This window comes from Dysidea avara, chromosome 5 (assembly GCF_963678975.1).
Source record: "Dysidea avara chromosome 5, odDysAvar1.4, whole genome shotgun sequence".
Lineage (NCBI taxonomy): Eukaryota > Metazoa > Porifera > Demospongiae > Dictyoceratida > Dysideidae > Dysidea > Dysidea avara.
The window spans coordinates 15,609,323-15,676,248 of record NC_089276.1 but is presented as its reverse complement, the minus strand read 5'-3'; the positions used below and the strand labels follow the sequence as shown (position 1 = coordinate 15,676,248).

The 66,926-nt window shown below is 37.1% G+C and overlaps 2 protein-coding genes and 1 long non-coding RNA gene across 3 annotated transcripts; 2 read left to right on the top strand and 1 right to left on the bottom strand.

Annotated features, from left to right (window-relative positions):
* The first annotated feature begins 7,107 nt into the window (after positions 1–7,107).
* LOC136255042 (uncharacterized) lies at positions 7,108–30,809 on the top strand. Its single transcript, XM_066047762.1, has 3 exons — positions 7,108–7,213; positions 29,399–30,703; positions 30,769–30,809. Exons 1-3 carry the CDS (start codon positions 7,135–7,137, stop codon positions 30,807–30,809), a joined length of 1,425 nt encoding a protein of 474 aa, XP_065903834.1. The 5' UTR covers positions 7,108–7,134.
* LOC136256138 (uncharacterized) lies at positions 18,485–21,133 on the bottom strand. The gene is made up of 3 exons (XR_010701343.1): positions 20,653–21,133; positions 20,368–20,598; positions 18,485–18,925 (listed from the first exon to the last, which is right to left on the bottom strand). It is a non-coding gene; the product is annotated as an uncharacterized lncRNA (long non-coding RNA).
* Positions 30,810–47,237: 16,428 nt separating the features above from the next.
* LOC136256660 (cell adhesion molecule DSCAM-like) lies at positions 47,238–53,858 on the top strand. The gene is made up of 7 exons (XM_066049638.1): positions 47,238–47,538; positions 47,587–47,877; positions 47,936–48,247; positions 48,301–48,591; positions 48,676–48,993; positions 53,102–53,374; positions 53,436–53,858. Exons 1-7 carry the CDS (start codon positions 47,337–47,339, stop codon positions 53,597–53,599), a joined length of 1,851 nt encoding a protein of 616 aa, XP_065905710.1. The 5' UTR covers positions 47,238–47,336; the 3' UTR covers positions 53,600–53,858.
* The last annotated feature ends 13,068 nt before the right edge of the window (positions 53,859–66,926 follow it).

Here is a 66,926-nt window from a genome sequence, read left to right as displayed (position 1 = left end):
TATATCAACGCCTATCAATGGTTATTTTGTGGCAAAACCTTGTGCTGCAGTTTACTGAAATTATACTAAAATGTATATATTGAGTATGATGCAACAATGATGTAACATTATAACGTAGTATGTTTTTAGAGAACAGAACTAAGTGAGGAGTCAGGTAATACATACCAGCAGGGCTTTATAAAAATATAAAGGTAGGGAGAGTATCCAACACCTGTATTGCCCTCAAAAAATACAATACAAGCAAGCACATATGAAGCTTTAAAGTACCCGATGGGTTAAGTATTAGATTTGGACAAGATCATGTTAGAAAGTTAACATGTAAACACAAACCAGTTGCTGTCCTGATACAAAGCCATTGGATACACAACACATGCAAGTTCATCTCTTATATATTACTATGTGTTTTCCTCTTTGTTTCAATAGCAGCCAAAGTGGTGATATTTTGATGTTATTCAGTATCGGGAATCTGTTATGGCAACCATAGATGAAGTCAAGGATTAGCTACAGTAGATATCTACAGATGAGCTGAGACTATCAATTGAGTTACCTTTATATAGTCTATACACTTGCTGCTGATCTTACAGTACTTAATGGCTATACATTTGTAATGCATTCTAGCTGTACACTTACTGCACACACTTACAGAACATGTAGCTGTCACTTAGTTGTATAATACATTTGTATTTAGTTTGCTATAATTACACTACTAGCAATAATGTTAGACATTCTTTATGGCAATGCATTAAATAAAGTTTGCACATAGCTATATTATATTAATTGTATTTTTTACTATACACTGTACACTATTGACCCCCAGGTACAGTAGGCATGTATGCTGTTAACAAGTACATAGCTATACAAGTATGATCTAATGGGGTCATAAGGTACGTGTTTTCACTCATCCAACAAAAAATACAAAAAATAACTTGGAACAATACCGAGATATTCTACATAGAGCTGTTATTCAAATATTCTTATAGAACAGTCATTACGTGTAACACTAATAAGATTCCTCCTCAAGATGCTGAGTGTATATGAAAACTGCATACTTTCAACTACCGTACACTTCAAGTGACTTGAGAGAGACAGCGCTCAAAATTTTCCAGGTTAACTTCCAATGTCAGTATATAGTTCTATGAGTATTACTCTGGATGCTATGCAAGTTCACATCTCACTGTCATTTAATTGATACTTTTACTATGCAGTTGACTTGATCAATGCAGTCAACTTTAGAGCAAGGGGTCTGGGGGCATATCCGTAGTCCCTCAGAAGCTATAGGCATTTTGTTGTCTAATATTTTTGTAGTGTTGTATGCAAATAAAACTGAAAAGTTGTCTGTCTGTCTGTCTGTCATGCCATATTACACCACCTACTGCTGCATTATTTCTATTAAATAAATCTCACCAGTGAGTGACCAGTCATCGTAGAACTCCCTCCAAACATTATAATGAAAGTGTGAATTGAATGCATTACACTTACACTAACTATACAAATGCTTAGCTATCTGCAATTCCAGTAAATTACTGGATTATATATATACAAATTAAGATCGATATACCCTAATAAAGCAGTCACCCTAATACAACAGAATTAATATAATATTAATGGGGACTGCTAAAATCACTCTCAGATTCAATTTGTAACTGAATTTAGGAAAATCACCCATATGGGTGCATTTGACACCTAAAATATTTAGTAATTAAATCACAAACTTTAGTGCAAATCTACTTGTTGATGGTTTTAAGACAAGAAAATATTTTAAAACTGTGCATGCCCTGCTCTTATTAACAACCAACTAAACACGAAAGTTCTAATTATTTCACGAGTGCCCATATGGGTGATTTTCCAAAATTCAGTCACATTTTGAGAGTCTAAATCTTTAAAAATTTCCTGAAGGGAGATTGGAATGCCCCAGTCCCCTTTACTGGATGCTAACATATGCCTCTAGATCGAGATACCCGAATAGAATAGTCACCCTATAATAATACGACAGTTGAACTAAATAAATATTAATATAGTTTTCTGATAAATTTCTAAAAACGCTCCCATGCAGATTCAATTTCAGGCTGCCTAATTTCATGCCCCTAACTCCCTAAATTGTTATTTGCACACTAAGACATGTCATCCCCTAGATAAATCTAGCTACACCCCAGCCCCCTAAACAAAGGTGTCTCCACCTCTGAATCAAGCCTGTAGTTTTAGCCATTATCGAATTACGCTTGTCTGAAGGCATTATTCGGTCAGTCAGTCAGTCAGTCAGTCAGTCAGTCAGTCAGTCAGTCAGTCAGTCAGTCAGTCAGTCAGTCAGTCAGTCAGTCAGTCAGTCAGTCAGTCAGTCAGTCAGTCAGTCAGCCAGTCAGTCAGTCAGTCAGTAGAAAATTCCACTAAAATATATATTAATATTATATTTTTTAATTCGTAGTAACTTTTGGAAGCATTTCAGATCATACTGAAGACACTTTTGGGCTTGGTTATACCTTACCAATACTTCCCAGGTGACATGAAGATATTGTGAGGCTGGTTTTAGGGTGTTATTTTTAGCCAGATCCCTAATATACAGTAGTACCATACTGCATGCATGATCAAGAGTTATAAACTCTTGGTATGATATAATGAACTCTTGCATTGCTGTACAATGCATGGCATTACCTCAGGGGTGGATCCAGTGTTTAGCAGGGAGTGCACTAAGGTAGTGAGTATAATATTATGGAGCTGGGGCAGAGGCTAAAGGTACATACTTATTATGTTTTAGGACTGAAATTTTCATGTAGAGCAGTTTTAAACTAATCTGGAACACATCCCCTTTTCAAGCTAGCTATTGTATGTTGCAGTTGACTGTTGAAGTGACACTTCTACATTTACATTTTATCATATGAATAACTTCTCTGTACAAAGAAGCATAATAGGCAGAAAATTGAGGAAATGTCAAAATGCATAAAAATTATATAGGCAAATTTTGGAGCATAATAGATTCAAGCCTAGTCAACTCTACAGTACATTTTGAATTGTTATGTATCATTATACAGTCACATTACAGTGGTGCCTCATTGCCTCCATTATTCAGTCATTGAATATCCAAAATTCCATTATCCAAACTGTGGAGGTGACTGTTCTATTAGACTATATATTTATTTGCAAAGTGTGTGTTCTATTAGAGTAATATTTATTGAACAGGGCTATGTACATAAATGAATGGGCTTCTATTATAGGAACTAGGATAAGCTTCCAGTCAACAAGCCAGTAATTTGTGACCAGAGATCTGTGACATATTAAATGCATATTAATTTAATGAATACTAGTTCAGTGACAGAAGATCTATAGATATATATGCTTGTACCTTTAGTAGCCTATATACCCTATATACAACTAATCCTGTTTTCTATAGCTCAGTCACATTTTTATGCTTCCAGCATTGAGCTTTCAATAACATTTGCAAATTTCATTCAAAATTACCAGCTAATTCAATCTCTGAAAGTTAATTTCAAAAAATTTCCTTGGGCAAGTATACACTGTAACTATAGCCTAGACCTTATACTTCTAATTATGCATTTTTGTTTGCTCAGCTAGTAGCATTCATACTTCCCAGGCCAGTGTTGAACTGCATACATAGCTATTTACAAATTTAATCTCAGCATGTGAAATTTCTTGAGAGACTAGTACTACATACAACATAATATAACCTAGAATGCACATTATGCTTTAATTTACTTGGATTTTTACACTGTCATGATGGTCAATTCTACCAGTGTCTCCGTCTAGCTCCTAGCAAAATCCCAGACCTGCACACTCGCCCCTGTTGAGACTAGCTGCAAGCTCACAGATGCTCACAAAGTAATAGTAAATTTTCTCTGGTGAATACACATGCTGCATAAGGATTTTGTTCAGTGTAGACTAGGCTGGCTAGCTATATCTGCAAAGGTGAATCCAGGGTTTGGCAAGGAGGTGAACCAAGTATTATATAAGCGGCCGGGGTTGCTGCCCCCCTCTCCATGCAGAAACTATGTTTGAGGACTGAAAATTTTATGTACAATTATTTTATGCACTATAGTACCTTAATCATTATATAAAATTTAACTTTTATGCTTTCTAAAGTGGTTTGTGAGCTTCAGAATACACATAAAATAGAATAGCATACAAAGGACAGTGTGGATTTCATTTGCAAAAATATCCTACAGCAGGCCATGGGATAGTGTAGTTTCAAATGTAAACTTTCAGACTCAGCGAAAACTGTCACATGCAGTGGAAAGTTCGTATACTATTGGTTAAATGGGATGACCAGTGGCGGATCTAGGAATTAATAAAGGGGGTTTCCAGTTTAGAAGGTGGAGATATACACTGACATGAGATACGCAAAAGTTTGCACTACATTGTCTGGTTTGGTAGGGTGAGACCAAAAAAAAGGTCACAGCCTATTGATAGTACATAAAATACCTTACATAACTTGCTACACACTGCTTTAATAGCTACTGTAACTGCTCTATTAGAGTATTTCGATCGAGGCGCACACCGCCGCAATAATTAAAACATTTAATTGTTACGCAATCATTTTTCAAAGGGAGTTTTCGTGGAAACCTTGAAACTACCCTAAATCCGCCACTGGTGACTGCTCTATGTATTTGACTGCTCTATTCTTTTCCTTACCTATTTGACTGCTGTATTCTATTCTGCTCTATTGCTTGACTGCTCTATTCTATTTTTTTCCTTATCTATTTGACTGGTCTCAGGGGCGTAGGGAGGGGGGCTCCGGGGAGTTCAGGAACCCTCCCTGTAAAATGTTGACTTCTGCAAACAGGGTCCTATAACACACTATTTAGTGTGGCAGGACAAAATGAGTGAGTAATATAGTGTAATTAGGCATTCCAGCCCAATTTTTAAATTTTGGAAAAATGGGCTTTTTATATGCTCAATAGATAGAGTATTGATTGCCGATCTCAGAAATATATAGTTTGTTGGGCTGGAATTAGCTACTTTGGCATGCATAGTGCTTAAAAACTGAAAAAAGGTACATTTTTTCTCCAGGGCTCCCCATACATTTTAAAGGGAAAAATGGCACAATTAAATCAGGAAGCCATCTAGCAATCTGGACTATCTTGAAACTGCAGTTGCTTCTAGCTGCAAGTTTGTACATGTAGTGAGAGTAACTTCAGATTGTATCAGATCTCAGCGATCTTTGTATGCTTTGCGGTGAGCAAATATGTTTCACCTACTGCACACTTCTTCAATACAATGGTGTATGCCTATGGGCAAGAGGCTATGTCAAGTAAGCAAAAACATCAAGTTAACAACTTATAAAGGTAAACAACTAAAGTGGAGGTGTCACAATGATGCAACAGTACCTAAGGTGGAGTTGCGGGTTTTAATTATGGCATTGTTATGCCGACTTTGAAGTGGTTTATACTTTTGAGATGACGACACAGCCATCAAAAAATTGCTCTGGAGCTGAAAATCGCTAACCAGAGCGAAGTAACTACGCACTTTAAAGTAAGCACCAGTGACTACCTTCTACCCGACAGTACGTTTTTTAAAGTTTTAAAGTATTCTACATACATTACAAGGCTTGAAAAGATTACAAAACAACACAAAACTTACTTATACGTAACGCGCACGATAAAACTAAGATTTTCATGATGATCAGCGTGTGGACAAACCCCACAGCGATTTTCATCCTCATTGGAGCTCGGACGACGGAGCAATCCCAAGTTAAACACGAGTTGTTATTTTGTGCCAGGGTTCTATTGGGGAATATACGGAGAATTTTTTAATTTAAAAATCTAGGATACTGGAATGCCTAGTGTAATGGCACAGCACAACTTACAATTGATAAAGCTTGCATTCATCTCTCAGGGAAGGATTTACAGAGGTAACATGAGCCCTAGGCCTCTTCAAAACTTGTTAAAAAGATCGATATACTCTAATAGAGCAGTCAGATATACTCTAACATGCATGTAAATATATCCATGTCCATATGAAGTTTTTCAGACATTCTAACATTAAATGCAAAACTTAGCGCGACCTTATACTGCTATAGCTTTGGTGTGCAGTGTTTAAAGATATAGAGCTCCAGTAATTTTTTCACTTGTGTTATGCAAAATGAATTCATGCTATGCATATTTGTATAGTTATATTGTTTTGATTGTAAGTCATTCCATTTGTATCAGTGGATTCATGGCTCTTATACCACAGTGAGATAACTATCACTTACAGATTACTATGTGCCTCTATGTGTTATGCTGTCTGTTTCCACTAGGTGGCTTTTTCTATATATATATATAGCTATTTGTTAATGTACAAACTCAATCATGAGTATATTCGTACATATGTAGTTAGCTACTTATTTACAAATTTATATAGTTGTTAAATAAATCAAGAGATGGAGCTTGGATAATATGATCATCTAGTTGGTTCTAGTACTACCTTCATCGCGGGGCACTTATATGCATCACAATTAATGTACTTTTTACATAAAATATAGCAATTTGCTGATTTTGATTCATTAAAATATTGAAAGTCTCTCAGCGGCTGGGGGCTGCGCCCCCAGACCCCTGCTTCTGGTAACTCAATGCTGGTGCTGGAACCCCCTTCAAAAAATCCTGGCTACACCCCTGGCTCTATTCTATTCTTTTTGTATACTATTAGATAAATAGGGTAACTGCTCTATGTATTTGACTGCTCTATTCGATTCTTTTCCTTTTTTTAGAGGGGGGGGGGGGAGCGGCGTCCCAATCTCTTCACCTCTTGGATCCACCCACTGTAAGCCAACTCTTCATTCATGATACTACCACCTGATGAATATGTCATCACCCGCATGGCTGATGTAGCCATAGCTATAGCTAAACTGCTAGGCATTGACGGTTTGTACTTTTTATTGGCTTAATCTTTCAGAATGAGGCTTTAGTAGCTGGAAAGATCATCAGTGTTGTACAAAAAAGTTGCATCAAATCTTGTCTTGTCAGTTTAATCGAACCAACAACTGGATATCCAGCTAGCTACAAGAAGACCTCTAGTTTGCAGCAAAGTGACACAATGAGGTGGTGGCTTTTTGTGTGTACATAATTATTACGTATTTTTTGCAACAAGATGTAGTCTGGTGTGGCCCGCCCCTTACGAAGGGCGGACGGCGCCAAACCGAGCAAGATGGTGGCAGTACTCAAGTCAGCTTTAATTGCGCAAGTGGTAGTGATCTTTCTTTGTTTCAACTTCTGTTCAGGTCAAAGTGAGTACGCATGACGTGTTGCAGACTATTTTGCTTCCGTTTGGACACTTGCCTACTGCGGTAACTTACGTGCCACGTGGTTCACTCAACATACGCGATACGCAAGTGTTCAAACGGAAGCAAAAAAATTTTTAAACTTTCGTGGGATACCAACGTAATAAAGCACATATCAAAAGGTTGTAACTACTCGCGTCTCTGAGACATGCGGCGTGAATCCAGTCCTAATCCCTCGGTCCTAATAAATATAAATATTCGAATATTATCGCCAGTGACAATAGGTTCAGTTAATTTTCACTGCAAACTATGGATAACCATTAAACTGGCAAACCATTAACTTCACTGTGTAAATAAATAGCTAGCTACATGTGCTTTTCAGTTTGTAGCTGGCGACTTCACTTTGGACTCAGAAAAATCCATTAAATATTTAGAAATCCGGAAGTACATAAGAATTTGATTTTGTTTCATTCGCTGCAAACTCATTTACCAAGTTGGACATGCAATCAGCCATGTAGTCAATCTTCTTGAGTCACAAATCATTACTAAAGTCACGATGAAGGACTCAACAAAGAAGATTGCTTTGAGCAAAGCTTCCAGTCGAATTAGTGGCTGACTAATTGCCTGCTAAATCTATGCGAAGTACACCAGTGTCTGTTAAGGTTCCTGTGGTCCCCTAGTAATTATCAGGCTGTGTCAGCCACCCTACCTGGGCATTTCCTGCACAAGTACATAGAAGAAAAACTGTCACTGTAAAAATTATATTTTATTTACAAATCACTTAATACTTGAATATTGGGACTCTCGTAGACTCATACACAATTTAGATTTTTTTCTGTGAGCGTTGGCAACCCCTCGTGTGAGGTTTATGGCTATTTACAATACTAGTGTTGTCTTTTGTAACATTTTGTTAGTTATATACATATTGTTGTTTGTGTTTGTCAGAGCACTCGGCATAATATTATACACAAACTAAATAGCAAGTGGTCCACATGTACCTAGGCTGAGCACTCTTATAGGATGATTTGTTGTCATAGTACTCTATGATAGGGGTCATGAAGGTTTGGGCTTTTCTGGCCAAAATAAAACTCTAAAACCAGCCTCACAATGCCTTCATGGCACCTTGTCAGGTATAATCAAACCCAAAAGTGCTTTCAGTACAACCTGAAATGCTTCCATAAATTGCTACAAAATTTTATTTCTTTATGATTTAGTGGAATTTTCTACCGGCTATAACTGCCTTACTGACTAATTCCTTCAGACAAGCATAACTCAACAACAGCTAAGGCTATGGGCTTGATTTTTTCACTGATTCAGCCCAACATATGCCTTTTGACATATGCAGTACATAAAATGCATGCTTCATGGATTTACCTGTGTCCTCCTTTGTGTCCAAATTATCTTGCTAACAGCAGTAGGTGTCAATTTGCAGTAGCTCTGCATGATGGTTTCCCTATGTTTGACAGAAATTGTCTGAGTTTTCCGTTGTGACTGGATTGAGTGTAGAGGTCCTTCTTTATTTGTAACACAGTGTAATGGGCTGAACATAGCTGAAAACGAAGCATAATAACCACTTCGCTATTTCAGTAATTGATAGTTGGGATGTGCGTTCAGACGAAAACAGTAATAATCCTAGCACCATTCTATCCATTCTAATGCGGTATGCTTCCACCTAGTCTGGTTTGGCCGCCCCTTAGCTAGAAGGGGGTGACGGTGGCAGACTAGGGTTCACCAGCAACAATGTTACAGGAAACAAATTTTAGGGATCATAGAAATAAAAAGTAGTGAAACGAGGGAGGGTGCCTATACTAGTGCTGTGAACCAGTATGCAAAAAAACAGCAGTATTGTCTAGGTCAGCCATTTACTGGTTAAGAAGCCTTTAAATCAGTTAAGAAGCCTTTAAACTGGTAAAGAAACCTTTAAACTGGTTTTTCCCACCCACTTTGTAAACCATAAATTACCCCTGTTGACAATTAAGTGTTAACATCATAACATAACCTCAAAGCATGTATATAATTTAATATGTGATTGTAATAACTGTTATCAAGAGTACATAATAAAAATATTGAGGGGTAGCCAACGTCTTAGGACTCTCGTACACTATCTGAGAAATCCTATTAGAAATCCATTAAATATTTAGAAATCCCGAATCACGTACAAAATAGGTTATTCTTGTTTTCGTCCATTCATGATTTCAATTATGGTCACCACTCTATACAACATTTCAAATTGACAGTGCATAGTACACCTGTGTCTCTTCTGAAGTTCCCAGCTACTCTCTCAGGTGTTCCTTTACAAAAACTCAAGGTAAAAACATCACCATAAAAATCGAAAATAGAATTATATTGTGTTTACAAATTTATTTTAAATACAGAAATATTTTTGAAATACTTAAATATTGGGACTCTTGTACACCGTGTTGAGTTTTTGCGTGGGCGCTGGCTACCCCCTGAAAAATATGTATATTTTATTATGTACTCTTGCTGTAATTGTACAACCAGTGGCGATTCTAGACCTGACCTACAAGGGGGGCCCAGTAGGGAACAGCATAACTATTGTTGTTTGGCTATAGTATAAAGTAGAATTTTCAGGGGGGTCTGGGGGTGAAACCCCCCAGAAGCTGCAGGATTTTTGCAATTTAAAGGCTTGAAAACAGCCTAAAATTTGTTCTAAAAACATGAAAAATGCTAAAAATAGCAATGCCAATCTATACAGTAACTTTTCCCCAAGATTTTTTAAAAGTTATTTTTTAACAGGGGGGGCCATGGCCCCCCCTGGCCCCCCCTTAGAATCGCCTATGTGTACGACAGGATATTGATGGTCACTGGTACCACCCTAAAGCTTCCAGCAGGCTTGTTGAGTACCTATTATGTCTGCCAGTACACACAACCAATTAACCAGTTAACTGCCAACCAGTTAACTGGTTTTGAATTTGTTAGTGATGTGCAATTTATTGATAATATCATATATGGTGATAATTTGTATATCATGATTAAATAATAGACTTTTTAATATTGTGATATTATTGTGACACATAATGCTGTGGTACTTTTACACAAAGTTTACTAGAAAAGGATGTTTTAAGGTTACGGGATACCCTCAAGATCCGGAAATAATAAAGCACACTTAAAAAATTCTTACGTATTTTTTGTGTGCATGATTTACCTCATGCTCTACCATATGGAAGAAGATGGCAAATGCGTTTGGTTGTAAAAGTGATCATTTTCACTTATATTTTATAAATAGTTTAACAAACATGTGTATGTGTGTCTGTATAGACTGTTTAGATTAATCACTGTGTACCAAGGTGTGAACATTCCTTCGAAGCTTAATTCAACTAAAAAGATGCTCCATCTCCTGAATGAAGCTGTCTTTTTGGTAAGCCAGTCTTTTAACTCCCGGATTGACTTGGCCTTCAAAGAAAGTTCTGGAAGAATGGCAGGTATATAAAAGCGCCTCAAGGTAGGGAGCATTGTAGTGCAGAAAGACTCGTTGACCTGTACTCTCTCACAGTGGTTTTGACAGTGGTACGCAGAAGGAAGTCGCATCACTGTGTGGTGGTACAAAACATTGCAAGCTGAACTTGATAATAGTAGGCGTGAGTGCGCTCATTTGGATTCTGCCATTGTTGATTTCAAGACATTACACTTCTTGGTGGTGATGGCATCACTCGCACTGAAATCTCTGTAGCTATAATGGTTTTTGAATTCTACTAACCCATGAGTTTGTGAGACAGTCAGATCAGTAACCTAACTATCTGGAGTTGCAGCCAATGTGCACACAGTTAGCCCGCACTTGATATTGACAGCGGGATTAGGTGAGCCCCTATCATGCAATCGATCTGTGTACACACCCACACTGTATTTCTCTTGCTCCAGGCCCCACCTGGTGGCTGAGTTACCCTTAAATGTTGGGTAGAGGGGCTGGCGTACCATGCGAGCTACAAGTGTGGTACAGTAGGTCTTTGCTTTGCTACGGATCGTGCATTTTATGAAGTGATTCTCTTCCTCCTCTCAGAAAACCACACTACTGCAGTATCATCATCATAGCTGTGGTTCCTTGTTGTAAGTTTGATGGACTTGGCCTTATCACTGTTAATCATCACCTCTGTTTTGTAGCACCTAATCATGATCTCCTTCAGTTGGTCAGCTGGAATATCTGTGGGAACATCCAGCACCTCACTCCACCATCATGTCTGCAATCACATAGTCACAGTGATAACAGCAATATACATGACTAATGAAGCTTGCCTGGAATATACCATTCTAGAAGTCAAGCTGTTGTCTACTGCGGCTGTGCTGTACCTTTTATGTTGTAGGTTTGCAGCAGGTTCAGCCTTACGCTTCCAATCCATATCAGTGCATTTGATGGCATTGGCTGCAGAAAGCTTGAAGACGTCAGATGGCTCTGTGTTGACAGCTTTTGTCCATGATGTTGGTCCCCATCCAGTGCCTTCATTACAATGCAGGCCAGTACCAGCACACTGACCTTCCCATGAGCCAGCCTGGCTCCTATTAATCTGCTTTCCGCCATCACATTTGCTCCTTATGTGCATCCAGCTTTCAGCAAGTGGTAAAATTACCTATGATGTAATATTGTTTTATTAAACACTAATTAGTTACAAACTTTTTGTACCAATTAACTTAGGTGCTTTTTCGCAACAAGTTGGCTGATGGAATGCTGGATGTCACCGATCATTTTGTTGGTCTATCTCTGTGGTGGTGGTCGGTGTGCTGCTGACGTCATCCAGGCCTTCGTTGTCAGTGACATCAACCCATGCCTGCACTTGTGTAGTGATGACATCATTGAGATCTAGGTAAGAGACTGTCACTTGTACTCTAAACATTATTTTGTACCTGATGTGACGTCACTACTTGTTTCATGAGTGGCTTCCTCTTCAAAGGTGGCCCCTTCTGATGTGTCATTGCTGAGCTATTGTTGAACAGTTTTGCAGAAATCTGAGCTGTAATTTGTGTGACAACCAAAGCAGTGCAAGGGACTGTTTAACAGATCTTACTGGAGTTTTTGGACAGCTTGTACTTGATCAGCCTCTTGACACCATATTAAAATTGCACTGCAAGCTGTTTTACCTCATTGTTTCAGTCAACTTACCCCTACCCTTTTAGGAAGGTTTGTTGTGAACTAAATTCTCCATTGTTGTCCGGAAGCACTTCACTGCATGGTTGGCACATTCCAGTTTTTTGATGAAGTAGCCATATAGTACACTGGAGACAAGGGCTGGATAAACTGAGCTGTCACCATCTCCAATGAAGTGTGTGTAATGGAGGCCATGCTGTTCTTCAGACTGAAGAAATCCGGTCTCAATGATGTCAGTCTCCATGGCTGATGATGACTGATCCCAGTTGAGGAAGCAATTGTGTGGAGGTACAGTGTCCCCAGTTGTATTGTGGCAAACGGAACAATATTTGTTTCTAACTCCCATATATGGTATCTTCCCAGTCTCCTTTCTGATTATTATACCTACACCAGATTTGGAATTATAGGAATGTTCGTGGAACTGTTTACTCCAGCCGTCGTCCACGATCACAGTAGTCGCTGGTATTCCTGTATTTTGGAGATGGAAATGACCTTCTCTTCTTCTCCAGCTTGTTTCATTGATACCTTGAGAAGATCCCACCACCACTCTCCAATGTGTTTCTCAGTGGATACGAATGCTTTCTTTGACAAGGAAGGTATGCCAAGTACTGCCATTGATTCAGTATGTGCTGCATGTCCTCATCCTGTTGCCATCTGCCCCCACACTGGAGCCAGATTGCACTTTCAGTAACGGCCACCACTCATGTCCTGAACTCTTGATGATGTGGAGAACTGGAATTCTTTATTACACCCAACACAGCGAGAAGTTAGAATGGAACAGAGCCCTTCATGATTCTGCTCACCAACAAGTACAATGGCCTCCTTACCAGTCACAGCGTTAGCAGCTCACAGATGGCAAGTGGCAACATGCTCACTGATAACTTGTAGATGTTCTTGCCGCTTATTAAGGTTAATAATTCTACTACCATTGTGTACTAGTAAACTTGTATCATTGTTCTTTGTTGTAGGGACCGTCTTCTTTGCATATTTTCCCCTACAAGCAGGCATGGGGCGAAGCACTTTGGTACTTGTACTTAAGGACACTTAAGTACACCTTCTTGAGTACTTGTACTTATACTTATATACTTTTTGTACAAATTTAATGTAATTGTAGTTATACTTAACTAAATAATGTACTTAAGGTACTTAAAGTACTTTGAAGTACATGAAGTACAATGAAGCCATTTACATATATACAAGTGAAATAAGTTGTAGTTATATATATTGGTTCAAAGACAATGTATTACTGGTCCAGGATTGACATGGTCAGCTTTTGTTGAAGTCACTTGCCTACATGTGCTCTAAAAACAGGTTTCCCATCTTCTTATTTATATCTCTGTTGATCTTAGAAATAGTTGTACTGCTTTTGGCCTGAAAGATTTAATTGATCATTATAAGAAGCAGTGATAGCAGCTAAGAAGAAAGATTATGTCCTGAACAGAAAGTCAACAACAATGAAGTACACTCACTAAGCAGGTGGATGAACACATTGAAACTGACAGTATATATTACAACAATGGCTCAAACTCCAGTAAATAACACAACCAAAAGAAATATCCTCTGCTTTCAAGGTTGGCAAATACATTCTAGAAGTACCATCCTCCTCTGTGCCTGTTGAGAGACTCTTTAGCATTGCAAGAAATGTATTTACTCCTGAAAGATTTTGCTTTATAGATGGCAGATTTTCACAATCATTGTTTTATTAGGTGCAACCAAAACTACATAAATGCAATCGTGAACACAATCGGTACTTGTACTTAAATACTTTCAAAAGTACTTGTACTCTACTTAAGTACTTCTCTTAAAACAATGTCATGTACCTGTACTTGTACTTCAACAAATGTCAAAGTACTTGTACTTTACTTAAGTACTTTCACATGTACTTCGCCCCATGCTTGCCTACAAGCATGGGACCCTCTTGACTTTTTGGTGTTTCCTATACTAAAATTAATATTAATTGTATGTTATATTGTAATGCTAAGTTTGCAGCTTACCTGAATCCCAGAGCAGCTGATAAACACTTATTAACGCTACTAAACAGCAGCATAGCATGGTGACAGAACAAGCAATCAGCACAAAGAACAAGCTAATAGCATATTCACAGCTGTTGTGGTTTGTATTTCCCGCAAAATGATGATTTGCATGTACGAGGATACTGTTGCTCTACAATGTATTTTTCGCCACCAAAAATAAAGACAGTTGATCACGCTTGATTTATTTTGATGGTTTTACACGGTAGTTGAACATATTTTGGAGGGCCTGTCGTAGAGTTTTATTGCAATTTTACTACTATTGCTTGAGGAAAAAATTTACAAAATTGCGGTAAGTGATTATTACAGGGTCACAACAACATTTCATTGCCCAAGTTATTTTAGAGATGTGGTGCTAACATACTTCCCTCGATAGGACCTAGCTATTATATTTTAAAGTGTTTAAATGCTTTGTGGCAGTCATTCTGAGGGTAAGTTTTGGCAGTGAGTCTCGTCAACTTCAACCACGCATAGCGAATTGTGAGCTGAATAAACGAGTTGTTTAATCCGTCAAGGAAGAAATACAGACAGCAGTGAGTATATATTAGGCTGCACATTAGGCTACATTGAGTGAAAGGCTGCTTTTTTTAGTCCATACATCCCATTTCCTTATCCCATGAAACGTGGTAACCCGTAACCTTAAGACAGCATTGTAAAACTATTTTCTTTAATAGAGACTTCCAGTAGGTTAGGTGGTGCTATATTGGTACTTTTAATGTATGTATGTATGTATGTGTAAGTGTTACATTTGTAATTTATTACCGTTACTTCATGCTGATTTATATATCGTCATAAAAAATGTATGCAATAATCATGATAGGCAATATACAAATATTTTATATCACACAACACTAGTTATCGGGTTCATAGTTCTAGTGCCTACACATCGACTATCGTGATAGTTAGTAACAGTTGTGATTATGATAGTATGCAATCATGCTATCTTGATAAGTTACGCATATCTGTGCTTAGTCAAACAAGAAAGTTAACATGATATTGTTAAAGGTTAGGTAACTGTGACAGTCTAGTAGCAAGGGCAGGGGCAGATCCAGGGAAGGAGTGCCCCCCTCCAACCTCCCCTCCCTCTCATTTCAAATTTTTTTGTAGTGTTGTTTATTGAACATAGCTAGGCGGCACCACACCCTAGTAACTACAGAAATTCTCTGGAGATGAAAGATCATGCAGCTACACACCAGGATTATCTATATGTTTAAATCTTTTGTGCAGGGGACCTCATGTTTTGTGGTTTGGTAATATTTGTACATTTTTTCAACTTAAAATTAGCTCCAAAATCATTCTCAAAAAGTCAAATTTTAAAATTTTTCTTAGACTTTATGGCTAATACCCCTGCAACTCAGTAGCATTCATGCTTCCATCATTGAATTGTTGTAAACATTTAGCTACACATTTTAGTCAAATTGCCACCAAATTAATATCAGAAAGTTGATTTATTTCACAATTTCCTTGAGGAAACCTAACACTATACTACGTAGCTAATTCACTACTATTAGCATGCATAGTTGAACTCAGCATTTCAGTCACAATTCCCACCAGATTCTGGCAATCTCAGAATATTAATTTTTCGAAATATCCTTAGGGAGCAGCCTAGCTAGCCCTTTATATAATACTAATTCTGGTTTTTAACTACTCTAAAACTATACTATTAACATTCATACTTCTAGTGTTGAACTATCAACAAATTTCAGTCAAAATTACCACCAACTTCAATCTCAGAATGTTGAATTTTCAAATTTACCTGGGGGGATGCCCCCAGACCCCCCTTAGCTTATGCATTTCATGAAGTGTGTTTCACACATTGTGGAGTGACTTATACCTGTGTGCCCCCTTAGCAAAATCCTGGATCTGCTCCTGAGTAGAGTGTGCATAACAAAGATTACAACTGTAACGCATAACAAATTTTACCAATGGATTTTTAGAAAAGCAAATATGTGGTGTAATTTGATTATTCGTGGTGAGGTTGAGTATAATAATAATAGTAGTAATATTAGTATATATCGTGGTACTATCACTATCATGATGTAAAAGTTACTATCAGTCGTGAATAGTGATAGTTGTACTATCGCTCAGCTCCACCTGAAGATGAACTAATGGACTAATTCAGTTGCAAGCATATATAGACTGAAGTAGAGATTTAATGTCCATTAATATTATCTTCAGGTGTAGACAACCTCCTTAATTTGTTCCACTACTTTTTGTTCCTATGATCCTAATCGTACATAAAATTCTTAATTTTTACTTATACTTGTCTAGTTGATCTACAGGGTGACTCTCAAGTCTGTACTGGGTGACATGTAACAGAGCTGAACTCTTTACAGGGCGACTTGTTTTGTTAAACGGTTTACAGAGTGAACATACTGTAGCTGAACCCTCTACAGGGTGAATTGTTTGTAGCTGAGACTCTCTACTAGGGTGACTTGTAGCATAGCTGAACCCTCTATGGGGTGACTTGTGTTGTAGCTGAACTCTGTACAGTATGACTTGTAATGTACGTAGCTGAACTCCCTGATGACTAGTAGTGTAGTTAAATTCTCTATAGTGTAACTTGTTGTGTTACAGTTGAAGTGTGACTAGTTATATAACTGGACTGATAAAGGATGCACCGATAAGGGATTTTGCCAATTATTCGATTAACTGATATTGACATTCACATAATATCTGATACCGATAACTGATCTGATGTTTATGTTTACCTAAATTTCACACGTATTTTGTAAAAATGCCACTTTAAAACTTTGTTTTCGTCTTATTGATATGAAAACAATAACATCAGGGTCAGAAAACATAATTGGCTAAATAACCTACTAATACCTATTGCTGAAATTTGGCTGATAAACTGATTTCTGATTATTCACCGATTAATTGGTACATTACAACTCTACAGAGTGACCTGTAACATATCTTTACAAGGTGTACAGGATGATTTGTTCCATTTATTTGTAGCTGAGCTGTTTACAATGTGACTTGCTACATGGTCGAAAGTTCTATCTAATACAGTAGAATAACTCATTAATGCACAGTAGCTACCTGAATGCTTCAATACAGTGACTGTACTATTAGAGTATCTTGATTGCGCACTTGTTACACATAGTTGGTTTTCATAACTCAGTAGATTTTGTTCTGATTCATCTGTACCACTGAAGGCCTTTTTCTATGATGGTTTTTATTTTTTATCCATCTACTTAGGTCTACATCTACTTATCAATTTCAGCTCATTTCCTAACACAGTTTGTCGGTAAGCATGACAACAAATTAGATTGTGCATCTGTTACACATTGTTGGTTTTTTTTGTATTATTTCCATGGCTATTAGCCCAATTACTTTTAAACCACAATAGGTTTGCACTATGATGGTTACATATTGATTTTCAAGTTGTTCCATTAAGTGGAATACTGACAACAAATTGCATCTGTAATTTTTCAAAAAGTGCATATAACTTACTTGTTCTATATTTACCCTGTTCCAACTTTGAAGTTAATCAATAATGCAGTAGCTCACATGAATTAAACGATTTTTCTAAGCGTTGTAATGAAGAGGAGAAAATGGAAAGAACATAAAATGAACTTTGAAGTAACATACAGTGATGGATGGGTGAATTTAGCTCAAATTTAGAATTGGAGATGCCCTATTTAGAGGGAGTATGCACAGAGTGGTTAGTTTCCGTTCGGACACTCGGTACAGATTCATGAAAAAGGCATTTTTCTTGCACAGGAAAAAATGTGGCATTTCCTGTGGCAGGATATGTGCAGGAAATTTACAGGACAGGTGACATTTCCAGCACATATCCGGGAGATGGAAATGTACAGGAAATTTGCAAATTTCCTGTACATTTCCTACTACATGATAGGGCACAATTTCCTGCAGATTTCCTGCACTGGACATATGAAATTTCCTACAGATTTCTTCTATAAGGTATTTATGAAATTTCCAATACATTTCCTCTATACAATATCTATGGAATTTCCTATAGATTTCCCCTATACAATATCTATGAAATTTCCTGTAGATTTCCTCTATACAATATCTATGAAATTTCCTATAGATTTCCCCTATACAATATCTATGAAATTTCCCACAGATTTCCCTTATACAATATCTATGACATTTCCAACAGATTTCTTCTATACAGTATTAATGAAATTTCAAATACATTTCTTGTACAGTATCAATGAAACTTATACATGTGGTAAAAACTGTAAACAATAACATCTACATGATATTACATTATATACATGCACACAGTTACAAGGGTATAGTATAGCTACAAGTTAGTCACGTAGTACAGTACCATATATCAGATTTTGTGACCCATCACGAAATTTCTTTTGCTTGGGACAAAGTGTGATCACCTGGGCTGAACCTGTTTAATTGACTACCATCTTTATCATCATATCAGCATGTTTACTCCTTAAGCTTGAGTTTTAACTTTCATTAGCTCATTGTGTCACTCCTTGCTAGATGTCTCTCTGCTCTCTTGGTGTATCGATGTCACTTAATATCTTCTTGATTGATAGCTACTCCACCTTGCCCTTAAGTTCGGCATATTACAGCTGCTCCACTTTATTGAAGTTTCTGCAAATTGTATAATGTAAATGAATGCACGATATAATACACATTAACAATAAAAATGTAACCTACACTACAATATAACTATTTTTCTTGGACATTTAAGAAAGTTGAACGATGCAAGATTACTGAAAACAGATCCAGTGTAACCATACGAAAAATGTTTGTGGTCAGGGCCAACAAATATGAAAAACTGAATACATTAATACTATGCATAGAAAACACATTAATAGTAGGACCTAATGTATTTCGCAGACTGGACTCGCAGACTGGACTCATGCACTGAACTAAACAGCTTCTTAACAGTTATCCAGGCATTATCTAGCTCCTGTACCACTGGAAACACCATTATCAAGCTAAAACTGTTGAAGCTGCTCTTCCTACAAAGTTACAGAGTTCGCGAATGCACTAAATTAATAGAATGTTTACAAAACATGTGTACTTGTGCATACTAGCAGTGGCGGAGGCTATTGTAGTTGCGTAGGATTAATTCCTTTGCTGCTTTACTGCTTAGTACTAGTGGATAGGCTACTGTGAATGACCAGAAGTAAATACTTAGTGAAGTTGTTAGTATTGCGCTATCTGCGTAATGCTGCCCGCTAAGATAGTGTACATCTAAAAATATGTTGTCACTATATAGACTGTGTAGAAAAGGCTATGTGTAGCCTATATCTAACTATTTATGCACTATTATAATGTCTTGTAAATATTCTAATAAATTAGTGCACGTGCGATATTTGTGACTTTGTAGGAAGAGCAGCTTCAGTAGTTTTAGCTTGACATTAGAGTCTACAGTGGTACAAGAACTAGGAAATTCCTGGATAATTGTTAAGAAGCTGTTTCTAACTTAGTGTGAGTCCACTCCACTAAATACATTAGGCCTATTAGTAGCAGGTTGGTAGCTATTCTTGAAAACTAGCTCCTTAAGTGGCTGAAATACAGCAGAATCAATACCAAAATCTTTGGCTGGCTGTTGAAGGCCACCACCACTGATTCTCATGAAGCGAGGTCCTCGTGTCAAAGCCAGAAAATGTGACTAGAGCCTGACAGGGCACCCAGAAAACATAACCTCAAGAAACCAGTTTTGAGCATCAAAATCGCTGGATAGTTTGATAGTGTAGCTACCCACTAGAGGTGGTCGTTCAATTTTCCCTGGTGTATAATTTGGATCCGCTTTCTACAATCAAGTTACAAATAATGGTAAAGTACTGTGTGGTATTATGTTCAATCCAAATGCACCTGGGAATGCATACATACTACTCAAGGTACTACTTAGCACAATTACTGTAGGCAAGATATGAGCAATGTAGGATATAAGGTTACACATATTTTGAACAGGATGTCTGTTTGTGGCCTTGTTTAATGATACACCACAGAATAAACACATACTACAAACAAATAAACACATAATTACAAATAAGACTTGTAATCACAAAAGAGAACCTCACCTACAGACCAGGTGACACATCAACGACATTCAGTAACAGCTCAAACTCAATTGTAGGTTGGCATCCTGAGGTCCGATGGACTTTTTCAACAGGTGCTATAGTCTTAATGATGTTCACCATCTTGGCAAAGCTACCATTCTCTTAATATATCTGGTGATACATTCTGCTGACGAGTAACACTATATTAATCTCCAGACATACTACTCTATTGATGAGTGCGATTTTGATAACCTGGATATAATAAATATTTGTGTACTGGACTAGGCGACTCTAAATGATGCCTACCTTGTTTTCCTGCACCCGAGTTGTAGTAAGAAGAGTTGTTTGTTTCCTCACATTAGAAGCAGTGGCAATAATACCATTCCTTTTCACATACCCATATGGAATTATAGCTATTAAGGTAGGCGGGTGATGTGCGAGTAGTGACTTGAGTCCAGAACCCCTCGAGTAGAGACGGCCGCTTCACTGGCATTCTTTTATTTCACTACTTGCTTGCGGAGTCTTCTCTTTCTCTATGTCACAGAAGAACGCTTCGATTCTCTCAAACTTTCTGCCAGCACCTGCCAACGTCGCCATTTTTAATGTTCCCGCGCAGCATAACAAACGCCTCAACTTTTGTCAGAAAAAACTATTAAGTTGCGCGCGTAGGTTAAAATCGATCGGTTAAAATTCTTGCTCTTTGCGACCCACCCAACCTTTTACTCTAGAAGAGAAAGAGAGTATTTTCCCTCATATTATGTACAGCTAGCTAAATATTATACGTAGCTATACCATAGATTATATAGAGGACTATAATCTATGGTTTTACTAGTGCACAGACTAACGTACGAGAAGCCATACAATTGCACCTAAGAGTTTGCTACTTGATATTATTTCAGCCCTTCAGTACACTCAGACTTACTTCAAAGATTCTGTTGAGCAGCATGCGACTGTCAGCACCCAACTAAATTACGTTAAAAATGCTTTCAGATTGCTGCATCTCAGGCTTGAGTGATGATTTTAAAAATTTTTCTAGTGGAGGGGGGGGCCTGCCCCCAGACCCCCTTGAAAATATGTTACAATTGCTATGCCCTCAACTGTGATGGCCCACCCACCCCTATTTTGCCAGAGCCAGCCCTGCTTGGTAGTCTTGTTTGGTTACACTTTGGTTCACACTTATCAGATTTGATCAATTTAATTGTTCAGGACAAGTAGTGCAATCTGGATCCAGAGGCAGAGATGGTTTCAGTGCCCACAGGTGATTAGTGCTGTGACCAACTGGAAATCTGGCTCAGTGCGCGAGACATGCTGAAACACGTAGTAGCTACTGTAATACATGAAGGAGTTGATTATATAATTACAGGGGAGGATCCAGACTTTTAAAAGGGGGGTTCCACTTTAAATTGCAACTTCAGTCTAGCTGTAAGTAAAGGTCATTACCTGCTGACAATAGCTGCCCCTCACCATAGATGCCTTCACCAACTACATTTCCTTATTTATAACTGTATACATATAGCTTGCTACACTGCTCCTCAAAAGACTACTGTGACTTCTCTATTAGAGTATCTCGAGTAAGAGAGGCTCTTCTTTCAAAAGGGGGGTTCCATGGAACCCTTTGAAACCCCCCTGGGTCTGCCCCTGAATTCGATACAGAATTTTGCATGTATTATCAGCTTTGGCTACACAGCATGTGCAATTCCCACTGAGTCAAACTGGAAATTGACAAATAGCTACACCAAAATCTTTTAAGTGCATTCTATGTAAGTAATTATGCATCAGATGTAAAGCAAAAGCACACATCACAATGTCGCCCCCATTTGATGTGGTGTCAAACTCATACATTATGTAGAGTCGTTTTTCTACGATAAAGTGTGTGGGAATACTACCTTAAATAGACATATACTTCTTGTAGCCAATATAGCTCCTAATGGTGTTCAGTCCCCTTCATTGACTCATTGTCAATAGTCTCTCAACGGACCACCCTATAGTTTGTGGCTGCTGATAGTAAAATATCTGAGTTGAGTTAGATACATATACGTATGCTGGTGAGAATTTTATAAATTTATCCCAGAAATTTTATTGTAGTTGTAGTGGCACAATGGATCCTAGCCACTACTGTTATGATCCAGTAGCAGTAGTGGCTACTGGATGGTAGCTTCATTGGTTTCGTATACATGATTATGTGTTGACCTGGTTATAGTGGTACTCCTCTGGTAAGAGTAGAAATGAGTGTGCTGAAGTTCCAACAGGTACTGTAGAAAATGTATGGGAGATGAGTTTCCCAGATCGCTGTGTATAGAAAATTGTTCCAGCTCATCGATAAAATGATTTTTTGCTTATTGTGAGATGACACATAACAGCCTATAATATTATTTAATTTTATGGTGATCCTGTGTAATTCATAATACAAAGTGACGTAATTATGCAAAGGTTGCTTGTTTTCTGTTTTGTGCCATGGTTACCAATGGGGCTCAATAAAGAGTGTCTGGAAAGCCACCCATTTGTTTGTTTAACCATTACTAGCACTTACAAATTGTGGCAAACCTATTATATCAAACAGCATGTAGCATTTTTTGAGCTGTAACAATTTGTTATTACATATATAGGTATATTGATCACGAGATTAAAGTTTGGTGCATGGGTTAATTTCTATATTCTGCAAGACAACAAAAACTGTGAAGTGTGCGATAGAATTTTCAGTGGATGCAGATATATTCATGTAATAATTCTATCTTTAGCTACCAGTTAAACTGCATAGTACAAACTGAAAATAAAATTATTGCAAAATTCTACAGTAATTTGAGCTGAAGTGTAACCATATCAATTTAAAATTCCATAGTAACTTCAAATCAATGACAGTAAAAGTGGCACGTGTCAAACTTATATTACATGCCTAACTGCAAACTACCGTAACAGGTGATATGTACTAATACAGAAAATGCACCAGAAATGTAAACAAAATACCTTGAAATTTCCGCATAACTGGAAATCACCTGGACAGGTGGTATGTACTAGTACAGGAAATGTTCCAGAAATGTGAACAAAGAACTCCTTGACAAAATATGGTTGTGGAATTTCCTGCACAACTGGAAATTAGATGGAAGAGTGATATGTAGAAGTACAGGAAATGTGTCAGAAATGTAAACCAAAAAATTTCCTTGACATTTCCAGTTCCAGGAAATGTGACATTTCCTGCATGAGCGGAAATTGCCTGGAAAGGTGGCATGTATTAGTGCAGGAAATGTGCCAGAAATATGAACAAAATATTCCTTGACATTTTTGAAAGTGGCATTTCCTGCAAAACTGGAAATCACTTGGAAAGGTGATATGTACAAGTACAGGAAATGTGTCAGAAATTCAAACAGAAAATTTCCTGGACATTTCCTGTACCGATATAACCGCCGGAAATGTGGTATTTTTTGCTGTGTTGGTTCCTGTATAATATACATATGTCTATCATTTGCCTGTGCTGGCTGTACTTGGCCTCATAACACACTGTCTTGTGTCCTGATATTATATCCATGCAAAAACAGCCAAGCTGTAAAAAAAAATGATGTTGCCTTCAAAAGCCTACATAACAAAAGCTGTAAAATCAAAAATGTGGCAGCCAATTAATGACTGCAATTATGTTAATACTAATAAACTTTAATATTGACTGTGTGCATTACATGTAGTACAGGTTTTTGCAATTGAATTCGTAACCTTTGCAATTGACTTCGTCCCAGTTGCAGTAGAGTTCGTCGTCTTTGCAGTAGAATTCGTGCCGTTTGCAATTGAATTCGTCAGTTTTGCAATTGATTTAGTCGCTTTTGCATCAGAATTCGTTGCGTTTGTACAAGAATTTGTCATAACTACATTGACTGCAAGAAACCAGCTGTTCATCACAAGGTGAATCATTTTTGCCATGGAGATTACCACGCGAGACACTAGAGAGTAATTGAAGCTGGTTATACGGGAAGGCATTAGCTTACGAGTGACCACACCAATTACCAATAACGAAGCACAGTTGCAAATGTTGCTGAAGAAGCCATAGCAGAAAAATTATTACCTTATCAAATAGTACGAGTACCGTTTAAGTAGGGATCCAGGTGAAAATTTTGCGCGCCGCTCAAAATTCCGCCTTTGAAAATCATCCTAGAGACATCTTATGAGATGAAAATCACCTTTATGGACCAGTACTAGTCCATATCATACAGTACGATAGTACTGTATAGTAGGGACCACAAAGGAGTAGGCGTGGCCTGCAAAATAACATCACCCAAAAATCTGCCTCAATTTTCCCTGACGACAATGAGGCAGTATTGGTTTGGAAAACTAAGCCCAAACAAACCTTCAGAAATGCTTTCAACAAGTTGCCACGGAATTTAAATAAATATATATTTAATGGAATTGAGTAACTGACTGACTGAGTAAGTAACTGGCTGATGTTTTCAGACAAGCGTAACTCGATAATGGCTAAGGCTATGGGCTTGATTTTTCACAGTTCGACGTTGCTTCGACCCGAGAGGTGTCTTTTGGCATACCGCAGTATGTACAATGCATTCTTCATGGACTTACCAGTGTCCTCCTTTGTGTCCCATTCATCTTTGCTGACAGCGAAAAGTGTCGATTGGGTGGTAGCACGTGATGGCTTGTTTTCGTAATGGAAATCGTCTGTATTTTTCATATATAGTGACTGTTTTGATTGCAGAGCTTTTCAAACAGTTCTTGATTCATACTGCTGTGTAACGGGTTGAACATAGCCGACAACGAAGCATAATGGATACCTCACTTTTCAAACGATATGGGGGGGCGCAACACCATTTCTTTCTTTTGGTGTGCATGGATTGCAGGGGTGCTTTTCGAACAGTTCTTGATCCGAAATGCTGTGTAACGGGTTGAACATAGGTGACAATGAAGCGTAATGGATACTTCACTTTTCAGACAATAATTGATATACGGGGCGCACGGCTGTGCCATTTCCAGATGTGGTGTGCGTGGATTCACCAGTCATAATAATTATGTACAAAAAAAGTTAACAAACAAGTATACAGAAAAATTTGGAATTTTTAACTAGAGTACGGACCATAGCACATTGATAAAAAGTACTGAAACAAGCTGGAGTAGTGCACAATATTAAATCACAGTAAAACAATAGAGGTGTTATATCCCCACTGTGCTCAAGACACCATAATGGAAATACACAGTAGAGATATAACACTTCTTATTGTTTACCATAGGTGATTCTAAGGGGGGACCAGGGGGTGCCATGGCTGAAAAAAAACTTTTAAAACATCTTGGGGGAAAAGTTGCAGTATAGGTTATTTTTAGCATTTTTCATGTTTTTACCATAAATTTTAGGCTATTTTCAAGCCTTAAATTGCAAAAATCCTGCAGCTGAAAATCTGCTTTATATTATAGCCATTCAACAATAGTAATACTGTTCCCTACTTGCCCCCCCGTAGGTCAGGTCTACGCATAGGCGATTCTAAGGGGGGGGGGGGGGGGGGGCTGAAAACTAACTTTTAAAAATCTTAGGAAAAAGTTGCAGTATGGATTGGCATCATTATTTTTAGCAATTTTCTTTTTTGCATAAATTTTAGGCTATTTTCAAGCTAAAATCCTGCAGCTTCTGGGAGTTGCACCCCCAGACCCCCTGAAATGTTACTTAAAATTACAGCCATACAGCAATAGTCATGGTGTTTCCTACTTGACCCCTCCGTAGGCCAGGTCTAGAATCGCTACTGTTTTACTGTATTAACCAAGCTTAACCAACATTCTTACAGCATAATTCTGCAAAAATGCACTAAGAGCTACACTGCTTTAATACATCTGAGCACAACAATGTATAGCTAAGCACTCTGCTCATGTAGCTACTTTTGCTTTCCAAGTGAAATATCTATTACCATCTATCTATGCCAGGAAAGTATTATTTATTAGCTACGTTTGTTCAAATGAACAATTTACACATCAAAAAAGTTTCATTCAAATGTGAAGTCTTAATTCATTATGTAATTCCAGCCTTCTTTTCAATACATTAACCTTGAGAAAAGAAACTGCTGAAGTTTTAGTACTCCAGGCTAGTGATCATGTGGGAAAGGGGACGTTTTAACTAAGGGTTGCTACTTGCCAATTTAGGACTATACAGCGTAGTCATGGAAACATTGTAGTTTGAGCTCACTAAATGTTATTATTACGTATATGCAAATACAGTAAGTGCAAGCAATTATAATAGAGTTAGGCCAAGAGTTCATAATACAAGTAAGGTACTTAATATATTATGAACTCTTGGTTAGGCTGTAAGCCTTTGTTCATATCCATATCCTGAACTAGACCAATAGTTATGTAACGTAAACTTGAAGGAAGCAATGATATGAGCTGAGACTACTTCCTGAGGTAAATTATTCCAGCTATCAATAACACGTTGAGTAAAAAAGTTGGATCAAGTATTCAGTATGGTGTAAGGTTTGAAATGCTTCATGTGATGTTACTGGTTTTCCAGTCAGTGTTACCAGTGTAATGATAAGGAAGAAAGTCAAAGTTTAGATCCACTAGGAGTAGGACCACATTTGAATTGTTAGGGAAAGTTAAAGGATTGGACTAATAGGCTAATGGATAATGGTGTATGTTTTAATCATATTCATGAGTGAGGCCATGACCTGTAATAGGATATGGTGATCATGAATCTAATAATGCTATTATATTCATAGAAGCACAAGGGCTGTGCACAGCTGTTAACTACATTCCAGCTACACAAGTGCTAGTATTGATACAGACCAGACCCCCTCGCTCTGTGAGCCAAGTGGATGATGCTACAGACTATATAGTCAGAAATGTTTTAGTATAGTGGAATATATACTTGGCTGTTCTAATTAGAGTTTAGGTGACAATCCCTGACTGCTCTATTAGAGTATCTTGATCTTTTGCAATGCTTAAAAAATCAGTTTCCTTGGTTTTACCAGGTCATGTGCACTTAGTGCCTGAAATATTAATAATAGTCCTCAAACTGGTGTTCCAGGTTTTCCATGCGGCGGGTGACCAGAAACTAAGGTTTGACTTACGCAGAATATCACTTATATCAGTCATTACATACACAGTTTTGGTGCCTCCCAGACACCATATACATGTGCCATTCACCTACTACTATTCTGGTACATCCCACTAAGGCCTTATTTGCCAAATCTTAGACCCAAACAGTAGCAGATCAAGGTGGGTTTCTGTGGTTTCAGTTGAATCCCTCTTTGAGTTAAGCTTAGGCCTGAGTCAAATATGCTCAAAATTTATGAAAATGCTTTTAAGAATTTCCCAAATTTTTCACCTATTATACTCGCATGCATCAAATAATTATCATGCAGCAGTTATCACAAAAAACTCTTAGGAGTACCTTATAATTATTATTACAGGGGTATTTAACAGGACTGGTGTATAAATTACAGTGGGATATATGCATACATGTGTACGTATATGTTACACCTGCATGTGAAGATCAAAACTGTGGTATATCACTGATATACTATGTTCTGTAGCCATGATTGCATACATATAATTATGGTGTTCTGTAATACCACATATTCTGAGCTATAACAATAGACAACTGCAATAACAATTGCCTGAATTGACCATGTACCTGGAATCATCACTCACTGACTCCATTCCCTGGCACGGACACTTCAGAATACACGATGAGTATCCTGAAAGCTAATTCCACTGGATAAATCCACTGAAACTGTCACTAACAGAGACTGCTTTACTACAAACTGCTATCTCTGATCATTTCATTTACTTGGGATGTAACATATTTATATATCTAAACAATTACTTGGGATGTGACTGAAATATATGCACTCTCCCTTCAGAGCATGTTATCATACAGTACAAAAGTACTGTATATTAGGGATCATGGAGGTTAGCACCTTTTCACACAAATGTATATATTGACCAGAAAACAGACTCACAATAACTTTGTGGTGCCGTGGCAATATTAGTTAGGTAGAGTCAAGCCCAAAAGTGTCTCCAGAATGATCAACAATACTTCAGATAGGTTGCTATGGAATTTTAAAAATATATTAAGTGGAATTTTCTGCTGACCAGCTGGCTGGCTGACTGACTGACTGACCGACCGACCGACCGACCGACCGACTGACCGACCGACCGACCGACCGACCGACCGACCGACCGACCGACCGACCGACCGACCGACCGACCGACCGACCGACCGACCGACTGACTGACCGACCGACTGACCAATGCCTTCAGACAAGCATAACATGACAATGGCTAAGACTACGAGTTTGATTTTTTTCACTGTTCAACGCTGCTGTAGCCCAAAAGGTGTCTTTTGGCACACCACAGTACTGGACTTAACTTTGTCCACCTTTGTGTCCCATTTCTTTATGCTGACAGGCCAAGGTGTCGATTCACAGTAGCTCGATGGCTTCCCTACATTTGTAAACGGGAATTTTCCATATTTCTGTGGTGACTGGATTGATTACAGAGGTGTTTCTCCTACCATTTTTCATTTGTAGCACTGTGTAACGGGCTGAACATAGCTGAAAGCAAAGCATATTGGCCATTTCACTTTCGAGTCAGTAATTGATAGTTGGAGCACGTGTTCAGATGAAATGTTAACCCTGGTGCCATTCTTTCTTTTGATGCAGTATACACAGGTTCACCATTCATAATAATGTTACAAAAAAGTAAACAAAAAAGTATAAGGAAAGTTAGGAATTTTAAGTTCAATTAGAAGTCACAGAAAACAGTAGGGTAACAAAAGAGGTTGTCTACACCTGCAGATATACTAGTGGACATTTAATCCCTAATTCAGTGATGGGTATAGGCTGTAGTAGGGATTGAATGTCCACTGGTACATCTGCAGACCTCCCCTGTTTCCCTACTTTTTTTTGTATGATCCCTAATTGAACTTAAAATTCCTAATTAATTTCTTCCTTATAATTATTTGTAACTATATACTGTAGTATTAATTAACCCATATGGGTCTGTGTATTTTAACTTAAATAACAATAATAATTACAATGCTAGTGTGTTATCCCTTGTGTATATTTTTAATTGATAGGCAGTGATGTTACTCATTTCTATTTGGGATATTTTGCCAACTATGGTACTGTCAAATTATCAGTTACATTAACAGTGAGTGAATCACAGCCAGTGTTCTATTCAATTGAGATACCAGGATTGGGATATTCCAAAAAAGGGATTATTGCAGCCAATGATAATAATGTTGTGATAAATCTTCCTAGCAATGTTGTGGTGTCATCAATTAATGATCAGAACAAAGGAGTGTACATCATGACTAACAGCAGCACAATGACAGTGTTTGGTCAGAATGATGATTCTGGTACTAGTGATACATTTCTTGTATTACCAGCATCATATCTACAATGCTCAGAAGAGTGTGTGTATTATGGGATATCGGTAGCCAGAAGTGTTACAGAACGGGACAGTGATCGACATCAAAGTTCAATACTGATAGTTGGTATAGAAAATAGCACAGTGATGAATTTAACAGTCACACAATCTGTAAAGGTTCGTGTAAGTGATACCACTTATGACCTCACTCCTGGTACTCAGTACACATTTGTAATCAACTGGTTACAAACAATCCTTATCAGATCACTGGAAGACTTGACCGGAACTAAAATTGCTACAGATAAATCAGTTTCTGTGTTTAGTGGTCATCAGTGTGCGATCATGAAACAAGGAGATGGACTATGTGATCATATAGTAGAACAGATCCCACCTACCACATTGTGGGGCAAAGTGTTTTTTATTACACCATTGGCCACAAGGAAATCATTCACTATCAAAGTTTTGGCAACCAATACTTCTAATATAGTTGACATATACTGTAATAACTCCAAGACATCTTACTCGCTCAATGCAGGAGGTGTTGTATTAAGGAAATACATTCATCAAGAGTACTGTTCTATTCACTCAAACAATAAAATTTTTGTTGCACAATTTAGTCATGGTCGAGATGATGATAGTACCAATGGTGATGTAATGATGACAATGATACCAGCTGTATCTCACTACACTAACCAGTTTAGTACTTCCACTATTCAAAATCCTCAACGATCAGGGTACAATCACTATGTTAACATCATAGTACTGGCACAATATTATCAACCTGACATGATCTACTTGATATCAGGAGGAGTGAACAGGTCACTATACACACAGGAATGGGTACCAGTTAAAGTTAATAATGTCATTGAAGCATATGCTACAAAAGTGACTATATCAGAAGGTGTGTTTGAGGTCATCCATACTAATACATCAGCTCTGATGACAACAATAGTGTACGGGTTTGCTACTGAAGTAGGATATGGTCATCCTGGTGGACTAATTCTATGTAAAGGTAACGAGTTTTTTTTGTGTGTGTGTGCTATGCACTGCACATTTATACAGTTGTTATCTGTATAGTTCTACATCACCAGACAAACAAGATGCACATCCGCCATTAATTTCTGCATGCTTTCATATAACCACTCCACCGTTGCAAATTTTATGCATAAGTACAATATCAGAATTTCCCATAGAGCCTACAGCTTTTGCTATATTGTGCATAGGGATGCAGTGATTATGCTGACATAACTCCTCTGTGATTAAACTTTGGAACCCCCTGCCCCTACATAGTTAATTCCCTTCCCTGGATATTTTTTGTAAATAAATTAAGTAATTATCTCTGTGCGTTATAATCATTTGTGATTTCTGCACAGTAACAATAACAACAAATAATAATAATAATTTTGGGTATAATAGGTGTGTATAGGAATTGGCTAGCTTTGTAAAGCTTAAACAGGAGGAAAATGTGCAGATTGTACAATACCATTAAAAAAGGATTGAGGCACTTTAATAGAGCAGTCAGAAATTCTAACTGAACAATTACACAATATTACTACTCTAATAAAACAGTCACATAAAAATGAAATACTCTATTATAGCAACCAGCTAAAAGAACATAACTATTTGAGCCTGAGCATCAATGTAAGTGGTCTAATATAGCAAATTATTGATCATATAATGTGACATAATTTTGGGATTTGTTATGCATAATAGGTGATTTTTTAAGTACTGCTCAAATGCGTTGTGCTCAATTTTTGGATTTTAATAACCTATCATGCCTAATTATGCGCACATAGCAGTGACAACTGCATTGGGTTCAGCAATATATGAGCTGACGTAACTCTACAACAACTTAGTAGTGTTCCACCTCCCTTAAAATAGACTGTAGCTACTCAAAAACATTACATACATGTATGTATGAAGGGCTTCATGTTCACCTTAATATTTTCATGTTGCTAGGCTGATTTTATTTCCTTCTGTCCAATTATTAATGGACACACATGGGAAAGTACAAACACTGACAGTGCTTTTGGTTCCTAATTAACTTTAAGCTTTAATCAGTATTGTTAAACATTAGCATAGCTAGCATTTCTGCAACACTCCTGTCCATTTGTTTTCATCATTCCTACGTATATACGTACGTGAATGTGAGTGTGACATGTCCCAAAAATGTTGTATGTATAGCTACGTATATGTGGTGCTTTCAGTTTAATGAATAATCCGTTTCATATTAATTGGTATGCTATTGATGATATACAAGTTTCTCTAATTCATTGGGAAATGAAAACCAAAAGCACCATCCAGTGGGACGTTTGGATTCAGTGGAATGGAATGGTGGAATGGAATGTAATGGTGGAATGGAATGGTAATTAGGTAATTTCACTTAGTGATCACCTCTTTGTAAAGACCACCTTCTAACAAAGACCACCTTTTTGAGACTGTTTTACTTTAATGTTTAATTTGCTGCTATCTTGGTATTTTAGAGTGGTTATTGATCAGCCGTGTGCCATGTGCCTAGAAAAGTCAGAGTGTATCATATCTTTGTAATACTGCAATAGCCCATGCAGAACAGCTTGACTGTACAAAAACAACATGTCCATTAAACTAAATGTAACTGACAACTAAAGGAGCTAATATCTGTTGATGCTAAGTAATGAATGTTAATACCAGCAACTAACTATAATGTAAAGTTATAAAATATTATCATTGACTCGTGCAGTCTTGCTGCATTCCTAATTAATTCCCTTAACTCTAATTGGCTAGTATTTGGCCACATTATTTCCTCTACAATTACTATTGAAAACAGTACCAATTTACTAGCCAATTAGAGGGAATTGCAGTCAGACTCCACGAGTCGATGATAAAGGATCAATGTTATATAGATTTTTGTAAATTATAGTTAGTTGCCAGTATTAACATTCATTTCTTGGCCTCACCAGTTATTAGCTCCTTTAGTTGCTTAGCTTCGTGGACACGTCTTTTTTGTGCAGTTAACTGTTGTATGGGGGAATAGTTGTATTTTACATAAATCCATCAATCTGATTTTTCTAGGCATAACATGTGGCACACAATTCATAAGACTGTCCTAGGTGGGGGTACACTCTAAAACAACAATTTAGTCATTAAAGTTAAATAGTCTTTATAAAGAGGTGGTCTTATAAAGAGGTGACCACTAAGTGAAATTACCTAATTATTGTACTATTCCACCATTCTAGTCCACCACTTCATTCCACTGAATCCAGACGCCCACTCCAATGGTCCATTCCAGTGTTTGTACCTTCCCAGGAACACATGGAGGTTTGAACTTTCTCACAAAAAAATATTGTCCAGAGACCAGCCTCACAATCCCTTCGTGGTGCCTTGATTATTGCCTTCAGTATGACTTGAAACGTTTCCAATAGGTTGCTACATTTTTAAAAATTATTTAGTGGAATTTTCTACTGACTGCCTGACTGATGCCTTTAGACAAGCATAACTCAATAATGTCCAATGCTACAGGCTTGATTTTTTCACTGTTTGGTGTCGCTTCAGCCAAACTCATCACAGTATGTACAATGCATGCTTCATGGACTTACCTGTGTCCTACTTTGTGTCCCATTTAGCTTTGTAGACAGTCCAAGGTATTGATTCATGGTAGTCCGAGTTTTCCATTGTGACTGGATTTATTGCAGAGGTCTTTTTCGTAGTGTTCTTGTACAGGCTGAGCATCATGGCCACTTCACTATTTCAGTAACTGATAGTTGGGGCATGCATTCAGACGAAAGCAATAAGCGTTGTGCTTTTCTTTCTTCTAATGCAGTATTAGCAGGTTCACTGGTCATAATTAGGGACCCGCCGATTATGCTCATAATTTTACCTATTATGCTATGCTGCACTGCTCAAAAATTCACCTATTATGCTTAAATTAATGCTCAATATTTACCTATTATGCTTGATTATGCTCAATGTTCATGCCTTAGTTCATATTCTTTGCTACTAGTTTAACACTGTATAGAAAGAAAAAAAATGAGTGGCTGGAACACAAATAATAAATTCTTGCTGCATGCCTGCATGTAAGAGATAAGATCGATATACTCTAATAGAACAGTCAGTTTGATGATTGTTCTATTAGAGTTACTGACTGCTCTATTAGAGTATATCGATCTTATTTTGCAATTGTCATTTTCCCAGCAAGAGTTTACACTATCGTACAAATATTTAACCTATTATGCTGGCATTATGCTCAATGCTTTTAGGTACCTATTATGCTCAAAATTATGCTAGCATAATCGGCGGGCCCCTAGTCATAATAATGTTACAAACAATAAACAAATAAATACAATGACCAATGTGACTGAATCTGCAAGAATCCCACATGTTAGCACAAGCTTAATTTTACAGTAGAATGTCACAAACGCAATGGGTAAAATATTTATGAAATATGAAACAAGTTGATGTTGTGCTACTTCTAAAAACCAGGCGCCATGCAGCTAGCTAACTCATCTGGAATTAACTATAGACAGTATATGCTACTATGAATTAACCAACTATATATTACTACTTTACAATAGGGTAGTTTTGGGTTGTGCAATAATATTATTAGCTAATTCTCGTATTTCGTAATTCATGAAATATTCGTAATTCGTTCAATTACATTGCTATGCACTGCTAAGGAAGCGTTTGTTAAACAAACCGCTTTTACCAACATATTACACACAGAACTATCTTCTGAACTGTTTAATAGTGTGACTAACGTGTTTTTTCCCACAAATTCTCTCGACAAAGCCTCAAAGCTGCTCTTCATTTTCGTTTGCCTACGTATTGGGGATACGCCCCCTTTCAACTTGAAGCGATAGACTATTTCTGGTAGTGTACAAGGCCTGCACTGTTGTTTTTCAGTGCTAAATGCCTGAAGACCTCAAGGGGAAGGTAGTCTAAGGAAAGTCACCACACCCGTATTTCAGTCCGCCGAAAAGAAACCACCTTAGAGCAAAGTTCACCTGTGCAGAAGTTTACTGCAGACTTCATTTCACTTTTACTTCTTACGTAAAAGCTGCTTTTACCGTTATTAAACGATTTTGCTCACGTGGGTGCGTACGGACAACCATAGGTAGGTAGATAGGTAGATAGATAGGTACACACACACACACACTTTTACGAAAACAATTTCGCCCACAGCTGGTCTTCGGCCGGCTGTGGGCGCACACCTGGTTTAAAAACTGTATACTTTTGAGTTCTTGTTTTGTGATGAAAGAAGGTGTTAATGTCAAAACCCTAAAGCAAGGGAAGTTTGAAAATCTTCGTTTCACGCCCTAAGGACATGGAAGATATGAGAGTTAGTCTTCCTCATATTGGATGAGTAGTTTACTCGATGGTTTACTGTTATTTTTTGGTGATCAGCCTGGTTGCAGCAGAGTGTGGAAGAAAAAATGTACCTAGCAATGGATTTCCCTGTTCATGGAGGATAAGTTGCATTTTAGTAGAGGACTACATTCATAAGTTATGAGCTTTAAATTAAGCACATGCAGTTTATTTTCTGTATTGTCCCTGTACAAATCAGTCGTTCTGTTTTTGCACATTGTAGCGCTGTAACTTCAAAAGTTCTTAGTTTCTAGAGCTGACACTTTGGTTGACCATCCCTTTGGCTATGTAGATTAAGAAAATGGAATTTGAAAAATGCGCTAACATGTGGGGTTCTTGTAATTTAAGGGAAAATAGGAATGTAAGGGATCAAAGAAATAAAAGCAGTGAAATGAGAAAGGTATCCTACACCTGAAGATGTGGTAGGGGACATTTAATTTAAACCCTACTTCAGCCTATACCCATGACTGAATTAGGGATTAAATATTCACTAGTATATCTTCAGGTGTAGGTGACCTCCCTTCTTTTTATTTCTTTGATTCATGATCGAACTTAATACATGTAAATCTCCTAATTTGTGAGCTGATCTGCATGACTAAATACAGTTTGCACAGCACAGAACATACATTGTTTCATGCAAAATACCGTTTTGCTTTACTTTTAACTTCGAGTGTTAATTGGATGGCTGCAGGTTCGAGGTTTTCAAACACGCTTTCTGTAACAACTTTAAACAGGCTGTAGGACCAGGTGTCCTTAAGACCTTCAGCACTTGTGCTGTAAAGCCTTAATAAATGAAAACAAGTTGATGTTGTGCTACTCCTAAAAACCAGGCGCCATGCAGCTAGCTAACTCAATGAAGTGATTAAGAAGTTATTAACCGATTACATAGGTTTTTGGTTGTGCAATAATACATAATTAATTTATTGTAATTCTCGTATTTTGTAATTCACAAATTTTCGTAATTCATTCAATTACGTTGCTATATGCTGCTAAGGAAGCGCTTGTTAAACAAACCACTTTTATCAACACATTACACACAGAAGTATCTTCTAGACTGTTTTATAGTTTGACAATCGTTTTTTACACAAATTCTCTCAACAAAGCCTCAAAGCTGCTCTTCATTTTCGTTCGTGTATGTAGGGATACGCCCCCTTTCCAACTCAAAACGATAGGCTATTCCTGGTAGTCTACGAAGCCTGCACAATTGTTTTTCAGTTGTTAAACACCTGTAAAACCCAAAGGGAAGGTAAATCACGAAGTCGGAGGAGAGTCGCCACACCCATATTTCAGACCGCCGAAAAGAAACCACCTCAGAGCAAAGTTTACTCGTGCAGAAATTTAATACAGACTTCATTTAACTTTTACTTCTTACGTAAAGGCTGCTTTTCCATTTAACGATTTTGCTCACATGGGTGCATACGGACAAACATAGGTAGATAGGTAGATAGGTAGGTACACACACACACACACACACACACACACACACACACACACACACACACACACACACACACACACACACACACACTTTTACGAAAACAATTTCAGTAAACCAGGTGCGCACCCACGAAGGTCGGCTGTGGGCGCGCACCTGATTAAAAAAAACTATTGCCTCTGGCATAAAATTGCCAAATTGTATGTATAGCATATCTGTGAAAAAAATCAGCTTGCTCAGATTGCATCAGAAGCCATTGGTCAAAAGTTACACAAAATTCTGGATACATTAGTGAATATAATAGAGCCATTAAAGCACTGTATATCTTATGGTATACTAGGCTAACTTACTAGAAATTTAGAGCAAAATCTAAGTTCATATTTATGGATTTTACCCATACATTAATGAAATAATTATGTGAAGGCACATCTAAGCTAAACATAAGAGATTACTGTAGCTATAAAAATTTAAACCCATGTGTGTACAGTATAGTGTCTCAATAATATAAAGAAACTCATCATTTGAAGGCTTGTGTAAGCTACCTTTTATGCTCAATTATTACTGCCATGTTGTCATAATGAAGAATTGAAGGTGGTTTTTTGTTTCAATACCGTAGATCTGGAAATATTCGACAGTGAGAATATTTCGTAGTTACCTCTATTAACAAAATAAATTACGCGAAATGTTTTTACTCTTAAATATGTTTTGGAGGTCGAGCCGTCAAAACCAAGATCAAAACACTTGAGGAATGAGTACACTGTTGGAGAAGAAAGACTAATGGCCTACCGTCAGGGTTCCAATATCTAGTCTCGCATGACCATACCGCTTTTTTTCTGTGCATTGTGTGGGGAGAAAAGAGTCTGGTGCAACTCCATTAGCTGTTTACTTCTGAGCCGTCCCCAGACACTGGGGATGCTAATTGAATAACATTGGCCGCAGAGTCTGGGGACGGCTCAGAAGTAAACAGCTATTGGAGTTGCACTAGACCCTTTTTCCCCCCACCCAATGCACAGAAAAAAAGTGGTATGGTAATGCGAGACTATCCAATATCTGCCAGAATAAGTTTGCATGCCACTGTAGCCACAAATTTAATATAATTATAGTGTCTAGTGGTCAAGGCTGACCTATAGCTAGCTGTCACAGTTGGAAATCCATCACAATTGCCCGTTCAATGTACAACAGGTACCCGTATATCAACTTTCATTTCTGACGCACTGGGGAAAACATTTGCTGTACAGAAAAATTTGTTGGTAAAATATTTTCTTGGTTTGAGATGTCCGCGGAAATATAACGCATTGAATTTATTAAATTATCTCGAACGAAAATTTCCCAATTTACAGTATGTCTTAGCAGGAAAAGGCTAACCTTGTGATTTAATTATACGTACTGTATTACAATTAATCCTGCTATTGGTACTATATTGATTATATATTTTCTTGAATTTCTTACTTGGGTATCTCTTCTAGCTACAGTGTAAAGTAGTTGTTTTTTTTATTTGGCTACATTGTGAACAATGTTGTGTTATTTCTCATATAGAATTGCTTCCCTCAATATCCTTATCTTCAATGAGTGAGGAAATAGTTTTGTCCACTAACAACTACAATCTATCACTAACTTGTGAGGCAGATGGGGCAACATCATATAATTGGGAGAGAAATGGCAGTAATATTCCAACTGGTGCCATTGGAGTGAACGCAAGTACTCTCACTATCATTAACCTACAACCACAAGATGCTGGTAGCTACCGATGTGAGGCTAGTAGTGAATGCCCTTGTTTGTTGTCTAATTATACTTCAATAAAGTTTAATGGTAAGTTAAAGCTGAAAAAATTCAACCATATACCACTATCTGTCTTTTTATGTGAATCTCATCAGTGTTAAAACTAAAAGTAGTACTCGGCATCTGCTAAGTTTGTTAAATAGAAGTTTGTAATCACATTCTTTGGTCATCTGCAGTATTGGATGCAAAAGTATTAAGAGAAATTTGCTGAAAATTTTCCTGTTGCTATGAATAACCTAATGTTCTAGGTTTGATGCAACCTTTTTAAACCACAGCAAGCTGAAGGCCAGCTGTGTGGCGCACACCTGGTTTACTGAAATTGTTTTCCAAAAAGTGTGTGTGTACATATGTATGTATATTTTGTTTGTCTTTCCACACCCACGTGAACAAAACTTTGTTCACTAAAAGAACCTTATGTGAGAAATAAAGGCCAGTAGTAAACTTTCAGGCAAGTAAGCTTTGTGGTTAATATGTAGTGGTTTGAAATACAGGTGAAGCGAACTTATAAGGATGTGGTGAAGTCCTTCCCAATGGGCTCTACGGATGTAAAACAGCCGAAAAACAACACAGCTGGCCTCCTAGACTACCGGGTATAACAAATTCCTTCAAGTTGAAAGGGGGCATGTCCATAATATGAAAACAAAATTAAGAGCAGCTTTGAGGCTTTGCCTGGAGAATTTGCATAAGAAAATGTTGTAGACAAACTATAAAATGCAGTTTAGAAGATAATACTTCTGTGCATTATTAGTGGGTTTGAAGTGGTTTGTTTGAGGTACGCTTCCTTAGTCATGCATACCAACAGAATTACAAAATATTTTGTCAATTATAAAATAAAATTTACTATGATTTAATTGATAATTTTGTATGTAGCAACAAAGCAAAATCCAAAGTAAAGATTAGTTCAGTAGATTGCATTATTATTAATTCCAGTTAGGTTTGTTTGCTGCATAGTGCCTGATTTTTAGAATTAGCACAACATCAACTTGTTTCAATGCGTAGAGGTTTTTGTGGCTTACAATTTTCATGATACTTACTCATCAGTCTTTATAGTCATATTTGGAGTATAGCGCTCATTATCTGACTATAAACAAGCTTTTAGTTTTTTTGTACTTCAGTCAGCATGTTGAAGACCACGGTGTGGAAAAAACTTGAACTGTATTCCATTGTGAACCACAAGACTAACTGTTGAAATGTTGTACCTGACTTACATGTGGTATACATAATAGAACCACACCTACATATAACATTCTGTCTTCAAATAGTGGTTAAAGCATCTCTACAAGTGCAATATGTAAAAATAGCATGCGAGAGAGCCTAATATAACATGCAGCTATAAAAGTGCAATACCATTGCATAATTTTTTACATTTTTTCCAGCATGTTTTGCTTTACCCAGTTTATTACACTAAACTTAAGGTTGCAAAGAGTGGGTGTGATGCTAAGGAGCACACTATATTTCCAAGTGTTTATCCCTACTAAATGTTACATTGTAGCTTTAATTGATTTCAGCTGCCTAGGGCAAAAGTAAAGGCTGTTTCAGTCAAAGTCTTGGTGTTTGCAACTAAATAAAAAGCCAAAGATTAGTCTGTTACTTCATGATTACAGAGTGACTATCATGTTTAGTGAGTGTGATTGTATTCTTAGAATGGTAAATAGAATTCTAGGAAAATTGGAACGGAAAGCGGGAACAGGAACAACCAATGGAAAATGCCTGATATAGGTCATCATGTCAATATATAGAAGTTGGATTTTGCAACACAATGCTTCTTTGCAGCATTGTCAGATCCTTCCGCTAAAACAATCAAAACATTCTAGTAGAGTGCATTAAAATACTCTGATAGTCTGTGAATTGATGGACTATAGCTGACAAATACAAGTTGGCAACTCCATTGAAACCATGAACTAGTGATACCATGATATATCACATATCACGATAGTCATGACAGAAACATTTCATGGTAATCGTGATAGAGACAAAGCTATATTGTGATATGAAAAGCAAATAATTTAGTTAAAAGTGACTTTATATATGAGGATATATCTCTGGCAACATGTGGTGATGCATAAAAGCAATTAAGTATCAACTTTGTAATAAAATGTGTCCTGTGATAACACTAACATATTCAATTCATTTAATATATCATGACTATTGTGATATAAGTCCCATGATATCGTGATTAACGTGATATTAAACCTTTAATATTGTGGCATGGCTACTATGAACACTTTAAAAGTTAGGTATGTGAAGAAGTTCACAAAGTCTTCTGATTAACTGATAGTGCCTATTATAGACTTTGGAAACTGCACCTGCTACTATACTTTCAGACTCCAAGAGGACTCCCATGCATGACTGTTCATGGTGTCCTTAGTCTCTTCATTGGTGCCACCTTAGTTTGGAGTTGCCACATACTTTTTATCACCATGTGGTTTTCATACAGGTACAACTTCTCACATCTGTATGTAGGCACTGTCAGTTAATTAGAATACTTTGTAAACCTCTTCATATTTATTAGTTGAATCTTTTAAAATCAAAGGAGTGGCTAACTTTCGGTGTTGATGACTTAGCTATAGTGTATATGCCTAATCTATGTCAGCTATTGTCCATCAATTCACATCTCTGGTGCCAGTGGTGGGATGGCTAGCTTGACTACTCTATTAAAGTGTTTTAATGCAAATAACTGCTCTATTAGAGTGTTTTGAAATTTTAGCAGAAGGATCCAACGAAGTTGCAAAGAAACATTGTGATGTACAAATCAGTGTGATCTTTTTCTGTTGGTCTTCCCACTTTCTGTTCCCGTTTTCCTAGAATTCTGCTTATCCTTCTTAGAGTGTATTAGATGCTGACCAGTTGTGGTCGGCATGGTGCTTGTGACAATGCCATGAGATTGACTCAAAGCTTATTGTGTTTGAGGTTGTGTTTCACCTGGTGTATATACCTTGTAGTGTTGATCAATACCAGTCTCATGTTGGTCTTCCTAAACACTGCATGGCTAAGAAATAGCTTTCATGCTACTGTAATTCACCTACTGGTATTTATATACCTCAAAGTGTTGTGATTGGCTTTATAAACATTGGAGTAGGTAGGATTTTACAGTGCAGTGTGTCTTTGCAGCATTGTTTGGATCCTTTTGCTAAAACGATCGAAACACTCTATTAGAGCAGTCACTTACATTAAAATACTCTAATGGAGCAGTTAAGAATGTTTTGTTAACTATCCCACCAGGGACTCACATTGATGACCTGTGAATTGATGGATTTGGGAGTATGCAGCAGCACTGGTATATGCTGTGTCAAGCTGAAGTGTCTCCAAGAAGAGTACCCATGACTGCTTAGTTTCCTCATTGGAGACATGCACCTACAAGTACTGCAGCTACCACATCAATGGCGGATCCAGGATGGGGCATTTGGGGCAAATGCCCCCCCCCCCCCCCCCCCCCCTCGTGGAGGATCCAGGCATGCTTCTGATTAAATACTAACCTTTAAGTCAGGCCAAGATTAGTTTATCTCGTGAAAATCTACACATTTAATACAAATTCATCTGAAACCCTAAGTCAAAGCTGTGAAATTGTCACCCAGCACCTTCATACGTACTAAGCGTCTCTAAAAATAATTATCGTTTTGCTATAGTTTAAGACATTCAGAGCCTTTTAAACAGCTTTTAAGACTTCACAACCATCTGTAAAGGCCAAAATGGCAAAATCAACAGTGAGACACTACTAAGAGGTGATTATTTGTTGCTTCAAAAATGCAACAACTACCGAGAGAATCTGGCTCTCCCCAACCACTTGCAACTTAGCCTGTTTGTGCCCCTCCCCTTGCCAGCTCCTGGATCTGCCCCTGCACATACCCATAATGTGACTTTTCTGAGGTTGCAGGTATAATTTTTCCAAATGTGCCTGCATGTTGGTTAATTAGAATCCTCTGTAGTGGCCTATGATGGTTTAAATTTTATGGTTTCAAGGGAGTAGCTAACTTTCAATGTTGATGACTTAGCTAGTCTATATATAATTAATGTATGACAGCTATAGCCCATTAAGTCCCTGGTGAGATAGCTAACAAAACATTCTTGACTGCTCTATTAGAGTGTTTCAATCATTTTAGCGAAAGGATGCAAAGACACACTGTGCTGTAAAATCCTACTTGTATATTTCCTTTATCAGGCATTTTCCGTATGTCATTCCGTTCCTGCTTTCTGTTCCCGTCCTGTTCCTGTTTTCCTCGAATTCTACTTACCCATAAACATTGCAGTGTTCTGGTGAAAAGAATGTGTTTAGGTTTGGTCAATCTGTTTACTGTTTATAGATTTCATGTTAATTTTCCGACTAGTAAGTCAGACATGCCAACTCTCACGCATTAGGCGTGAGTCTCACTCTTTGGCTAGTAATCTCATGCTCTCACGCCTAACCCTCTGTTTCTCACTCTTTCAGCTTAGTTCTCATGTGTTTCTCACTCCTGATCTGCTTTATAATTAGCCTTGTGCTTAAAATTGGACAGCCCTGTACTTATATATGTACTTTGAGCATGTAGCGACCTTTTTTTTTGGTCTTCACTACCAAAAATCTTGGAGCTGCACTTGAGTCTAGTCCATATTGCTGGTAGTGTTTGAGGTCTCACTCCTAAAATTGTTGAGAGGTTGGCATCTCTGAGTAAGTATCTCACTAAGCTGCTCATTTGTGATAAACATTGCAGTATATACCAGCTAAAGTATCATGGCAAGTGCAATGCAAAAAATAGAGCCTGAGGGCATGGTCAGGCAGGAGTTGTCTCAAGACTAATACGGTATGTGGCTTTGCCTCATGTTGTATTAATCTCTTGACTCTGTACACACATGGCAGTACTTTAACTACAGGTATAATAAAATGTGATATGAGGTAATACTAATGATCTGTATGGTCATGTAGAATATAAATTATTTTAAATGTGTTATCAATACTGGTGTGTTCACTAGTGTCAGTTCCTCCTCCCTACATCATCACTCAACCTACTGATACAAGTGCAGCTGCTCCATTTAGTGGGGTGTTCACGTGTTCTGCTGGAGGACATGGCCTCCTGGATATCGAATGTATAATGTGGGAAAATTAACATGAAATCTATTCGGTGTATATATCTTGTAGTGCTGATCAATGCCAGTCTCATGTTGGTCTTCCTAAACACTGGCTAAGAAATAGCTTTCATGTTACTGTAATTCACCCACTAGTGTTTACCTCACAGTGTTGTGATTGATTTTATAAACATTGGGTAAGTAGAACCCAAGGGGAATGGGACAGGAACAAAATACAGGAATGGGAACAACATGTGGAAAATTCCTGATAAAGGTCATCATGCAATATACAGGTAGGATTTTACAGCGCAGTGTGTCTTTGCAGCATTGTTTGGATCCTTTCGCTAAAACGACCGAAACGCTCTAATAGAGCAGTCACTTACATTAAAATACTCTAATAGACCAGTCAAGAATGTTTTGTTAACTATCCCACCAGGGACTCACATTGATGACCTGTGAATTGATGGACTATAGCTGTCAAAGATTAGACTAGCTAAGTCATCAATAATTATTGATAGTTAGTTACCATAAAAAAATTTAAACTACTCAACTATTGACATTAAATACTGATGAAAACTGAGATTCACGAAGTATCCTATAATTAACTAACAGTGCCTCTTATAGGCTTTGGGAGTATGCAGCAGCACTGGTATATGCTTTGTCAAGCTGAAGTGTCTCCAAGAGGAGTCCTCACGACTGCTTAGTCTCCTTATTGGAGACATGCATCTACAAGTACTGCAGCTACCACATACCCATAATGTGACTTTTCTGAGGTTGCAGGTACAACTTCCCAAATCTATATGTGACACTGCATGTCAGTTAATTAGAATCCTTTGTAGTGGCCTATAATGTTTTAAATTTTAGGATTTCAAGGGAGTAAGTAGCTACGTAACTTTCAAGGTTGATGACTTAGCTAGTCTATATATACCTAATGTATGACAGCTATAGCCCATCAATTCATTGTACATCCCCGGTGAGATGGTCAACAAAACATTCTTGACTGCTCTATTAGAGTGTTTCGATTGTTTTAGCAAAAGGATTCAAACAATGCTGCAAAGACACACTACGTTGTAAAATCTTACCTGTATATTGCATGATGACCTTTATCAGGCATTTTCCGTGTGTCGTTTCCATTCCCATCCCATTCCCGTTTTCCTCGAATTCTACCTGCCCATAAACATTGCAGTGTTCTGGCAGAAAGAATGTGTTTGGGTTTGGTCAATCTGTTTATTGTTTATAGATTTCATGTTAATTTGCCCACTAGTAAGTCAGACACACCGAATCTCATGCATTAGGTGTGAATCTCGCTCTTTGGCTAGTAGTCTCATGCTTTCATACCTAACCCTATGTTTCTCCCTCTTTCAGCTTGGTTCTCACGCATTTCTCACACCTTAACTGCTTCATAATTAGATCTGCGCTTAAAATTGGACAGCTCTGTGCTTATTTATGTACTTTGAGCATGCAGCGACCCCCCCTATTTTGGTCTTCACTACCAAAAAATCCTGGAGCTGCACTTGAGTCTGGTCCACATTGCTGGTAGTGTTTGAGGTCTCACTCCTAAAATTGTTGAGAGACTGGCATCTCTGAGTAAGTATCTCACTAAGCTGCACGTTTGTGATAAACATTGCAGTATATACCAGCTAAAGTGCCATGGCAAATGCAATGCAAAAAATAGAGCCTGAGGGCATGGTCAGGCAGGAGTTGTCTCGAGACTAATACGGTATGTGGCTTTTCCCCATGCTGTATTAATCTCTTGACTCTGTACACACATGGCAGTACTTTAACTACAGGTATAATAAAATATGATATGAGGTAATACCAATGATCTGTATGGTCATGTAGAATATAATTTATTTTAAATGTGTTATCAATGCTGGTGTGTTCACTAGTGTCAGTTCCTCCTCCCTACATCATCACTCAACCTACTGATACAAGTGCAGCTGCTCCATTTAGTGGGGTGTTCACGTGTTCTGCTGGAGGACATGGCCTCCTGAATATCGAATGGTATAGGAGTAATGTTCTGTTAGAAGTGTTGCCCAAGAAATCAGTGGTCAGTCAAATATCCACACTAGAAGTCACTACTAGTACTCTTGTTATTCCCAATGTGACTAATAATGATGTTGGTAGTTACTATTGTGTAGTGTGGGCTGGCAGGCAAGCAGCACTGTCAGAAAAAGTGAAACTTGATATAGCAGGTATGTTATTATACTATTATACTGATACTGTTAGTACTGTGTGTCTGCAAGGTTGTACATATGCTACCTTCATGCTATTGTGCTTGCAGAAACCGATGCTAAATATTAACTATGCTAGTTTTCAGCTTTGCTCTAGCTTCCCCCAGGTCTTTCATTGTACAACCTATATACTCACATTCTGGATGACTGGCTTGGCTATGGATGGATCTGGTATTTATGTATGGAAGAATAGGCATGAAACTTGCTTTTAAAAAGATGAAGTATTGCCTTTTAGATTTTGAATCCTTCTGTGCATGGATAATATGTGAGCAAATTCAAAAAGAAGCCATTTTGCCAAAAAATCTAAATGTATGTGTTTTATGTCACAAACATTTAATTTGATTATTACATTAATGATTTCTACTGTTATCCTCCTGCCACTCTGCTGGGTGTTTTCTGTGCCTGTGTTTCTGGAGCTTTGTGGATCCACAGTGATACACTGATACACTGATACACTGATACCACTCAGGCTCTGCTGGAACAGCTCTTGTGGACTTAACCAAACAGTGTTACTTGGCTAGATACTTTTTGGGACTGCAAAAGTGTTAAGTGTTCTTAGTGGTTGGAAAACCTCAAACTGGGCCTAGCAACTTCACTCATATACCTTCCCTTCTTGCTCCTACAATTTGCTCCCCCCCCCCAGTACTATTTTCATATTGTACAATCTGTGGGAAAGGTATCTTTCAACAAATTTTGTCACTTCTGGGCTTGCAATGACTCAATCCTCCATATTTTCATGCTATTAAGTGTCTAACCACTGTCCTCCACCCTTCATCCTTATGTTACTGTATATGTCATTAATTGCACTGCAGCACATTAATCATGATTAGCTACAACATAATACTTAAATTTTTAAAATGTAATGCAACAGTTTCTTTCTTGGACTTTGCATATTAAACAAACTGATTTGTAGTCACAATTAGCAGAAAGTAGTACGTATAAAGCAAACTGATTCAGAAGTATGACTAAAATTAGAGGCGTCAGTGTAAAAGTGTAAGTGGTAAGGCTCATTGTGGGGACATCCCTCACTGAATTGAAATTACACATTTTGAAATGCTATTTGGAGGCAATTTTGGGTATATAGCACTGTTTGCAAGGTGCTAGCTGACGAGTGATCATGACATAATTACATAACTGGAATGTCAGGATACTACCAAAAGGTGCCTCCATATAATACTGTTTAACTTATCAAAGCTTATTATAACGGTAATTGTTTTTAGAGGCGCTTAACATGGACTAAGTCGACATAAAGCTGCTCTGAATGAAAGACAGATTAGATAAGTGTTGTTTCTGTCATTAAATGAATGCTATAAGTATTGCATGTTCACTACTTTGGTTTTGGCTTTATCAAGTTGAATTTTTTATTAATTTCCAGCTATAAAGTGGTGAGGCTCTGGCCTCACTGGTTGCACCTACTCTGATGCCCTTGAAAATGCATTACAATTCTGATAAAATAAAAGATACAAGTTTTAACTAACGACTTTAAATTACTCTTCTCAAAAGCTACATTTATGAGTATTGAATTAAAAACTTTTTGCTGCTTTGTCAATGTTTGTTTTATAGTGAACAGAATGAATGAATAAAAACTCCTTACATGCATACTACTTGAAGCACTAACTGAATGTATTTTTCCAGCGCACATATGTTGCATTTCACATGCTCTACTCTAATTCATCTCATACAGTACCTTATGAAAATTATGGCCTATTGTACAACTTCCACTTTTGTAAAATGTATATACAGGTCCACCCATTCGACCAGAAGTGGTGGTTTCTACTTTACTAGTACACCTCAGTGTTAATGATTTTAAATTGTCTATGGCATGTGTACCAAACAACAATGGTTTTACCTATAAGTGGGAGAAGAAAAATGATGATCTCCTTGCAAGAGTAAAAGAAATAACTTCTCCAGACTTGGTCCTTAGTAATCTTCAACCCAAGGACTCAGGTGAATATCGATGCATAGTGAGCAATTCAACTGGGAAAATTGTGTCCAAATACAAGCAAGTAAAAGTAACAGGTATGACAATGTAATTATATTTTACTAGAATCACTTTTATATGAACAGTGTCTCCACCTGATGTTATATTACATCCAAGTTCTGTAACAGTTAGTGCCACCGGTAAAGCTGTGTTTCAATGTGTAGTCAAGGGATATGGAAATATAATGGTTGAGTGGAGGAAATTAGATTCTCGTCTACCAATAACAGCTACAATTAACAATATCAAATCACTAAACACAGTAACAAGTACACTGGAGATCAAGGAAAGTATTGGGTATTACAAGGGAAGCTACTACTGTTCTGCAAGCAATGGTGCTGGAGTTGTAAATTCAACAGTAGCATTTTTAAATGTATCAGGTATGTGCATACAGTTACAAAATACATAGTTTTATTGCAATATTTGCTTTTTATGTAGTGCGGTGTGCAGAAATTATCAGACCACCTGTATTCAATGAAGTATTGCCTGGAGGAACTGCTACATTTCCTTGTTTAGCTTGGAGCTATAGTGGACTAGTATATGATTGGCAAAAAAATGACACTTTGCAGTTGCCTTCAAATACAGAACAGTCATTTAAAAGATGGTCATCTTCTGAAGATATTGGTTACACTACATACGTGTATCAGTTAACAGTGTCTAATGTACAGCTATCAAATGAAGGATCCTACTGCTGTTTAGCTATTAATGAATGTGGAGTCACTAGAAGTTGTGCATGGCTTGAAGTAAAGAGTAAGTTGTACATGTGATCTATCCATTTGTAACTGAGTATGATTGTTGTGTAGCTCTTCCACATATAATCAAGCAACCATTATCTATTTCCATCAAAATTAGCAACAACAGCAAATGTGTACTAGAATGTCTAGCTACTGGAATCAGTCCTATTCAATACAAATGGGAGAAGTACCAGTCATCTACTAATAGTTGGATAAGACCATCTCACAGAGCTGTGGATATTACATCACCTAAACTGATATTTAGTGTGATCACAGAAGAAGATGAAGGTGTCTATCATTGTGTTACTACCAATCATGATGGCAGTGTAGTGTCCAATAGTGCTACCATTACTGTGTATGGTAAGTATAGCTATATTGCTACAGATGTTTTTGCATAATGCTTCTAAATAGATTGTTGTCGTTGTTGTATACATACTCATATAGGCCCTCCTATCATCAACTTCATCACCAGTAAGTCAGTTGCTTTTGAAGGAAACAAGGCTACCCTGATTTGTAATGCAACCAATGATGTTGATGCCACTACTTCTATGCGTATTGATTGGTATAATTCTGAAGGTGCAAAAGTTGAATCAGAAGACAAACATATACTAGTCTACAATGTAACTGATCCAGTTACTGGTCAGATACAATTAGTGTTATTGTTTGATCCAGTTAACCACACTGATAGTGGAGAATACACATGTCATGCCATCAATGATAATGATTGCTACACTGAGGCTAAGAGTAACCTTACTGTTGAATGTAAGAAACTATAATTGTGACCGGGCCTGCAAAAATAGGGCATGTGGGCACTAACTACATTGCATCACATTACAGGTTATATCTCAGTACAGGGATAGAATATTTGTGTTCTGTAACTTGCATTATATTGCCAATTGAATGTTTAATATGTGATGAAAAATGTATGGCCATAGCATAACGACATAAAACGTTATGACACATGAACGTTTGAAAATGTAGTCAAATTTTGTGTGCCCACATGCCATATTTTCGCAGGCCCGGTCACTATTATAGATGCACTGTAGTTACACTGTAGTCTGTCCATGCAAAAAAACAGTGCACCAGGGTAGTAGGTATATGGAGTATGGGGTCTGGCCTCCCAAAAGCTAAAACTATATCATATGTTTCAGGACTGAAAGTTTTGATGTAGAGTACTTCTATTGGACAAATGTATAAATCACACTGCTTTCTAAGTGGATTACATTGATCAAGAGTTGTATAGGGATAAGTGACAGTCAAGAGTATATATAGTTCAGCTAGCTATAAATGAGGCTAAATGATGGCATACAAAGGACCATGTGCATTTCTACTCTTAGCAGGCCCATGCATGGGATAGTGCTGCAGATGCTAGTTTTCATACTCAGCAACTGTGGAGGATTCTCAATAGTCAACAGTGTTATGTATGGTGTCTGTTTTATTAGGGTATTTGACTGCCTACTCTATTAAAGTATTATCATTTTTTTGGTGGTGATGGGGAGGAGTGGATTCACCACTGTGTATGTATATGTATAGCTACAGTGTGTAAAAGTATTGGTACCAAATTCCTTCACCGTCAAGTTTTCCAGAAAAATGGGTAATATGTTACACTTTATCAACTATTAGACTACAGCAAGTTTGATACTGAAATTTGATTGGCTGAAAATGTGGTCTCTAAATCCCGTAAAGCCACGCTCATGTCCAATAAAGACCACGCTCTGAGGCAATATGAAACACTATAATTACGCACCAGTAACATTGGCAACACACAGGTGTTTAAATGGCTAGTAACAGCCGTACTGAATTAGAGGGAGGTGTGTAATGCCAAATTTGGTCCGGGGCAAAAATCGGTCTGGCTGGACCAGTCTTGGTCAACCAAAACTGGTCCAGCCGGGCCATTCTTAGCATCCAAAACTGGTCCAGCCCGACTAAAATTGGTCCGGGTCAAACCAGGGGCTGCTAAACCACTTTTCAGGTCTAGTGTGAGTTTTGGGAAGTAGTCCACCAAACTACATGCAGTATATAGCAACTGATCAGTTTTCTCGAGCCGGTTTTCTTCACTGGACTGGTCCGGACAAAGTATAGGCTTAGCTAGCTATCTGAGAGCTTATACCACTGGATGCATACAAGCTTGGTAGGTGCTTAGCCGGATTAAGCTCTTTTGTTTTCCAGATCTGGTGTATATACAGCTATATGTGACTGAATTTTGAAAAATCACCCATATGGGTGCATTTGACACCTAAAATATTTAATGATCAAATCACAAACTTCATAGTGAAAATCTACTTGTTAATGATTTTAAGCCATTCTCAATACCTTAAATTACAACAAAATTCTGTAAAGCTGTACTCTGCTTTAATTAGCAACCCACTAAGCATGAACATTCTAATTATTTCACATGCACCCATATGGGTGATTTTCCAAAATTCAGTCATATATTGTTCTGGTCGGACCAGTTTTACCCAGCGGACCGATTTTTCAGTTAGCTAGCTAGCTACATACTTTTGGTTAGTAAAAGAGTTGCAGTGTTGGTGTAAGTTAGCCATCCATTACAAGTAAATTTCAGGGACCAGAGCCCTGCTGGTCCGGCATTGGCTGGACCACTTTTCAGCTAGCTACATGCAAGAATTTGTAATGAAGCTTTATACATGAGTGTGAGAGCAGGCACTATGCTGACAGATGTTTCTTTTAAAAATTTTGATGGTATTCCATGTGGCCAGATGCTTTGTGTGGATCTAATTCTTGTAGTAGTTGATCGAAGTACCCCTTCGGTTGTAATATTAATTGGTAAAATATGAGGAAACATAGGACCTACAAGTGTGGTAGTTGGTATGGAGTGAGTGTCTAAAAACAGACTGAAACTGATCATTCAATATAGTAGCTTTACAAAAACTATCAGTAATTGTTTGACTGTCTTTCTCTAATAATGGTATCCCACATTGATCTCTCCTTTTTGATTTTATGTAACTCCAGAGTCTTTTATTATTATTACTGCTACCATCATCTGAACTGATGAGATTTGAAACATATTAACTATCATGAGCCTTTCAGCATTCTCTTTGTTTGAGTGAGTTTTTTTTATTTCCTTATAAGCAGACCAGTCTGTTTCAGAATGAGATGAATGGGCTTTGTTATATAGACGCTTTTTCTTATTATACAGATGCCTGATAGATATGGTAATCCAAGGGTGCTTGATGGTGCTGGAAAGTGATTTAGTTGGTATTGAATTCAAATAGGTTTCACACTGTATCCTAAAAATATTCCATAATTCTTCTATGGGAGTAAGTATCAATGTTGTGGCTTTGTATGAAAGAGTTAGAGAAATCTGACCTATATAAGTATCTAGCTACGTAACAAAGTTGCTACACATGCAGTCATGGGTTACAGAAGCCTTTTATGGGCCACCTTGTGTGGTTAAAGGAAGGGTATCGTTAGCTTCTTCATTCTATCTCTGAATGACATCTGGAACCTTTACAGCAACAATTTTTTCTCCGCTGCCCCTGAAGGCATGCAGTGCTGGACTGCATCGAATTTGCATGTGTATATAATGTAGCATATGCCTTTTTTTGGCCTGGACCGATTTTGGTCAGGGCGGACCAATTTTGGATACCAAAACTGGTCTGGCCAGACCAAATTTGGTCGACTAAAATCAGTCTGGCCGGACCAGTTTTGGTATCCAAAATTGGTCCAGCCGGACCGTTTTTACCGTGACAGGTGTAATGGGCTTGTTTGTATTAATCAATACTGCATTTCTTGTTTACAAGCAGCTGTCAAGGCACAACAACAGTTACAATGAGTTGTAGTCCAGTACTTCTAAACATAGCACATGCCTTAACAGTGGCAATGTATGGGCATTTAAATGGGTAGTAACAGCCACGCTGAGCATGTAGGTAGGTGTAGAGAGCTTGTTTTTAGTAGTTAGCAATACATTTCTCGTTTATAAGCAGTTGTCAACTCAAGGTACAATAACGAGTTGTAGTGTAATAAGTTAGACTAATAAGTTAGACATCAAGAACCACTGGGTTCTACGGGATTTAGAAAACCCTCAGACCCTTATTAGCACCCTCACTGCGCTCAGATGCTACAGCCCAGGGCCTTCAAGTTTTCTAAATCCTGTAGAACCCTGGTTCTTGACGTCTAATTATTGTTTAAGCCACATAAACAACTTTTCTAAATTTGTCAACCTTTCCTGTCATATTTAAGCAGGGGCGGTTCAAAGGGTTCCATGGAACCCCCCTTTTGAAAGAGTCTCTCTTACTCGAGATACTCTAATAGAGCAGTCAAATCAAGACACTCTAATAGAGCAGTCACAGTAGCCTTTTGAGGAGCAGTGTAGCAAGCTATGTATGTAGTTATAAATAAGGAAATATAGTTATAGTTAATGAGGGCATCTGTGGTGAGGGGCAGCTATTGTCAGTAGGTAATGAGCTTTCTTTTTTTTTTTTTTTTGGTCTTCAACTTACAGCTAGACTGAAGTTGCAATTCCAAAGTGGAACCCCCCCTTTTAAAAGTTTGGATCCACCCCTGTTAAGGTACTTACATTGCAACAGTGATAGAATAATTTTTGTAAATAATTGACTGTGGTATCTATGTACATATCTGGTTTTGTTGCCACACAGTTTAAGTTGCATGTTAATGTCATTAATCAGTAACTATTGGTATCACGTTTTTCTGTGTGTATCTTAGTAAAAGTGATATGTATGATTATGAATAGAGAGTGCTGTAATTTTTATCATAGCAAACAAATATCAAGTTTTGGTATGGTTCACTTTCTCATTAACTTTAATATTGTCGCTGTTGCAGTGGTGTTCTACTGCCATATTTAGCTTGCTACAAGTTTAATATGATTACAATGCTTTGTACTGTTTTCTAGATGCACCAATAATCACCATTACTCCATGGTCTCCATATACAGCCAGTGTTGGGAAGCAGGTGACAATCATATGCAAGGCTGAAGGACTACCCACCCCTACTGTACAGTGGTATAAAAATGATAAAGCTGTTAAAAAAGTTGCAAACATTCCATTTCAAGCATTAGATGTTCCAACCACTACACCACATGCTACAGTATACACTTGTGTATCCACAAACAATGCTGGTGGTGTGATACGCACTACCAAGGCAAATATTTCTGTTGCCATCCAAGGTATTTAAGGTGTGATATTACATGCATAAGTTATATATAGCTTTTATTATCTTTACTGCAGCAATGTGCCCTCCATTGCAAAACCCGGTCAATGGTCATGTAAACCTTCAAGGTGGTGGACAGTTTGCTGTTTACTCCTGCAATTCTGGTTATAGTCCAAATGGTCCATTCATTTTGTGGTGTAGTGGAGGAAGGTGGAATCCTTCTCCACCAGCTTGTGTTTAATCACACCTACATGTGTGTGGTCACAACTTTACTTGTGTGACACTTAAAGTGTGTAGTACATGTAACTATATATCATAAATGTGGGTATGAACATTAGTGTGTATGATAGCTCTTGATGTATATTATGCATTTTATGATTATACATATGAACTGCTTTTTTCAATAATTAATGCAACACATTTTATGTACTTTACTTAATCTTTAATTTCTGGATGTCAGTACAGTACTGTATGTTGTTATTAACCAGTTGTTAAACTGAGTACTAAATTGTTACATAATATATATGACTCTTGTCCTTGAAGTTTGAGTAATATACTTATACTGTAGTTGCAATGCCAGCATTCTCTGATCTCTGATACTGTTGGCCTATTTGTGCAAGTATTGTAATAGCTAGTGATATTTTTCATTGCATGCCCAATACTTTTAATAATTTTATCAGTACATTGGAATATTGCACTTTTAAATCTCATATCTACAAATACTCATAATATTGGCTAAATCATGAACATGCATTTACCTTTCAATATTTTGCACTTGTATCATATTGTACGTACATGTGTAGACCACATGTCCTGGCACTGTAAAATGTTTACCCTGTGGTTTCGATTCTTTGCACTAAATTGTCACAGTTAGCTGTTACAATGTAGATAATACTTCTTTTGCATTTGTAACACATTTTTGGATTTTCCAACTGATCAGCCTATTCGCTATGCCACAGTAGATGCATGTTATGCTATTCCATTATGCCACAACTTTCAAGTTACATATCTTAGACCCTTGCTTGTTAGGTGGCTCAGCCTTACCAAGATATCTCTTGAAGAACACCGCAAAGAACTTTTCAAACCTGATAGAAAAGGGACCAAACAGATCAAATGTCACCTAGTATAGTTATAGTTCAGCTACTTTTGTAACTAAGTTATGTAGTAGACTAAAAGTATAGTAACATAGTGATTTGTAACAAGGATTAACTGTCTAAAATGTGACAAATTGGATACATGATAGTTTCATGATTTGATTTGATTTATTATTTTGTACTCACAACAATTGGCACAATGCCATTCCACCTTGTTGGAGCAATGCAAAAACAACAACTGACTAGGCATACAAGATAAACACAAAGCAAGACAATAGCATACATTACACCACCCACACATGCAAGTACACAAATACACTGAATTACATAGTTGACAAAAAATGGCTTTTCACACAGCCATGAAAATCTCTAAATGAATGAAGTTCTTTAATATCGGATGGCAAGGAATTCCACAAATGAGTGACTTTGTATCGAAACAAATCTTTGCGTAAATGTTAATTATAAATTATAATTACACCTCATTGTGTTGGCAAAATGAGGAGCAGTCCTATAATATAGTGTAAAATTTTAATTGTTGTAATTAGTCACGTTACCAAACTGAATTGGAGGGAGAAGCGGAATCCCTCTTGTGGAGTGGTACTGATAAAACATAGTACAGAGTTAAAGTTGATAAGGTGACGAAACTTCAACCAATGTAAACGATTGTAATAATTATTCCGTAATATGGTTGTATTTGTGTAGACAATAGATTAAACGAATATATAGCATGATTTTGTAACCGATGAATTCTAGTCACATGGCATTGAAGCAAGGAGGGGCCCATACAGGCAAAACATAATACAAATGAGATGATACCAGTGATCATGAGTTCATTGAAAGCTTAATGATTTCATCAGGAAGTTCTTGTAGCAATTTATACTAGGTGGATATAATACGACATCTTCTTACACACATTTGCAACTTGTTCACACCATCTCGGTTGACTATCAAACACCAGCCCAATATAGTTCTGTTTGTTAGTAGTACATAATGTGATTTTGTCAAATTTAATATCTGGAAAGGGCTCTGAATTCCTATGTTGAGTGGTGCTGAACCACATAACACAAGACTTCTTGACATTAAGCTGCATTCTATTATCTACCAACCAAGAACTAATAAAGTGAAGTTGATGATTAAGTTTATATATGCAGCTTCCACTTGGGTTCTGCAAGAACAAATTTGTGTGGTGTCATCCACATAATTATTGTAACAGTACACCATCATCAATCACAGAGGGAAGCGTATTCAAAATAACAGAGGCCCTAAGGCACTGCATTGAGGAATACCCCCTTCATTAAGTTCCAAGATGAAAACTGATTATTGTATTTCACACGATGATGTCTCGTTGTAAGATAATCTTTGAACCAATTTAATAACAGGACAAGTCGAGGTCTATCAATCTTTCATGTTGGCCTTTACAGAAAAGTTCATTTGTATAAAGTTAGTAACTCCACAACCACATATCATTTCTCCTTAAAGTAAAAATATGAAGCCCAAAGCTGGCCTTTTTTGGAGTGTACACTATGTAACTAAAAATAGAAGTGATATGTAATCCAAAACACCCTAGGTGTAAAAAAAGGTGCAGCCTGCAAAACGCCAGGGTGAAAAAAGATGTGAGCTCCAAGTCGGTGGCTAAGAAATGGCTGTGATGGTAGGTAAATGGCAAAAAAAATTAATAACAACAATTCAGGTGAATTTGTAGTGCTATTACAAATCCACTTCAATTGTCGTTATTTCACACCTTTTTTCACCATGGCTTTTTGGAGACCACACTCTTTTATACAGCTTGGCTGTTCTGAATTGATTATATACTATTATTATATCCTAGCATGCTTTAAATCTAATAAATAAATTACATGCAGGGCAAATTAAAGACACTAAGTTATATCCTTAATTGCTTCATTAGAGCAGTTACTTGACCGCTTCATTAGAGTATCTCAATCATTTTTAATGCAACTGAAGGTGAAAAGTAAAGTGTTGTTGAAGGTTTAATAGCTACAATTGATGTTGATTAAATATAATTATATCCATGCTACTGAAATACAATGCTAGCTGTGTAGCTACATAGTTTTTTGCTATGAATATATTGTCAATGCAGCAATAATATAAGTTATAAATGTACCTATTGGAATATCTGATAGAATTAAATTGTAATTCAAGGAACTGACTAATGTTCAAATTGTATAAAGTGCCTATTTTGGTCATTATAATTTGTTACAGTTACATATACCAATATCATGATAATATCAGAACAAAAACTTATGTAGCAATGTACTTGTTGTGTGACAATTGCTTACCACATCAAATGATCAAAGAGTACTTGGCCATCATTTGTTTCTGAGCAACAACTTGTACGTAATAATATACGTAGCAAATAGTAATGTAGTTACTTGACCTATCTACATCATTTTTTACATTGTAACAAGCACCCAGATCTGTATACTATATACACTATAATTATTTCATCTAAAGCTGAAACATTCTACGATACACATTAGGGGGATGCATGTATGTGTGACACACTATGTACATACAATTTACACTTGTCATTGTTCACATCTCATGATCATAGTATACAGTCAGTCTTCAATCTCATCCATCACTTCCATGAAAGATTCACGGTAGTGAGTGGCATCATCAATCTTTGGTTCTCTGCTATATGTAAGAGTGGAGAGAGCATAGTATGTGCCATGACAACAATCACATTATAAAGCATGATATATAACTATATAATACATCAGAAACAGTACTAGTAGTATACTAAAATACAGTGGAATATTAATGGTGTTCTGAAACGTCCTTTTATTTTGTGCTTACGTATGCAGCATAGCCATCAAAATTATTATTAAAGTTTAGAAGCATACATAAAAGTGCACAGAGAGTAGTACTGTTTGATGCTCATGTTACTTTTAGGGGACAGTCTATTTACCACCTATAGTTCTCCTTCCAGCTATTTTTTCCACCTATTATTACTTGATATTAAGTTTTGCACAACATTTTCCCACCATTAATCTTAATCAGTCATTTCCAACTGCATAGCTATGATTTCATTGTACAGTGACTATTCTATTAAAGTATCTTGATCTTTACTTGCTCTCACTATAGTAAAACATTATAGTTTGTTGATGTGTTATTGTGTGCAGCTGTCCATATTATGTGTATATATAGTATAATATAGAGCATGCATATATCAAAGTTTATAATGCCGCACTACTGGTACCTATTATGCCAGCCATCCCTTGGGTATATGGCTGTGTAATGATACACTGATAGTTAAAATATGGCTTTATCTAACAACTACTGTTACTACTGTAGAGTATATAAATGCATCTTGCACATATCCTGTGATATATATACTTACATTTCACATATAGTAGCATTCACCCTTCTGCTATCATCAATAACACTGTCAACAAAGTCTCTCATCGGTACCTCATTGTTGTCATTGTTAGTGTCAGGTTTAGGTGGTACACAGTATTTAGTGGTTTTCTTGATTGCATTTTTGTTAGGGATGCGGCGATTATGCTGGCATAATTTCGGGCATAATAGGTATGTGTGGAAATCAGGAATTATGCTAGCATTTTGAGGTGATTATAAAGCCTTAACAGTAGGAAAATCTGCAGATTGCACAATTCCGTTAAAAAAGATCGAGATACTCTAATAGAGCAGTCAGAAACTCTAATAGAACAGTCATTGAATATTATTTACTCTAATAAAGCAGTCATATTGAAATGAAATTCTCTAATACAGTAACCAGCTAAAGAATTCAAGACTATTTGAAACCTAAACATCAATGAAAATGGTCTGATACAGCAATAAACTGGCATTATTAGCCAATTATGGTGGCATAATTTTGGGAATAATGGGCAATTCTCAAAAGCATAATAGGTGATTTTTTGAGCACTGCTCAAAAGCATAATGCTCAATTTTTGGAGCATAATAGCCTCATGCCTAATTTTTGTAAAGATAAATTCCATTATCAGAAATGGTATTAAGGGTAGCATAACTAATACAAGCATAAATGATAGCAATAAATCAGGATCATAACTGTCAATAAGTGGAACCATTGAAACCACAATCATCACATGTAACACAAAGCCATCAAAGTCATTATGAATGTTAGATTTATATGGCCTTAGTGTCACATGTATTAAGGCTAGCGTGGAGTTAGCAATGATCAATGAATACTGGGTGGTGTTATTGTTGGATGGATTAGCAATAATTATTAGAATAATCACCAGTCGACATGTCATGTAATAAGCTGCAAAACTACGATACTTGTCTTTGTAGCATCCTTGAAACTGATCCAACAATGGTTTTATTCTAGTAAAGTTTATTTTATGGTTAAGGAATGGCTCTAGCAGGAGTAGAAGGGGAAGACCCATCACAATGATTAGTGAACATACTATTGCTATGATAACATATGGTAGATGATGACCATGAAAATACTCTATGTAAGGTGACAGGTAAGTGTAAATATTATCAACATTATCAAATGTCAGTGATCTCAATAGTAGTAATGAAGTTGTTGCCACAGAAGTATAGGATAGCAGTAGAAGGAAAGAGATAACATGGATAATTCCTCTACTAACAAATGTGACTGGATTTGCGAAAAGGTACCTTTTTCACACACAAAATTTGACCCATTTTTTTGGACTTTAAAGCTTCATAATTTTTGATCATGGAATATAATTGCTTGAAATTTTCAATGAATGTAACTACAGTATTTGGCTACATTTTGATACTAAAAGCAAGTTAATTGGTATGAGGAGTTAAATGTTACATCATTTAGTTTGCTGGTATGTCAAATGTGTGGAAAAGGTACCTTTTCGCAAATCCGGTCACAAATGATGAAAACTTGTATGATATTCTTGCTGATATGCAGATTACTACACCCTATGATGATGGAAACAGCTAGTGGATGGGCATAATGAATAAACTGTTGGTCAATTCCACTCGTATTAGTTACTAAACAGAGCTGTCCTAAAAATTGTGGTGTGACTTTTGTGATACTGGACATAATGCTAACAAACGTAAATAATCCTTGTGATGAGTACAAGCGTTCACTCAGTAAAATGTCCACCATACTGTAATAGTATGTAATAGCATACAAATAACCAATCCGAATGTGATAGTATGTCACAATGAACACTAATATAACTATGACCACCCAGTAAAGGATTGATAATGTCACCACAAGTACTGTTTGTCCATTTGTAGTGAATGTGTCAACACTTACACATTCTATAGAATCAAACGAAAGAGTATAGCCTTCCTTACAACCACCACAAGCAGTACCAGATATTTGAGAATTACATTGGTTTTCCCTGACTGGTGAAAGTTTAAAAAATCCATTAGCTGTTTCACAACAAGTAAAATTACAGTAACTACTGGGACAAATTGTCACTGTAGCTTTATCATTAAGTTCACCAAACCAGTAACTTCTTTTGATAGATGATGCACTACCAGAACAAGACACAATATCACTATCACTGTAGCATACACATGTGATATTATCATGGTGGAAACCAGGGTGACATGGTGATAGTTCAGTTATTAGACTAATAGAAAATTTCTTCAGGTCAGATTTACTACCGTCATATGAAGCAATAGGCACTGAATAATTAGTTGCATCTAAAACTCTCTCTCCCATTAAACTGACTCCTTCAAACACTGTACATGATATTAGTACATTGTCTGATCCAGTAATATTATGATGATCTTGATATTCACTGCTCAGTACAAATTGTGTTGATTCAGAAGGTTGGTTGTAATAATCCAATACACAAGCATTGATTATAATTTCCTGACCTAGCATTATATTTTTCATCAGATAAGTTTGACAATTTGTATCATTGCCATAATCAATACATGTAACTGCTGAATCATTAAATTCTAGTTTTCTAGGAGAAGTTTTAATGACCCCACCATATCTTTTGTTAATGATGCTGTTGTCCAAACACATCTCATCACATGATGTTGGTACATTCATATAAATGTCAGAGCCGATGAAGTCAGTATTGTAGTCAAATACAATATCTGTAGTGTTGAATTTAATTTTACTTTCAATACTTTTTGTCAGGTCGCAATAAATACCTCCACACATGGCGATTAGCATTATTATGATAAAATGTGATAATAGAATTGTTGGAAAATTTTACAATGAAGTGATTAGTTAAATGCATGGCCCCACCACTTCCTGCAGCTGAATTGCCAAAGAACTGTGCTTGTGAATTGTCTACAAATGTCACAGAAGACATCACAACAGAGATGGCTCCACCATTTTCTGCATAATTGCTGGTGAATTTTATTGAACTGTCTCCTTCAAACGATATGAAAGATTGCAAAATTGATAAGGCTCCACCATATTCAGATGTATTGTTTGTAAACTCTATTGAAATATACTCCTTCAAAGTAATGTTGGAGTTATCAACACAGTATATTGCTCCACCATACTGGGTAACTTCATTGTTGGAGTAAGTCACTTCAGAATGTCCTGTAAACATAGCTGTGGAATAGTCAGTAATATAGAGTGCTCCACCACTTTGACCAGCTTTATTATGCTTAAAGGTGATTGCAGAGTCTCCTTCTAATAGAATAATGACTTGGCTCTCTGAATATATGGCTCCACCATGTTGCATTGCTGTGTTGTTTAGAAAAGTGACATTAGAGTGTCCCTTAAAAGTTATAAGAGCATTGTCAAACAGATATATAGCTCCCCCTTGTTGTACTGCAGTATTGCTGTAGAACAAAACAGAACAACTATCAAAAAAAAGAAATTTTAGCATTGATATAATAGATAGCTGCACCATCTTGCCTGACTAAATTGTTGTGAAATGTTGTAGTTGAACTCCCTGTAAACGTGACATTGCTAGAAACTATGGCTCCACCATCTTGTCCTGCGGTATTGTTATTAAGATTAACAATAGAATTATCTTCAAATACAATATGAGATAACCATGCGGTATAGACAGCTCCTCCATCATTATTGGCCTTATTACTATTAAATGTTACTATTGTACTTTTACGAAATGAAATAGCACACATTTCAACACAGTGTATAGCTCCTCCATTATTACTGGCTTCATTATTATTAAGTGTTACAATTAAGTTACTATCAAATGTGATGATTATGAGACAAATATCTTAAATATACAGCTCCTCCATCATCTCTGGCTTTATTGTTATGAAATGTTACCCTTGAGGTACCATCAAATGTGACATGAGATGAATACCAACAATATACAGCTCCTCCATACCTGGCTTTATTATTATTATTGAATGTTACACTCGAGTTACCATCAAATGTGATATTAGATGAAGACACACTATATATAGCTCCTCCATCATAACTGGCTTCATTATTTTTGAATGTTATACTTGACTTACCATCAAATGTAATATTAGGTGAAGTTGCATAATATACAGCTCCTCCATCATTTCTGGCTTTATTATTAGTAAATGTTACACTTGAGTTGCCATCAAATGTGATGTGAGATGAAGACCTACTATATACAGCTCCTCCATCATTACTGACTGTATTATTATCAAATGTTACACTTGAGTTACCATCAAATGTGATATGAGATGAAGACTCACAATATACAGCTCCTCCAAGATTGGCTTTATTATTATTAAATGTTACACTTGAGTTACCATCAGATGTGATATGAGATGAAGACCTACAATATACAGCTCCTCCTTCAATACCAGCTTCATTATCATTAAATGTTACACTTGAGTTACCATCAAATGTGATATGAGATGAAGACCTACAATATACAGCTCCTCCTTCAATACCAGCTTCATTATCATTAAATGTTACACTTGAGTTGCCATCAAATGTGATATGAGATGAAGACTGACAATATACAGCTCCTCCGTCACCACCACTGGCATTAATATTATTAAATGTCACACTGGAGTCACCATCAAATGTGATGTTAGATGAAGACCAACAACATACAGCTCCTCCTTCAATACCAGCTTCATTATCATTAAATGTTACACTTAAGTTGCCATCAAATGTGATATGAGATGAAGACTGACAATATACAGCTCCTCCGTCACCACCACTGGCATTAATATTAATAAATGTTACACTGGAGTTACCATCAAATATGATGTAAGATGAAGACCTACAACATACAGCTCCTCCTTCAATACCGGCTTCATTATCATTAAATGTTACACTTGAGTTACCATCAAATGTGATATGAGATGAAGACTCAGCTCCTCCAAGATTGGCTTTATTATTATTAAATGTTACACTTGAGTTACTATCAAATGTGATATGAGATGAAGACTCACAATATACAGCTCCTCCAAGGTTGGCTTTATTGTTATTAAATGTTACACTTGAGTTGCCATCAAATGTGATGTGAGATGAAGACCTACAATATATAGCTCCTCCTTCAAAATCAGCTTTATTATTATTAAATGTTACACTTGAGTTACTATCAAATGTGATGTGAGATGAAGACCTACAATATATAGCTCCTCCATCGACACTTGCTGCATTATTACTAAGTGTTACGCTTGAGGTATCAACAAATGTGATCTCAGAATTATAATTGTATATAGCACCACCAGACCTTGCACGGTTGTCCTTAAATATCACCATTGAGTTTTCCTTAAACAAGATTCTCAAATAAATTTGATAAATAGCTCCACCACTAGTTGTAACAGAGTTACTAATAAAATTTACATCAGATTTATTGTAAAATATGACAGTGGAATTATTGCTATAAATTCCTCCACCAGACTTTACTGTATTACCCTTGAACAACATACTACCTGTAATATGAAGATTAGTATGTGAAATGTAAATTGGTACTCCTGTGTTGTTGACAAACACATTGTCTAGGAAGTAAACATGACTAGGGATCGTGCTACCTGAACCATTGATGTTAACCACACTGTGTGTGGCTCTATTGAAAATGAATTTGCAATTCTGAACCACTAATCTGTGTTGAGTAGAACTATTAGCATCAAGTAAAGAATGTATAGCTACTCCATGACCTCTGTATTTTTTATTATTGGATGTAAAATTACAATTGTTAAAGTACACATTTCCAGACACATCTGACAATAAAATATTTCTTCCTTTGGAGTTATGGAATGAGCATCTTTCAAAAGAAACATCGGATGAGTTGTAGAATTCAATTCCTGGATAATTTTTAGAGCCACATCCCTCCCACTGGATACCTTCAATAGTTACATTCTTGCAGGAGATGAACTTTACTGCACCAACATCATTACACTTCACAACAGCATTCCTGTGTCCTATTATCATGATGTTTTCAAGACCTTCTAATGTTACATTAGAGGACAACACAACATCAGTTATAATGTTGACAATGGTGTTGTTACTGGAGATGTATTTTAGAATGTCAGCAATTGAATGAAAGGTGACATTTCCAGATACACAACAATCCTGACCTCTCTCAGTTAAAGCACCTGAACCACTAGCAAAGTCTTCACCATCGCTGTTCCAAGATGGATCATCTGGCATCACTTTTGTAGCTCCTTCAATTTGGCAGAAGAAATATACTAGAAGAACAGCAGCTGTGATCATTTTTAAGAGTACCATGGTTGTATCAACAGGTAACTACGTAATACTAACTTTTAGTAGCTCAGTTACTGATATTTATAGTTTCATAACAGAATATGATGCAACACAACATAGATGATGACATGATAGATGTGCACAGTCAGTCAACAGCACACTTTTTGGCTTCTTGTATGGTTTTACTGGGGTACCTTAAATTAACCACAATAGTAGGTTTTCCATAGGCAATTTGACATCACTTTTGATTAGCTGTTGATCTCTATACTTTGGTGTAACAATTAGTGATATGGATTTTCAGAAGCTTCTGTAATCACTTTATTAATTGATCCTGACCCTCTAGTGAAGTTAATATGCAGCAATATTGTGCGCGAGTTGTCTTAAGGAAGTTAATTGTGAGGATGCTACAATGCATTTTAGCCTTCTCTTTCTGCACAGTATACTGGGTTGTGTTGGAGGCTACTATAAAGCATTCCTAACCAATAATTAACTGTACATTAATTCTGCATGTGTGCTGTTTTTTTCCTGGGAATTTACCAGCTGTGCTGACTGCCCAGAATAATAAATAAATAAATACTGACATAAATAAAGCTTTATAAACCTTTAACACTGCTCTTTAAAACAGTCCATGTTGGTAGTTCATAACATGATGACAAAAATATGCAGCAGGAAAAACAATTGCTCAATTATGACATCACTTGTGCACTAATCTGCAATGCACAGAAGACTGGCAAAAAGAACCCTACCAGAAACAATAGTACAAAGAAGACATCAATTGCAACAATTAAAGTTTAACACTTGATGGTTAGATTAAGGGAAACATCACTATCAAGGCTACCACACGTGACAACTAGATGGTGAGCTCTTGCTAGTGGCTATAAGGCCAGAAATCAAAAGAATCAAAACTTCACCACAAAGTCTCTAAGTTTCACAGTTAAAAGCAAGCACCCCACAGAAGCCATGATTTGCATATACCGGTTGCTTATTGAGATTCACAGACTATACAGTGGAGGTGTGTATAGATAATGGTTACCTTCAGACCAGAAGTTTAGTGAAGTTTCGGCCTTTATACAGGTGGCAGTTATAGAGAAAAACCTACATAGGGTGGTCAGCCACATTAATTTTTCATTATAAGCAAAAAGGGCAAAGTGAGCTTGTTGTGAATGTTGTTAATGGCCATTGAATACTTTTAAGCAATGCATTCATTGAAAGGCAGGAAGTGTGATGATTGTGAGTTTATTGAAATGGTGCCAATTGTCTATCTGGTGGTGCCAGATTATTGGCTGAAGAAGCCACTAACTGTTTGTTACTAAGCAATGACTGCTATAATGAGAGTTGCTATGTAATGCTTTGCTTCATAAAATTTAGGATTGCACTGCAATATCATGAACCATGGTAGTGGTTCACAATAGATATTGCTTGTATTTTTTCCAAGATCATAACCCAATCACCACCTTACAGTAGAAGGTTCCCTCCAACCACAAAAGTAGTCTTAGAAGAAGCAGGATGTTTCCTAGAAGAAAAAAACTTTTATTGAAAGCAATTTTTAACTCAATTATGATATTACAGGAAATCCTAGCCTAAAAATTATGATGACAGGAAGGAATCCATATTTGACCTAATTATCACAGTAAATGTGACCGGGCCTGCGAAAATAGGGCATGTGGGCACAAAGTAAACCCCATCACTCTACCGGTCATATCTCAGTATTGGAATGGTATTCTTGCATTCTGTAACTTGCATCATGCTGCCAATTAAATGCTTACTAAGAGCTGAAAATTGCAATGCCATAGCATAATGGTACAAAAAGTTATGGGTGATTAACGTGTGCAAAAATTGGCAAAAATCATGTGCCCACATGCCCTATTATCTCAGGCCCAGTCACAAATATTGATGATGACATCCATGCCTGAGACATTCTGGTTCCATAATTTTTTGTAACTATTCTACATAGTTATGTTTGTTTCACGAAGGCCATTTGTAAAACAAAAAGAAAACTAACTAGTGGCTTCTGCCCTGTAGCTTCTAACTGAATTCTATTCAAATGCTTTTGTGCATAATATCTGGCAAGGATAATGACATCACTGGATATATACCAAGCAACAACAGCAAATGTGTATTAGAATGTCTAGCTACTGGAATGGGTCCTATTCAATACAAATGGGAGAAGTACCAGTCATCTAGTAATAGTTGGATAAGACCTTCCCGTAGAGCTGTGAATATCACATCACCTAAACTGATATTTAGTGTGATCACAGAAGAAGATGAAGGTGTCTATTGTTGTGTTACTTTCAATCATCATGGAAAGCAGTACTACCATTACTGTATATGGTTAGTATATATGGCTATATTGCTACAGTTGTTTTCATGTAACGCTTCTATATAAATATGTGACTGAATCTGGCAAAACCGGTCTTGTCGCCTATGTCATCAGATTCAATTTTTCACCAAGAACACAAGCTACATGAAAAAACTATCAAATTTCACAACAGAATCAGCTAGACTTGAGTGCTCTGTGGGTTGCTTTGAGCCGAGTGGTGATCTGTCATGTGGTGCGGCCTTAACGGAGCTACATGATGGTCAACCTGGGGATGGCTGTATGTGGTTGTTCAGCTCCATGGTTTTGACTAAAGACCTGTACTGTGATTTTCCTTTCATTTAAGCCAGTTTTGAGACCTGAAAAGCCCATAACTTGGCCTAATTCATACCAACATGTTCCTCTTAAAGTTTTTGAACAGCCTCTTGCCCTCCTTCCATCCCACCCCATTTGGTGCTTGCAGCCAATCTCAGTTCAAAAACTATCTAAATTGCAATTGGCAGGAAACTTAGTACTTGTACAGTGGATGCTCTGGAAATTAATCTGGAAGGTAAGGAATTGATGTAAAACATGTGAAAAATTGGTACAC

Coding starts and splice junctions, on each gene's coding strand:
- LOC136255042 (XM_066047762.1), top strand. CDS start 7,135: ATGGTGGCAGTACTCAAGTCAGCTTTAATTGCGCAAGTGGTAGTGATC. Junction 7,214..29,398: donor CAACTTCTGTTCAGGTCAAA/GTGAGTACGCAT, acceptor TTTAATTGATAG/GCAGTGATGTTACTCATTTC. Junction 30,704..30,768: donor TGGACTAATTCTATGTAAAG/GTAACGAGTTTT, acceptor TTATCTGTATAG/TTCTACATCACCAGACAAAC.
- LOC136256660 (XM_066049638.1), top strand. CDS start 47,337: ATGGCATGTGTACCAAACAACAATGGTTTTACCTATAAGTGGGAGAAG. Junction 48,248..48,300: donor TGCATGGCTTGAAGTAAAGA/GTAAGTTGTACA, acceptor ATTGTTGTGTAG/CTCTTCCACATATAATCAAG. Junction 48,994..53,101: donor GAGTAACCTTACTGTTGAAT/GTAAGAAACTAT, acceptor ACTGTTTTCTAG/ATGCACCAATAATCACCATT.